At 45.1% G+C, this 72089-nt stretch overlaps 1 protein-coding gene and 1 pseudogene across 1 annotated transcript; one reads left to right on the top strand and one right to left on the bottom strand.

Moving 5' to 3' along the window:
• Positions 1-37119: 37119 nt before the first annotated feature.
• LOC141022761 (protein FAR1-RELATED SEQUENCE 5-like) lies at positions 37120-41186 on the bottom strand (annotated as a pseudogene).
• Positions 41187-51723: 10537 nt separating this feature from the next.
• LOC109770287 (preprotein translocase subunit SECY, chloroplastic) lies at positions 51724-69570 on the top strand. Its single transcript, XM_020328994.4, has 8 exons — positions 51724-52028; positions 52123-52298; positions 55264-55649; positions 56469-56768; positions 56855-56944; positions 59694-59817; positions 59927-60090; positions 69054-69570. The coding sequence occupies exons 1-8, from the start codon at positions 51853-51855 to the stop codon at positions 69282-69284; spliced, it is 1647 nt and encodes a 548-aa protein (XP_020184583.1). The 5' UTR covers positions 51724-51852; the 3' UTR covers positions 69285-69570.
• Positions 69571-72089: the final 2519 nt, after the last annotated feature.

Here is a 72089-nt window from a genome sequence, read left to right as displayed (position 1 = left end):
ACCCTTTTGAAGGATTTTTTTTTCTAGGGTATTGTGCGTTGTTTTTAAACATGTAGCCATAAAATTTTAAGCCTCCTCCGAGGTAATCTTCACCATCACGCTGGTGTCAAACCAGCCCGGGAATATTGCTCCACGGCTGCCGACCTACGCTAGACACGTCGCCGCTTTGTTGAGCCGAGCTCAACTTCTTCAATCATCATCTCGGCAAGCCTAACAAGAGTTCAGCATCACAAAGGGTAAATCATCACCAACATTGCTGCCCCACGGATTACACGAAGCGGGCACACCGGCATCGCCGCACGGTCACTTCATCAGGGCGGCATTGACCGCGTCACAAGTCACGACCTGCATCAACATGGCCGCACTGTTGCTTCTTCAAGCCGATGTCCATCACGCCGACCTGCTTCAACACCTCAGCTGACATGGCAGCTGCAACGTCTCCTCACCGACCTACTCCGTCACCTCGGCTGGACCGGGGACTTGGCTACTTCTTCATCAACATACTCCGGTGACTTCGGCGTCACCAGCCGACCAGCTTCGTCACGTTAGCTGGACCGAGGGCTTTGTCTCGGCAAGCCAACCTTTGCCAGCATCGCCATGCCGTTGCTTTATCGCCCATCAGGCAATGGGTGTGCAGATCGAGTCCCAATTTTGGGAGTCACCTTTCTTCGGATTGCTACAACAAATAAACCAGGTGCTATTTATCCTAGTAATTTTTGCTTGTTTGGGTTTATTTTTCCCAAGGAATTATTACTCTGGTTTGTTCCATCATCTGTACGCAGGTCTATCAAATGGTGGCCGCATTAACGACGGTCACATGGTGGTTCGGTAATGGACCTCGACTACGTCATGTGGTCTCTTCGGCAAGCCGACGCCGTCGTCCCAATCGGCATAAATTGGCTCGCGTGATCACCTTGTTAGTCGTGTTGCCATACCAACGTCTTCGGTTGCCTCGGGGACTTCGACATCGTTGAGAGAGCTCTACCTCATCGAGTGTTCGGCACACAGGCCATATCTCTTTTATTACTCACTTTGCATAAATTATTAATTATGCAACATTTTTTTAATCTTATTATTATTCCTATTATCTCTGGCTTGCACTATTTTCTGTCCACAGATAAAGGATCCCGATCGGGCAACGCTGTCACCTCTGCGTACCGACGTACCACATCACCTCGGCTGGACCGAGGGCTTCGTCATCACTTCATTAACCCACGCCGGGGACTTCGGCGTCATACTGCGGGCCTGCATTGGCCGTGCTATGTCGCCACTTCGGAGTGCCGAGCTCTTCGCCCCGCCACCTCGGGACCGGCTTGGGGGCTGGGACCTTGTCCCACCGTATGCTCGGGCCACGCATCGACACCGATCACATTAACCAGCTAAGTCGCTTTTATGCTCAGAATTTTCAATTTTAAATTTTGTTCGGTTCGACCAAGCATTATACTTTTTTTGGCAAAAAGTTGTTTGTGAAAACTTTCTTGTCAAAACTTTGTTTGTGACCCACAAATTCAAATACCCCGTTTGCTTGGGGGCTTCCTTTATGAAGCCTTTCCTCTTGCATATGATTATACTTGTATGGCTTCGTTCCTTGTTCGTGTATTACGCCATAATATGCACCATGTTGACTTAAGTGTTCCGCAAGCTGGGTTGCCTTGCTCCTGTGTTTACCCCTACGTTCCCGATTGTTCGGCTAGGGAGTAAAGGGAGTACCTCTGCGATTGTCACGATCGGGTCATCCGAGCTCGGACCTCAGACTGGGTGAAGCCGAAAGCTAGCGCTCTTATTGTTTTCAATTATGGTCGGCACACAACGGAACTCATGAGTACAAAAAATCTATTGCACAAGTCACATAGTAACAATGAGCAACCGAAGTAAGGTATCGGTGGAGGTACTGTTTTCTTCGAAGATGCTTCTTACACTTCGTCAGTAATATAGCATAAGTTCCCTGAGCGCGCTTTGTCTGTTATAGCCTTATGGCCTGATTGCCTGGTTATCGGAAACACCATCGATATTCTCGACAGGTGGAGTACATAACACTTTTCGGTCCTTGACCGAAGAGGGAGAAGCCGACGGTCGGTTAAGACACGTTTAAAGTTCCGGTGAACACAGATATGATATAAGTACTTCTGTACATACAATCATTATACATAAAATTCTTTTGCCCAAGTCACTCGGGGGCTCTTAAATTAGTATGAGCCGTTTTATAATAAATGTTTTCTTCTTGGTCATTGCAAAATCTTTTTCTATCACTCCTTTTTTCGACGCGAGTGTGTGGTCAATAGCCGGGGAGCCTAGTCTCTCTCTCAAAGCCGTTCGAGTTTAGTTCGCTAAACTGGCCTAATGAGCAGTACTCCGCCTTCGGGATAGGAGGTTATAGCCGTGGGCTGACCCGCTTGAGGTCTTGAGATTGGATGTGTCATATTAATGCACGACAGAAGCACCCCTTTTTTTGACCAATTTTCGGATTGGCACCGAACACTTGATCTAATTCGGACGTCAAGTTTTTACTAAATTGTTGGGTTTTCCAAGCCTATGGCACTTTTAAACTATTTGTGTGTTTCCCGCATAAGTCTCGCAGTGCAACGCCGGACACCTTTAGAGATTCGGCGAAAACATTCTCGGATATTGCTATATATGCATCGGTTTCGAATTGTGTCTTCGGTGAATAGTTGGGTTGCGCGGCTCCTGTGCTTGCCTCCTATGTTCCGGTTTGTTCGGCTAGGTGTGCAAAGGGAGAACCACTGCGATTGTGCTTCCAGCTCGCATGGTTAAGCACCTCAGTGGAGAAAGCCAAAAACTGACTGTCACAATAAGCGTAAACTGGTCAGCGATCCGATGACTATGTTAAGACGGTCCATTCATAACATTGGCCGAAGTGTTTACGGCTTGACCTTGGCTGTCGCCGAACACTAACCGGGGGCTCGTAGCTAGCTTCCCCAGTTTAAAGCTCCTATGACTAAGTGAAAGTTATAAAGCCTGCATATCTGATTGCCTCGTTTCCGCTAACACAACCGCCTTCGGACACTGAGACGTTGGCTAAGGGTTGTTTTGTTATTGCGAAAACACCCTACGTAGCATCTACAATGGGGCGGAAGCCGGTGATGGGCCAGTTTCAACTGATAAACGGTCGCAACGGAATCAAAATAAACATATCATCGGTGTTTGTATTTAATATACAAAGGCTGCCTTCCGTAATCATCGTTTTAAAGCCATACATATGCATCAATTTGACTTAAGATTTTGGCCAAGCTGGGTTGCCTGGCTCCTGTGCTTACCCCTACGTCCCCGATTGTTCAGCTAGGCGGTAAAGGGAGCACCTCTGTGATTGTTACTACCGGGTGATTCAAGTTAGTACCTCAGACTGGGTGAAGTCGAAAGCTAGCAATCTTAAAGGATCACATTGGTCGGCAATGACGGAAGTAAAAAAATTGGGTTAATTAATACCATAGTGTTTGGGAACTTTCGCCGAACTAAATCCTCAATATTTTCTTCCCACATTGATCGGAGGTGAGTTTTCATGATCATGATAAGCATGACGACCCAAAGAAAGGAACCGATAGCGGGACTATTTTCTTTGGAAGATGTTTCTTACGTTAAAACGTAATATAACATATCTCTCCGTGTACCTTTGTTTATAAAACCATATGACCGGATTGCCTTGTTTGGCGTAAAACTTTCCCCTTATAGCGGCTTTATAAAGTAGGACAAACACTCCCTAGCTACTAGCCGAGGAGGTTGAAGCCGATGGTCGGTCAACAAAGTTTTGTACAATGCGTATTTGAGCATTAATGATGAAAAGTACTTGGATACATAGAATCATTACACATAAAAATTGCGAGTACAATCCATCTTTTAAACCCCTTGGGGCCTACCTTGGCGAGCTTGCATTTCGACCAGCTCTAAACTCTTTTAAGAGATCTTTATTCTCTTTCCGAGAAGTTTGTGTTAAACACAACAAAATTTTCTGTCAAACGGATATCGATCCTTAATTCGGCCACCCGTGCCCACATTAAGGCTCAGGGGCTACTGGGCTTTGCGCTCATTATTTACAAATATTAAAGGGGCACATCGATCCCCTAATCTAGTGTTGCCACCTGACCAGTGTCTCGGGGGCTACTGCATTGCCTATTCAATGCAGAAAATTTAAAGTGCTCAGTGTTCGGCATAACTGAACTATGGACAAGCGCGTCTTTGCACGACAATAAGTACCATATGGGACTTATCCGGCATCAAGCTGATATATCACGACGACTTCTCACGACCCTCTCTCAGGGGCCCGTCCGCCGATCACTATTACTTCTAATATATTACACTACATTTCTATTCCTATGTATGCTGCCGAGCTAGGAGTTGATCCTCAGGCCGATTTCACCACCTGGGTCTCACGGGCTACCAGGGTCAGCAGTTTTATGTTTTCCTTCAAGTGCATCTCGGATTTTAGGCCGATAGACACCTTGAGGGCTACTGGCAATACATCTTGTCAACAAATAAATTTATACGCATCGGAAATAAAATCCGCAAACAATCAGCCCATGACCGAGGTGCTGAGCCACCTCGGAAGCAGTTCGGCATATAGCTTGGATGCAAGTGGCTGGCTCCTTAGAGGGCATTTCCAGCATTAAGCTCGGCTAACACTTTTTTGAACCAAGGTGATCTATGACACCTCGGACATAGTCCGGCGTTGGAGCTTGGGCATAGTCCGGCGTTGGAGCTCGGATACAGTCCGGCGATGGAGCTCGGAAGCAGTTCGGCGTTGGAGCTCGACTATAACAATACTCTTCGGATACAGTCCGGCGTTGGAGCTCGGATACATTCCGGCATTGGAGCTCGGAAGCGGTCCGGCGTTGGTGCTCGGCTGCAAAAGATACCTCGAATGCAGTCCGGCGTTGGAGCTCGGATGCAAGAGGACCTTGCCGCCCGGGAACAACTTCAATCCCATGGTGTGGCGTAAAAATAACAGGGCATTGATAAAGGCCAGAAACTTAAAGGGACTCCTCGGATACCTGACGTGTAAACTCTTCGGATGCACTTCGGCGATCCTCAAGATCGAAGATGAGAAGATTTGTTGAACCAGTTTTCAAGACCGACGACCGAAGATGAAGAACAATTCGGAAGAATCGAGGAGCGTCCCCAACTTGAAGACCGGTTCAGGGGGCTACTGACGGTGTCCTGGACTAGGGGGTACTCACCACGTCGTCTCCCGACCAGCTGGATCGGGCCAAGGACCCCCATGGCGGTTCACTATTGGGCCAGTTCGGACAGCCCATGCTGCAACAAGGAGGATTCTACAAGACTTGGTGCCCAAGACAAGGACTCCTCTAAACCCTAGGCCTACGGTGCATATATAAACCGAGGCCAGGCTAGTCAATAGACAATCTCATATTCATTACTACAATCTCGTGGTAGATACATATACTCTGTACTACACCCATATGAATACAATCAAAAGCAGCATGTAGGGTATTATCTCATCAAGAGAGCCCGAAGCTGGGTAAAACCCCGTGTCCATGTTACCATCGCTCCCAGATGCCTAGCTTAGGACCCCTACTACGAGATACGCCGGATATTGAACCAACAGGGACCGCACGGATTGAGGCCCAGGCCGCCCTCCAGGAGATCCAGGAGGCCAAGAAGATCACAGCGGGTAAGGCTTTTAAGATGCAAAGCAAGTATGCGGCGAAGCAGTACCTTTTACTAACCCGGGTTCGGAGTTCCCCAGGGGCTTTTGCGGATTTACCACGCAGTGTATCGGATGCCGTGGAGTTCTATCGAGCCGAAGGAGGGGGTTCGACGGAAAAGCTATTCTGGTCGCAATATGCGACGCCAGAACCTCCCGTGTCCTTCACCGATCAGCTGAAACAGCTGGTGGAGCTGCATAGGGTGGCTGAACTAGCCATGAAGGATTTGATAATCCGGCTATGGCCAGCCGAAGCTATGCCTGGCAGCTACTTCGGACTCGTGAGGCGGATGGTGAACGCATGTCCTCGGCTCGACGTCATCAAGCGCTCTGCCTGTATTGAAGGTGCCCATATGGCCTTCGCTCGTTACAAGATGTGGTGGGCGAAGATGAACGTCGTTGAAGTTGCCAGCGGGCCGCCAGAGGGCAAGGAGCACCGCACACCCGAGAGATATTTTGCGGATGTCATAGAAGGGTCTCGAATTGTGGCAGCTCAATGTTCGCAGGACATTGTATTTGAATAAATGTATTCGTGTTGCCCTTGCATTGTATTATGGAAACAAAGCCTGTAATGTAATTTTATTATGCTTTAATTGTTTCCTCCTGTGCGGCCGTATTGTTTGTAATCTGAGGGTTGGCCAGTCGTCGGCTTCTGCCCTCGCGTAGGTAGTACGGAAGTGTTCGGGATGGGATCTAAACAATCTTGATCCAATTATATGGTCCTTTGGAGGAGTTGTTTAGTGCAACGAACAAGGCAATCAGACTATATGGCTTAAACACCCTCACTTAGCCATAGGAGTTTTATAATTAAGCAAGTGCGCAGCCCCTGGTCCAAGCCAGGGTGCTGCAAGCATCTGATCGGGAAGTGTCGATCCTTCGCATGATGCGGAAAAAATCTCCAACGATTTTGTAACCCTCGAACAGCTGACCGGCTCTCGCCGTATCATGACAGTCAGTTTTCGGCTTTCTCTACTGAGGTGCTCATCCGGTCAAGGCCAGGGCACAATTGCAGTAGTTCTCCCTTTACTACCCTAGCCGATAGAGCGGAACGTAGGGTAGCAAGCATAGGAGCCGGGCAACCCAACTATTGACCAAAGACATGATTCGGAGCCAATGCATATAGTGCTAAATTCAGGGTGCCGAACTTATATATAAGAAGTGTTCGGACTTTGCTGCCGTATTGTGGGGCGATAAGTAGCCCCTGGCGAATATGAGACGTACAAAAGAGTACCGATGCAGCCGATAAGCAGATTGAAATAAAATGAAGTAAGAAGCGAAAACCACAGGAACTGGGCCGCAAACCATTTTCATTATAACTGGATGGATACGTCAAGGCGTATCTTGTACAAATAGTGCGATAAGCATCCGGGCTATTTGACATGCCGGGATCAAGAGGGCGCAGCGTGCGGGTCCCGAGAAATAAGTGGAAATACCGTCAAGAAGAACGTCTAGAGGTTACTCTACACACCTATGTTGCTTGCCTCCTTTGTATGCCGAACCTTCAAAGGGACTGGTGATCAGGCCCGTGAGAAAAGGAACCTGAAACAAAAAGGGGAAAAGGTGAAAGTATGTGTGTCCGAGATCGGTCTAGCCGAACTGTAGATCCCGGGTTAGCTTGTGCCTCCGTCGATGTCCATGGGATTTTGAGTGCGTAATTATGTACGCATGGTGCGAATGCCACTACTTCATCGGGACTGGGACGGAGGCCGAATTGCTAATCAAGCTCTTGACGAGCCGTGTTGTCCTGCTGCAATGTAGTCCGGAACCTCTTAATGACGTCCAGGGGCTCGACAGCCGTACCATGATGCTGCTTGAGAAGGACGCTTTGTACCTCTGCTGCTAGGGCGGCGGTGTGCTCCTCTGTTCGGAGGGAGCGTTCCGTATTGCCATTGACTGTTATGACGCCGCGTGGACCGGGCATCTTGAGCTTGAGCTAAGCATAGTGTGGCACTGCATTGAATCTAGCAAACGCGGTTCGTCCAAGCAGTGCGTGGTAGCCGCTGCGGAATGGGACGATATCGAAGATTAAATCTTCGCTTCGGAAGTTGTCCGGAGAACCGAAGACCACCTCCAGCGTGATTGAGCCCGTGCAGCGGGCTTCTACGCCTGGTATGACTCCTTTAAAGGTAGTCTTTGTTGGTTTGATTCGTGAGGGGTTAATGCCCATCTTCCGCACTGTGTCCTGATAGAGCAGGTTGAGGCTGCTACCACCGTCCATCAGGACTCGTGTTAGGTGAAACCCGTCAATAATTGGGTCAAGGACTAGTGTGGCTGAACCGCCATGGCGGATACTAGTTGGGTGATCTCGACGATCGAAGGTGATTGGGAACGACGACCACGGGTTGAATTTTGGGGCGACTGGCTCTACCGCGTAGACGTCCCTAAGTGCTTCGCTTACGCTCCCTTTTGGGGATGTGTGTAGCGTATATCATGTTCACCGTTTTGACTTGAGGGGGAAATTTCTTCTACCCCCCAGTGTTCGGCTGCCGGGGCTCTTCGTCCTTGTCCTCACTTTGTGATCCCTTTTCTTTGTTTTCGGCATTTAACTTGCCAGCCTGCTTGAAAACCCAACAATCCTTGTTGGTATGATTGGCTTGCTTATCTGGGGTGCCGTGAATCTGGCACGGACGGTCGAGTATGCGGTCCAGGCTAGAAGGTCCTTCGTTGTTTCTTTTGTAGGGCTTCTTCCATTGGCCGGTCTTGGAGCCACTGAATCCGGCGTTGACTGTGGTGTCATCGGTGTTGTCGCCATTGCTTCGGCGTTTGTGTCTATTGCACCGGAGCTTGCCGGTGCTGTTCTTGGCCTCAGTTGGGCCTGCCTCGCTGGCCGTGTTTTTGCTACGAGCCAGCCAGTTGTCCTCACCCGCGCAAAAGCGGGTCATGAGTGCCGTAAGGGCTGCCATAGACTTCGGCTTTTCTTGGCCAAGGTGGCGTGCTAGCCATTCATCACGGATGTTGTGTTTGAAGGCTGCTAGGGCCTCGGCATCCGGACAATCAACGATCTGGTTCTTTTTGGTTAGGAACCTAGTCCAGAATTTTCTGGCTGATTCTCCAGGTTGTTGAACTATGTGGCTTAAGTCATCGGCATCTGGTGGCCGAACATAAGTTCCTTGGAAGTTATCAAGGAAAGCCTCTTCCAAGTCCTCCCAGTTGCCAATGGAATTCTCAGGCAGGCTATTTAACCAGTGTCGAGCTGGTCCTTTGAGCTTTAATGGGAGGTATTTGATGGCGTGAAGGTCATCTCCTCGAGCCATATGGATATGGAGAATAAAATCCTCGATCCATACTGCAGGATCGGTTGTGCCGTCGTATGATTCAATGTTGATAGGCTTGAACCCCTCGGGGAATTCGTGATCCAGCACCTCGTCTATGAAGCGGAGAGGGTGTGCGGCGCCTCTATAGCGGGCCGCATCACGGCGTAGCTCTGATGGAGTCCGTCTGCGGCATTCGGCCCGGGCGTGGTTGGGTTTGTCACGTCTGAATAGGTAGCCGTCGTCGTGCCTCGAGGCACGTCCTCGTGATCCTTAGATCGATCTTGTATGTCCTACTCTACTGTCCAGGGTCTGCCGGAGGTCGTGCGTATGACCCCGAACTCTTCCGTCTCTATTTTCACGGGGCGGTGGGCCAGGCTGCTGTTCGGCCTGAGTTGCCGCTTTATCCCGACCGCGGGGTGGCCGGTCGGCCGCCCTGTCCCGACCACGTGGTGGTTGTTCCACATTATGCAAGGGAGATGTGTGCTCCGGTGCCTCCTCATCGAATTGAGGTAGCAGTCTACGTTTCGGGTAGCTCTTGGCTGGGCGCTTGAGGCCATATTCTTCGGCTGTCAGGACGTCAGTCCATCTGTCGACGAGCAGATCTTGTTCAGCTTGAAGCTGCTGCTGTTTCTTTTTCAGGCTCCTTGCAGTGGCTCTGAGCTGAAGCTTAAAGCGCTCCTGCTCCAGAGGATCCTCAGGCATGATGGTCTTCGTTGCCGAGGCTTGTCTCCTCCTCGGAGGGTGGACGGTAACTATCATCCTCCAAGTCATCTTCTATGGCCTGTTCATCAGGGTTATCTTGCCCGTTGTCGTGTTCCTCCTGTTCGGATGCAGCTCCGACAGGGTCTTCATTGTTTTCAGCGTCGCCCGGAGTTCTATTTTCCCCGGTGCCAGTGTTGCCATCCTTTGAGCGACGGGGCTTAGAGCGGCGTTTGGGCGGCCGGCGCTTGGGCTACGTCTCGGAGGTTTTATTCGCATCTGGCTCTTCTTTGTCGTCGCCAGATCCTTTAGGTGTATCAACCATGTACACGTCGTATGAAGAGGTGGCCGTCCAACGTCCAGTAAATGGCGGGTCTTGGCCTTGCTCCTTGTCGGCATCGTCGTCCATACCATCGATGTCTTCGGAGCCATAGTCAAGCACGTCGGTTAAGTCATCGACAGTGGCTATGAAGTGGGTGGCGGGTGGGAAGCAAAGTTCCTCGTCATCCGCCTCTAGCTCGAACCGAACATAGTTCGGCTGTGAGTCTTCCTCCAAGGACAAGTTCTTTAAAGAGTTTAGCACATCACCAAAAGGTGAGTGCTGGAAGATTTCTGCGGCGCTGAATTTGAAAATCGATAACCGATCCAGCTCGGTGTCCGCAGGCGTACTTGGTCCGGAACGTATAGCCGGAGACGAGTCCGGAGTTCCATTGACGCAAACATTGCAGGATGTAGAGTCCGTGTGCGGCTCCACCGCCGCGGACTTTGTGGCCTCGGAGGGCACAATCTGCTTCGGTTCTGAGGCCGTCGCAGCGACAGGAACCATCTCCTGGATGTGATCCGATGACAGCTTTAAGTCATGTTCATCGGAGCGAGGGGGAGCGATTGCCACAGTCTCGAATCCATTGAAGATCAAGTCTCCACGGACGTCCGCGACGTAGTTCGAGCTTCCAAATCTGATCTGATGGCCAGGGGCGTAGCTATCGACCTGCCCCAGATGGCCAAGCGAGTTGGCCCGCAGTACGAAGTCGCCGAACACAAAGATTTGTCCGGGGAGGAAGGTTTCTCCCTGGACGACGCCATTACTGACGATCGAAGGGGCCATCGAATCCTTTGCCGACGGCACAGTGAAACTTTCAATGAAAGCACCAATGTCGGTGTCAAAACCAGCGGATCTTGGGTAGGGGGTCCCGAACTGTGCGTCTAGGATCGATGGTAACAGGAGACGGGGGACACGATGTTTACCCAGGTTCGGGCCCTCTCTATGGAGGTAATACCCTACTTCCTGCTTGATTGATCTTGATGAATATGAGTGTTACAAGATTTGATCTACCACGAGATCGTAATGGCTAAACCCTAGAAGTCTAGCCTATGTGAATATGGTAATGAGTCTCTCCCTATCCGGACTATGCTCTCCGGTTTATATAGACACCGGAGAGATCTAGGGTTACATGGAGTCGGTTACATAAGAAGGAATATTCATAGTTGGTCGCCTAGTTTGCCTTCCACGCCAAGGAAAGTCCAATCCGGACACGGGTATAGTCTTCGGCCTTCATATCTTCACAGCCCATCAGTCCGGCCCAATGAATAACAGGCCGGACGCCCGAGGAACCCTTAGTCCAGGACTCCCTCACCCCTCACCGCCTCGCGAGCGGTACGAGCACACCAAAGAGAAATTTATTTTGAAATTAGAGATGGCACATACAAATTTGCTTAGAACGGCAAAAGAATACCACATATGGGTAGGTATAGTGGACTCATGTGGCCAAACTGGTTTAAAGGATTTTGGATGCACAAGTAGTGATCATACTTAGTGCAAAATGAAGGCTAGCAAAAGATTGAGAAGCGACCAACCAAGAAACGATTAATCTCATAAGCGAGCATTGAGCATAACTAACACCGAATAATGCACCACAAGTAGGATGTAATTTCATTGCACAACTATTGACTTTCGTGCTTGCATAGGGAATCAAAAACCTTAACACCAATATTCTTACTAAAGCATAATTACTCATCAACATGACTCACATATCACATCAACATATCTCAAAACTATTACGAGGAATCAAGTTTATTTTGCCCAATGATCTTCATGAAAGTTTTCATTATATCCTTCTTGGATATCTATCACTTTGGAACTAATTTTCATGTGTTGCTTTTGACAAGCTCAAACAAATATAAGCGAAGATCATGAGCGTAATATTTCTTTCTCTCAAATTAATTTAAGTGAAGCAAGAGAGAATTTCTTAAAAATACTAAAGCACACTGTGCTAAAAAAGATATAAGTGAAGCACTAGAGCAATTCCACAGCTCATAAAGATTTAAGTGAAGCATAGAGAGCAATTCTAACAAGTCATGGCATAATTTTGGCTCTCTCAAACAAGTGTGTCCAGAAAGGATTCATGACTTAAAACAAAAAGCAAAACAAGCAAAGACTCATATCATACAAGATGCTCCAAGCAAAACTCATAGTATGTGACGAATAAAAATATAGCTTCGAGTAAAATACCGATGCTCGTTAGAAGAAAGAGTGGATGCCACTCGGGGCATCCCCAAGCTTAGTTGCTTGCTTCTCTTTGGATAATAGCTTGGGATGTCATGGTCATCCCCAAGCTTAGGCTCTTCTTACTCCTTATTCCTTCATCCACCGTAACATCACCCAAAACTTGAAAACTTCAATCACACAAAACTCAACAAAACCTTCGTGAGATCTGTTAGTATAAGAAAGCAAATCTCTAATATAAGTACCATTGCAACTCATTCATATTTTATTCTTGCATTATATCTACTGTATTCCAAATTTTCTATGGCAAAAACTCTTCAAATAAAACCATAGAATCATCAAAACAAGCACACAATGCAAAGAAAACAGAATCTGTCAAAAACAGAACAGTGTGTAGCAATCTGGATATTTTGAATACTTCTGTAACTCCAAAAATTCTGAAGATCCTAAAGGCTTTACTTGGCACAAACACTAATCAAAACACAAAAAACACAATCATAACAGTAGCATTATTGTGCAAACACTCAGGAACAGAAAGCAAAAGACAAAAATAAATTTCATTCATTGGGTTGCCTCCCAACAAGCGGTATTGTTTCACGCCCCTAGCTAGGCATAAAGCAAGGATCTAAGTGTTGTCATTTTTGTTTCGAGATCCATAAGATGCCCTCATGATTTTTTTGACTATTTACTATAGAGCAACAACCCCACAGTCCTTTTATTCGAGAAATTTTTGCCCAGGCCTGTTTAAATCCGCTCCCAGCGGGAGTCGAACCCAGGACCTAGGGTGCTACTAAGGTCGCTGCAACCACTAGGCTACAGGCCCATTCACAGATGCCCTCATGATTGATTCATATGGTGGCCTAGTTCTTGTTCTAGGGAAGTGTTCCATACCCTTCCTTAGTGGAAATTGGAACTTAATATTGTCTTCTTTCATATCAATCACGCCACCAATAGTGCGTAAAAACGGTCTACCAAGAATAATTGGACAAGACAGATTGCAATCCAATATCAAGAACAATAAAATCTATGGGCACATAATTCCTATTTGCAAGATAAGAACATCATTACTTCTTCCCATAGGCTTTTTAATAGTATAATCCGCCAAGTGTACATTTAAAGAACATTCTTCAATATCGGTAAGACCAAGCACATCACATAAAGATTTCGGAATTGTAGAAACACTAGCACCCAAGTCACACAAAGCAAAACACTCATAATTTTTAATCTTGACTTTGATAGTAGGTTCCCACTCATCATGTAACTTTCTAGGAATTGAAACTTCTAATTCGAACTTTTATTCTAAAGCTTTCATCATAGCATCAAAAATATGTTTAGTAAAAGCTTTATTTTGTTCATAGGCATGGGGTGAATTTATCATGGATTGCAACAAAGAAATACAATCAATCAAAGATCACCTATCATAATTAAATTCTTTGTAATCCAAAAGAGTGGGCACATCACTAGTTAAAGTTTTGACCTCTTCAAATCCACTTTTATCAATTTTCTCAACAAGATTTTCACCCTCCGAATTATCGGCACGCCTTCTAGCTAAAGTTGACTCTTCTCCAGTCCCTTTTCATCAATCTTAATTTTACTAAACAAGGAATCAATAGAAGAAACACCAATCACTTTTATGAAAGTAATCACTAGAAAACGCCTTTTCTTAAAATTCTCTTCTAGCTCTAAGCATGGCGGTTATTTTCTTACTTTCAACCATAGAAACATAAAAGAGCTTTAATTGATTTCTCAACCTTAGGCCCAAAAATTTTCATCTTGAGATTTTCTACATCATGAGAAAATCTATCGACACTTCTAGACAAATCATCAATCTTATTCAACTTTTCTTCCATTGGAGTGTTGAAAACTTTTTGAGTGTTGATAAATACTTTAATATTATTATCAAGATCAGAGGTGTTCCTATCATTATTATAAGAAGGATTTCCATAGGAATTACCATACTTATTAGAGGAATTACTAGGAAAAGGCCTAGAATTAAAATTACCTCTATAAGCATTGTTATTGAAATTGTTTCGCGAGATAAAATTCACATCTATGGCATCACTATTTTGCTCAATCAAAGTAGACAAAGGCATATCATTGAAATAAATAGGAGCACTTTTACTAGCAACCAATTTCATAAGAGCATCAACTTTTTCACTCAAAGAAGAAATTTCCTCAATCAAATTAACTTTTTTACTAGTAGGAGCTCTTTCGGTATGCCATTGTGAATAATTTTCCATGATATTATCAAGCAATTTGGTGGCTTCACCCAAAGTAATTTCCATAAAAGTACCCCCCATGGCGGAATCTAAAAGATTACGAGAAACAAAATTTAACCCCGCATAAAATTTTTGTACGATCATCCAAAGATTTAACCCATGAGTTGGGCAATTCCTTAGCATCATTTTCATCCTTTCCCAAGATTGTGCAACATGCTCATGTTCAAGTTGCTTGAAATTCATGATCTGGGTTCTAAAGGAAATAGTTTTTGCGAGCGAAAAATACTTAGTGATAAAAGCATCTTTGCACTTATTCCAGGAATCGATACTATTGCGAGGCAACAAAGAAAACCAATTTTTTGCATGATCTGGCAAAGAAAACGGAAATAATTTCATCTTCACAACATCATTGTCCATAGTTTTTTTCTTTTGCATATTGCATAATTCAAGGGATGTGTTAATATGGGACGCGGCATCCTCATTAGGGGTACCGGAAAATTGATCTTTCATAACAAGATTCAGCAAAGCAGTATTAATATCACAAGATTCCGCACTAGTGGCGGGAGCAATGGGAGTGCCAATAAAATCATTGTTGTTGGTATTTGAGAAATCACACAACTTGGTGTTCTCTTGAGTCATTGTGACTACGCAACAAGATTGCACTCAAAAACAGATCCGGCAAGAAAATGGCGGACGAAAAAGAGGGCGAATAAAACGTCAATTTTTTGTGAAGTGGGGCAGAGGAAAACGAGAGGCAAATGGCAAATAATGCAAATTGCGAGGAGATGAGATTTGTGATTAGGAACTTGGTAGATGTTGATGATGTCTCCCCGGCAACGGCGCCAGAAATTCCTTTTGATGTCTGCTAGACTACGTCGGTATTTCCCCAAAGAGGAAGGGATGATGCAGCACATCGACGTTAGGTATTTCCCTTAGTGATGAGACCAAAGTTATCGAACCAGTAGGAGAACCAAGCAACACTATGTAAACATCACCTGCACACAAATAGCAAATACTCGCAACCCGATGTGTTAAAGGGGTTGTCAATCCCTTTCGGGTAACGGCGCCGGAAATTGGCAACCTGGCGTGAGAAAGTTGTAATAATTTGATAGATAGATCTCGCGGGAATGCAAGATAAAATAAATTGCAGCAAGGTATTGTTGTATTTTTGGTTTAATATATCTAAAAATAAAAACAAATAAAGATAGATCACAAAGGCAAATATAATGAGAAAGAGACCCGGGGCCGTAGATTTCACTAGTGGCTTCTCTCGAGAAAAATAGCAAATGGTGGGTAAAAAAATTACTATTGGGAAATTGATAGAACTTCAAATAATCATGACGATATCCAGGCAATGATCATTATATAGGCATCACGTCCAAGATTAGTAGACCGACTCCTGCCTGCATCTACTACTATTACTCCACACATCGACCGCTATCCAGCATGCATCTACTGTATTAAGTTCATGGTGAAACAGAGTAATGCAATAAGAACGATGACATGATGTAGACAAGATCTATTTATGTAGAAATAGACTCCATCTTGTTATCCTTAATAGCAATGATACATACGTGTCGGTTCCCCTTCTGTCACCGGGATCAGGCGTCGTAAGATCGAACCCATCACAAAGCACCTCTTCCTGTTGCAAGATAAATAGATCAAGTTGGCCAAACAAAACCCAAATATTGGAGAAGAAATATGAGGCTATAAGCAATCATGCATATAAGAGATCAAACAAGACCAAATAACTTTCATGGATAAAAATATAGATCTGATCATAAACTCAAAGTTCATCCAATCCCAACAAACACACCGCAAAAAGAGTTACATCATATGGATCTCCAAGAGACCATTGTATTGAGAATCAAAAGAGAGAGAGAAAGCCATCTAGCTACTAACTACGGACCCATAGGTCTACAAACAACTACTCATGCATCATCGGAGAGGCACCACTGGACATGATGAACCCCTCCGTGATGATGTCTAGATTGGATCTGGTGGTTCTGGAACTTGCGGCGGCTGGAATTGATTTTCGTCGACTCCCCTAGGGTTTCTGGAATATTGGGGTATTTATAGAGTAAAGAGGTGGTCTGGGGGCACCCGAGGTGGGCACAACCCACCCGGGCGCCCAGGCGCGCCCTGGTGGGTTGTGCTCCCCTCATAGCAGCCCCCAGGCACGTCTCCGGCCCACTGGATGTCTTTCCATAAAAAATCCACAAAAAGTTTCGCTGCGTTTGGACTCCATTTGGTATTGATTTCCTGCGATCTAAAAAACATGCAGAAAACAGCAACTGGCACTTGGCACAATGTCAATAGGTTAGTACCTAAAAATGATATAAAATGACTATAAAATGATTATAAAACATCCAAGAATGATAATATAACATCATGGAACAATCAAAAATTATAGATACGTTGGAGACGTATCAAGGGGCGTCGGATGGCCATAAGGCCTTGGCCATACTTCTCATGGCTTTCCGGGCTCGCTCATGCACTACGGACAACTCTTTTAGGACGTCGCCTCGAAATCCGGATACTTCTTCTTCATGCTGCCCGGTTAGCAGACCTGCAAGAATAGCATTATGACACTCCGAATTACGGGATAGTAAGAGTCCCTTGGATGGTTCAAAGGTCATACCGAATATGCCGTCTTTCAACTTTTTATTCTCTTTTTTGCGTCCGATAATTGAGCCTTTAAGCTCTTTATCTCTTTGGCTTGCTTATCCTTTTCCTCCTCCAGTTTGTTCTTTTGATCAATGGTCATCGTGACCTTCTTCATTTCCTCTAGCTCTGTGGTGGCGGCATTTAGCTTTGTCCGGCTCATTTCAAGCTCCCGGAACAGCGTGTTGTTCTTCTCTCGGAGAACATGCGGTCATAACGTTCCTTAAATCGGTTGGTCTAAACCGCTTCAAGTCTCGGGGGCTACTGGCATATATCTATTAAATTTACACAAACCATTACCTGCATATCTTTTGAAAACAGGTGAGCAACTCCAGCAAGTCCGTCTCGGGCAGCTCGGATATATGCATCCACGCTGCTGAGGGCAGTAAATTCCTGCTTAGTAAAAACTGGAGCACGCATGGTCTCTTTCAGTCATCGATGATTCATCACGCTCTCCACTTCGGAATTTGTGACGGATACATCATCCGAATCTTCATGAGGTGGATGAGTTGGCGTGGCGTCCGTATTGGCTCTCGTCCTGGTTGACGAGCCCGATGCTGGATTAGCTGATGATCGGCTAGCTGGGACTTTGGACACGGTTCGCCGTGTGCTCCTCCTGGAATAAGATGGGAGGAGAAATATGACAATCTGGTCTTATGCCTAGGCACATATTAAAAGTTTGATGAAGGTGGGGGCTCGACGGAGCTCCCGATTTCCTTTCGTTTTGAAGGCTTGCCCTGCGTAGATGTCCTAGGGGCTGCCCTCGATGGAGTGCGGTTCGCTGAGCGCTGATCCTATAAAGCACGATTCAGTGTGATGGGTGAGACGCAAGTGGGGGCTCCTCCTTTTGAGGATGATTTCCGAATACTTACCTTGGAGAAAGGAAGAAGCCCGGGGTAGTCGGCCATAATAGCCACTTTTGAGCAGTCAAGGGTCGCTTGATAAAAGACTCCATCATCAAACTCTATAAATATATCCAAATCTTCGCGGAAGTCGAGGTCTTTGTTGCGAGCATAGTCTTGTGGGGAGGGGCAGTGCACATTTTCGACTACCTTCCTCCATGTCTGTTTTCAGAATACCAGAACAATTTGATTAGCATGCCTCGATAATGAGGTAGGACAATGCTGATAATCAAAAAACTAACCCATTCAATGGGGTTATACATGGAAAACTCTTCTCGACAATTTAAATGGAGGAATTCCTCCTTCTCCCCCTTATAAAGATCTGCCAGAATGGCGGCCAGAGCGGCTAGGGTGTCCGGGCCCTCGCGCTTATAACGAGATGCGTCGTCCTCTCCATTGTAACACCATAAAGGGGTCACTCTAGACTGAAGGGGCTGGACGCATCGCTTTATCGCGATGGCCATGACTTCGATTATCGAGAGTTCGGAATGGGCATGTAACACGACGAAGCACACCTCTCTTCCTTGTTGGGGTTGGGGAAATTCTCTGCTAGCACATCGTTGCCAATCGAGGCCAAACCCACCCGTACGGAGACTAGATCTGCGGGAGTGAGATATCCCTGCGTCTGAAGTCCATTCAGCTGGAGGTGAGACACTGAGCAACTTCACCAATCACCCGCTTGAGGGCCATGAGGGCGTGAGGAAGAGCCAGGAGCACTCGCCATGTTTTGAAGTTTTTCGTGGTTTGCTCTGATGCTCTCTGCGCGATATGGGATGGCATTGTAACATCCCAATTTTCAATTTGGATGGTATACATAGGTCATCATATGCATATCATATTTTCTTTGCATTTTGGTTGTGATCCTTGAAATCTTAAGCAACTCAAGGACCCAAGGAGAGAGTTGGAGGTTTCGTTTATTTTCATATTTGAATTTTCTCAAATTTGAAAAGAGGATCAATTTGATTTTAATATTTTTCTCTCCAATTATTTCCCATAATAAAAATAAAAGAGAGAATAAAATGACTTCTTCAAAAGAGAGGAATATTGGAGGAGAAGTTCTAAAATCAAATTAATATTTTATTTGCATTTTATTTGCTATTTTATTTGAATTAGAGAAAATATGCATTTTTAAAAATTGCATTTTAGGCCAGAAAAATGTTCATCTTGTCCTAAATATTAGGTTTGGATGGTGAAAATTATTTCTGGTATTTTTAGAATTTTTTATTTTATTAGGATCTTTCTTTCGGGCGAAATTTATTTTTATTAAAGAAAGTTTCGGACCGACAGGGCCGAAGGCCCAGCCGGCCCAGTCCGCGCCGCCGCCTTGTCCCCGTGCTCGCGCCGGACTCCCGACGGAGTCCGAGTCGGAGCCGCGCCGCCGCCGCCTCGCTTGCCCCTCCCGCAAGTCGGCCTCGCCCCCCTCCTTCTTTAAATGCCATCGCCACCGCCCCTCGCCTCCTCACCCTGCGCCACAGCCGCCGCCTCCCACCGCAGCCGCCACTGCCGCATCCTCCGCGCGCCGCCGCCTCCCACCTCAGCCGCCGCCGATGCATCCTCCGCGCGCCGCCGCCGCCGCCCGCCTCGCCCGACGCTGCCGTTTAACCAATATAAAATCGTCCCGGTTCACAGGTTCTTTTTTTGGGTTTTTTTGGTTCTTTGGTTTTTGATCGGTTTTAATTTTAGGGTTCGTTGTTTAGCGAACGTTCTCTGTTTAGTTCGTTTTAACGAACGGATTCGTTCGTTTAGTTCTGTTAGCGAACGTTCATTCGTTAGATTTTTCTATATCCGTTTATTTTCGGCTAGGGACCTATCCGCGAATGCTTTTATCATAGATTAGTCCCTGATCTTCAGACCCTCGCAACTTTTTGCTCGTTTGTCCAAATCCAGTGAAACCAACGCCAAAATCTTCGTCTTGTTCCCCTCTTTCCACTTAATCAACTTGAATATGATTTTAACAAATTAAAATTTGGTTTCAAGAAGATTTGAATTCGAACTTCTTTTGATCGTAGTTTGAGTTTCGTAGCTCCGTTTCGATTGATTCTTTTTGCAAATCGAAGCTCTTCAGTTGAACTTTCAGTTTGGATCTTTTCTCTTGAGTTTTACCCTTGCATCTTATGTTTGAGTGCTTATGTATGCTATTTTTTGTTTACGATAGAGTTTCCAGAGTGCGAAGCGTGCTACTACGAGTCACTAGGGTTTTCAGATCGTCAGCAAGGCAAGTAACACTTTGATCATACCTCTTTATTACCCAGTTTTTATGCATTAGATTCAATCCTCGAACATTGCATGAGTAGGATCTGATTAACATGTGGGTATTGGGTAGTAGTTGATGAGGTAGAACCTATTGTCTTTTACTTCAAACCCTGGGAGTTACTTCTACATTATGCTTATACTGCTATGCTATGCTCGTAGACGTGGTTTGGTTTGAGTGATTCATGACAGATGTGAGAGATTATTGTTAACTAAGGTTTAACTTAAGGTGGCTACTTAAATACACATCTGGGTGGATTGGTTTGTGGGCACCTGGGGTAATCCAGTGTTGTCCAAAGGAGATCCCGGGGTATCCGTGTGATTTTTCCTATGGTTTGCCACCCAGGCTCAAAGGGATCATTATGTCATTCATGCTGGAAACTTCCGTGTGCAGCCACAAGCCATTATGGGCTCTGGCATAGTTGAGTATGTTTGTGACCTCTTTCAGTGGTAAACTGGCAGATGTAGGTGGTTCGGTTTACCCGTCGAAAGAGTTAATGCTTCTGAAAGACTGTGTCTCGGTCATCCGATTCTCAAACATCATGTAGTGCGAGAAATTCCACAGAGGAGATCGAGTCTTGTGGGGAAAAGTGCGCAAACCTCTGCAGAGTGTACAACCTAATCATGGTTAGCCTTGTCCCCGGTTATGGACATCTTGAGTATCTGGTGCTTGAATTATTATGTTGATCTCATCACTTTACTTAATTAATTTGTTGGGTTATTAACTATTAATTTGGGATTGAGATGGGGTTTCCATTCTCAATGTTTTCAACAAACTTTTTAGTTAAATAAATATATTCCTTTGTTGTAGGGGAAAATTGGCTTTACGCAAAAATGATAACCATAGAGCCTCCACCAGCCATATATGCATATAGTTATAGCCGTTCCATGTTCATTGCTCTATAGTGTTATTTTGCCAGCATATTCCATGTGCTGACCTACACAGGCTGAAATGTATTATGTTGCAGAGTTTTCAAACGAAGAGTAAGGTGCGCTAGGTCGTTGTCGTGCACTCAGCTATGCCGTTGGAGTTGATGGACTCATTTACCTTCGAAGCTTCTGCTGTTATCTTATTTAGGTGGCCTTAAGCCATATTATTGTAATAAGTTCTCTTTTGAGACATTCGATGTAATAACTGTGTGATTGAACTCTGTTATAAATCCTCGAGTACTGCGTGTGTCAGCATTACCGATCCAGGGATGACACTTATACACAGAGATTTGACCATCTGAGGTCGGATCGCTACAGGCATTGGGAGATCTAACCTCCTTATATAGATGCTACCCTTGCTTAATAAGGGGTTTATTTGTAAAAAATTATGGACCGTTCACATTTTCCCAACGCGTGGAAATCGAGGCGACGACAGGAAGGGATCGTAAAGGCAGAACATGGAGGTCAAAACTGAACTGTCATCAATCCGAAGTATGATGAAGAACCCGCCTTGCAAAGCTGAAGACATAAGCCAGATACTACATCGTCACTGAAGGCAAGTTCGGGGGCTACTGAGGGAGTCCTGGATTAGGGGGTCCTCGAGTGTCCGGGCTATTCGATATGGGCCGGACTGATGGGCCGTGGAGATAAAGCTGAAGACTATCCCCCATGTCCGGGTAAGACTCCTATATGCATGGACGGCAAGTTTGGTGTCCGTATGTACTATTTCCTTCCTCTGCAAACTGACTCTGTACAACCCTAGGCCCCTCCGGTGTGTATATAAACCGGAGGGTTTAGTCCGTAGAGGCTATCAGAACAATCATAGGCTAGACGGCTAGGGTTTAGCCATTACAATCTCAAGGTAGATCAACTCTTGTAACCCCTATACTCATCGAATACAATCAAGCAGGACGTAGGGTTTTACCTCCTTTAAGAGGGCCCGAACCTGGGTAAGCACCGTGTTCCCATTGTCCCTTGTTACCACTGATCCTCAGACTCACAGCTTGGACCCCCTACCCGAGATCTGCCGGTTTTGACACCGACAGCGTTTCTGCTGCCTCTTGAGCTTTGCTGCTCTCACATCTGCCACCGCCCTCTTTGTCGCCTCGCATGCTGACAGCTCTAGACACGCCGTAAGTGAGCGATGGTAGACAGCCGTGAGTCCTCATCAGACACTGCCGACAATCTACGACGATGTCAAGAGGAGTATGCAGCCGCCTTCGATGTCGCCGTCCACTCCCTAGCTCGATGGCTCTTGCGGCGGGTGATGCACGCCTCAAATTCGGGCATGCATGTCCGTGTCGGCGGCGGAGCGGGCACTAACACGCATCAGTTCTCTTGAGCAGCAGCAACCGGAGGGTTAGTAGGGCGGCAAGCTAGTGGCGCGGAGCGGGTTGACCGCACGGAGTTGTGCGCAGTGCGGATGGGCTCGGCCCAGCGTCCCGCGGAAACAGTGGACGGAGCAGAGTCAGAGCTGCTACCTGTGTCCACCCCGTGAGCGCTGCAGCATGATGCGGAGGGCCAACTCCTCCTCGTCGCCCTACGCCTCATTGGGGAAGGCGTCCCACTAATCACCGGATCCATCATCTCCACCGTTGTCGGTGTTGGACATGCTAGATGCAGAGGGGGAGGGGAACTGTTGAGGAGTGGGAGGATAAGATACGAAGAGTGGAGTCAGAGTGAGAGTGAAATGGAGCTAGGGTTTACTCCATGTGGGGTTTTTAGTGGGGGCGAATTGGGTCGGGATGGGCCAACATGGTCGGGTTAACATGGCGGACGCACCAGGGCCTCCCACATCCGCTCTAGATATGGGTTGGATATGAGGGGTGCCGGACAGTCTAGATGTTTGGGACCGGTTTGAGAAGTCCCGCTGGGTTAGGTGTTTTGACCGATTAGCTATTGGGCTATCCACTCGGACATATAGAAAGGGTTGGGGGCGCCCAGCTGTAGATGCTCTAAATAGCATTATTATGGATGTTAGACCAAACAATAGCAGGCTAGGCCAACTTACATAGCGATCTTACCCGTGGAAGAAAGATATACTTCATCCGTCCCAAACTAAGGCCCGCAGATTTAGTACAAAGTGTGTAGGGAGTATAAAAATGTAAGAGTATCTCCAACATTAATTGGTTAGCTTGTTGGTAAAAATGTCCATGTCATCAGCAAATAATGTATCATATAAGTACTCAAGTGGTTATGATAAGATTGACCAATAGGAGCTGCGGAAATATGAAACTTGTCCTCTATTTTATCTTAAAGATTATGCATAAGGTGTTGGTTCTATTGAGAAACGTAGTATAAAACAAAACAAAATGCCCTACGAACACCCAGGAACAATATAAAGATGCATATAGGGTTTGGATCAACGATCGTTACCGAGTTCGGAGTGCAGCAGAAGTCGACGATTTGGTGTAAATCATACTTGGAGTTCCAGGAACCGTTGATGACGGTCCTGCGAACCGCCCTCAACGATCCCTCGAATGGAAGACCGAAAGCACGGCCTCGCTAATTGGTTGCAAGTGTACGGTCTTCATGATCCGACAACGCTTTGCCGTCCAGAGCTAATCGTCGTCGAAGAATTGGAGAGGAGAGATTAAAACTACACTGGACTTCTAATTATGAGGATTAGAGGAATTAGGTCTAGCTCTTATTAGTCAACTAGGACCAAATAGAACTAGAACTAGATGAACTAGAGGAGGCTCCAAAACTTGTGTTTAGAAAAGGGTCAATACCTCAAGTATATATAGGTTAGAGGGGAGGAGGGGCTGCCAAGAGGAGGGGAAGGACTCCCCTCCCCTTGCGCCGGCCAGGGGGCAAGGCGGAGTCCTTCCCCCTCCCCAATTCGGCATGCCCTAAAGGGAAAGGGGGGCGCCTCCCCTCTTGGGCCTTAGTGGCCGAAGTTGCCTTCCACCTCTAGGCCTTCTAAGGCCCGTTGATATTTAATTATTTATAAAAACCTTCTAACAGTTTCTAGAGCCTCTTATATATAATTTAACATCACCAGAAACATTTTCCACCTATATATTATTTATTGGGAATACCTGATATTGCCCGATAAACTCTAAAACCCTTCCGAGACCCCGAAATGCTTCCGGTTCCTCTCGAAACTATTTCGAATGTTAATGAAACAATTCCACAGATAAATCATCGATACTCTCGTCCTACTAACACTCAGCAGATCATGATTACCTTAATCTTGTGACCCCGTAGGCTCGGTAAATCATAGACATGAACGTAATCCCTTCGTTCAATGATCGATAACAGAACCGTGGACGTCCATATCGATCCCTATGATTATACAAATGACATTTGAGTGAACCTTTGGTTATCATGCGATGTTCCCTTTGCTCGATACTTTACAAAACCCGGATGCATTGTATCCTCCTGAGTCATGCACATGCTCACTATACCGTTGATCTCGTTGCCGGTTTTGTTCTTCTTTCTCGTTGAAATGTTCCGGCATCCCCATGACGTAGTCACCTGTGTCTGGCCAGACGATGATGGATGCCGTCACACCAAGAGGGCCCTAAGAATATCTCTCCATCATCGGAGGAGCAAATCTCACTCTTGAGCTATCCAATCCCTTGTCAAACTTTTCGATGAACCCGTAAGTTGTCGTTATAATTAGTTACATATGATGTTTGAGCAACCCCAAAGTCCACTGTATGGTAGAAAGTGACTACGATATTCTCATGGTCTGAGGAACTAGAACACATGCTAACACTCCGTATTATAACGATTGATTTTAGACGATATTATCTAAAATATAACAAACAAGATTGCGTCGATTCAATATAATCGCTCTTCTAACGTCATACTCTGTATGTTGTTTTAGGACTATTGTTACACTGAACAATATCCTGAGATCCGGAAAACATGATCACCAACAACACTTGAGTCAGTCTTAGAGGCAACTATAATTTACCATTTATCATTGGGACAATTGCATTTTTACCCCTAGTTGGTTCCTACCCACGGGTTTTGCCCTTACTTTTTCCGTCGTGGTCCCTCGAATGCCCTTTGACCGTTTGACCAAAACTTTGAAAATTCATAACTAATTCATATGAACTTAGAAAAATGAAAATAAGATATCAAAATGTTCAGATAAACATTACCTTTATGTGCATATCATTTACATTTAGGACAAAAGCAGCCTTTAAACTACCTGAGGTAATTATTGTTATTAACATTATTAAAAATAAAAAGGTATAAACAATATTTTTTTCATGAATAAAAATTACATGCAAATGTAGGTGATGTTTTCTAAACATCCAGATATCTTATTTGCATTTTTCTGAGTTCGTATCATCTTGTTAAGAATGTTCTAACGACTTTGACAATTATTTGGAAACTTCATGACAAGTTGATACGAACTCAGAAAAATGCAAATAAGATATTAGGATGTTCAGAAAACATCACCTACATTTGCATGTAATTTTTATTCATGAAAAAAATTTGTTTATACCTTTTTATTTTTAATAATGTTAATAACATTAATTACCTCAGGTAGTTTAAAGGGTGCTTTTGTCCTGAATGCAAATGATATGCACATAAAGGTAATGTTTATCTGAACATTTTGATATCTTATTTGCATTTTTCTGAGTTCATATGAATTAGTTATGAATTTTCAAAGTTTTGGTCAAACGGTCAAAGGGCATTCGAGGGACCTCGACGGAAAAATTAAGGGCAAAACTGAGCAAGCTCGAAAAGTAAGGGCAAAACCCGTGGGTAGGAACCAACTAGGGGTAAAAATGCAATTGTCCCTTTATCATTCCACACATGCATATGGGTTTTCCACTGAATCACATATTCCAGGATCATAGTAGTTATAGCATGAAATATAAACTCTTAATTATAAAAATGAAAATATAATAATATAATATTATTGCCTTTAGGTCATATTTCCAACAGGTTCACTTTCATACAACCTTACCATCTCTTCATGTATTACATGACGTATCGTTAAAGAAGCTTAAATGGTAAATTACCGACAACTATCTTACACTTATTGAAGATGCCCTAAGGGGAGAGTGTAATCTCATGCAATATTCTGCCTCTATACGTGCTCCTACAAATACAATAAAGATAAAGAAAGTCAATGAGAGATGATGGATAAAGTAGTAACCTTATGACCAATCTTATTATATGAGTGATTATAAATGATAGTTATAAATGACATGGTAACATCATATATTCAGTTGTTGGCTATACAATTAGCCTTGCTCTTAAACCATCTCCAATGGCACCTGATAAATTATTCGTTATTATAGGGTAGTCCCGTAATGTTTTTTCTTTTTCTTTCGTGTGTTATGGGGGTTACCTTCACATCATCCGAAAAAGGTTTATCTTAATATTCCATTTCTCTATTTCTCTGTCACCATAATACAAAAAATTATTTCTACACATCATTTGAATCCAAATCTCGCATGTTTAAAATTTAAAGATAAATACAAAATTAAACACGCAACATACGTTTTAGATGAAACATAAAGATCAAACATCATTGGGATCGAACACTCCCACTTGCACCCCTTCCCATCCTTGGCGATAAAATTTGTGCATTCTTTAGCTCGACGTACCTGTCTTGTCTTGCATCGAGCCCAACGGTATCCATGAACACGAACTTGACTTGCTCTATCAAGGACAGTAAAACGGAGCCTAAAGCGAGCCTTATCAGCGATTCATGTTTTTAGCCGTCCGTTTTCATGATCTGAGTGTTTCTAGTCATTGGATCTTTGTCTAATGCGATACTGGGCCTATTGTCCTGTGGGCAGCTACTCCACAGGCTGAAACAACGCACTGTGGTAAACTGGGCTGCCAGCCCATATAACCAAGCAAGGACAACCCATTTGGTCCGATGTGTGTCGCTAGATAACCAAAGCCAACCCCACCCCTCTTGACCTGCCTCCTCTTGAGCCTCTACGCCTTCCACGCAGAAGACAATGGGGATGGTACACGATGGTGCGTCAGCTTCCCACGCTCACCGCAACCTTCCAACCCTGGGATGCCATTGGGCATGCTGCTACCCTCTAGTGGAGTGCCAGATTGCCACAACCTCCTTCCACGGGAGGGCGTCGATTGGGATGGTGCTTCGTCGGGAGAATGGTACGTTGATCTTCGCGGCCTACAGATACATCTTCAATTGTAATGACGCATTAGAAGCGGAGATCCATGCGTTGATGCAAGGTATGTCATTCGCCGTTCAGCATTCAGATAAGCCGGTCATTGTCCGATTAGATTCTTCAAATGCTTTGGCCGCCCTCGGGGGTGACTGCTTGACTAGACCAACCCATGGTCACTTGGATGCTGAGATCAAGGCTCTTATGGTTGATAGAGAGTTTATTCCACTTAGCACTAGTAAAGATCAGAATAGGGTAGCACATCAACTGGCTCATTATAGCCGTATCGAGGCTTGTAGTGCGGTATGGTTGAACTCGAGCCCTCTGTGTTGTGAGGACTTGATGTCTTGAACTTGTAACTCTATTATTTTGGAATAAAACTCTCTTTAACCTCGCAAAAAGAAGTGATGCCCTTTGTTCCTAATATAAGTCTTTTTTAGAGATTCCAATATTGATTATATACGAAGCAAAATGAATGAATCTACACTCTAAAATACATCTATATGCATCTGTATGTAGTCCATTTAAAATCACTAGAAGGACTTATATTTAGGAATGGAGGAAGCATATAGGATGTGCCACTTATCGCCGTTAGAGAAGATGGAAGTAATATTTGCAGCCGCTTATTAGTGGTTTCACCATTTTTTTTCTATAACCAAGACGCCGAAATCACCAATTAAGGAATACTCCTTTCAAAGATCACTCTCATCTCCTCATTTTGCGACAAGTGGCGCACTGCATGTGTGACATTTGTCGTAACCTGGGAGTTTTCCATTTTTTTCGTACATCCGTTTATTCAAAATGTTTTATCTCTTAAACGGTGCGTCCAAATCTCGAAACGTTTCATCGTTAGATCCCTCGCGTTGAGATCTTTAAAACTAGATCCCATGTTGATAGGTTTTGACGAACTTTTTTCACAAAAAACCGGGCAAAAAGCACATTTTTTCCCTTTCCGAAAGAGGCACGGCCGTGCCTCTTGCAGAAGGGAAAAAGAAACAGAAACACATTTTTTCCGTTTCCGAGAGGTCGTGGCTCTCGCAGAAGCAAAATCCGGCCCCTCGCGAAAGTACAACAGTGGCTCTTGTGAAAGGAAAACCATGCCTCTCGCGGGGAAAAATATAAAAAAAAACATGTTTTTTTTTAATTTTCGAGAGGCACGATCGTACCTCTCGTGGAAGCAAAATCGTACCTCTGGCGAAAGGAAAAAAACAAAAAAACACGTTTTTTTCTGTTTCCGAGATGCATGGCCGTGCCTCTCACGAAAGAAAAAAAACATATTTTTCCATGCATTTTTTTTTCAAAAGCTAAGGAAGACCAACGAAAAACCCAAGGTCAAAAAAACCCGGAAACAAAACCGTTTTAAAAGCTGAACGCGCGTGCAAAAAAATAAACAGTAACACTAACGCCCACACATGTGGGCATTACCCAACTCGCCCACACGCCTGGATCATCGTCAACTGTCTTTTGCATGAATCTTGACACGAAAAGGGGGATTTGGTGTGCCACGTAGGACAAGTCCCGTGTGCGGTGTGTAGGTAGTTCGTCTGCACGTCGGTTTTTCCTCCGATGTCAGCGGTTGCGAGTCGGGGCGTGTGGTGGAACTGCCGTCGCGCCCGCACGCCACGCCCGACTGCGGTTGCCTTCTCCCACGACTTGCCACTCGCGCTCCCCTCGTGGTTCATTACTCCCCTCCCATTCATTACTCCCCAACCTACCATCCACACCAGTTGCATTCGATTGAGGAGAAGACGACGGCGGCGGCGGAAGAGTCGACCGCATTCGCGGCCGTTGGTGGGGTTCGCCGGACCGGAGAGTCGTCGCCGGAGCAGCACAGATTGAAGGTAAGGCTCCCTCCGTGCTCACATTCCTGCCTGCGATTTCTGCCCCCTCCCTCTGTGGTCAATTTCCCCTCGAGTTTCCTCGATATTCTGGCCAATTCACGATGCTCTGGTGTCCCCGTCGGCGGTGGAGTCGCATGCTTGACATTTAGGGTGGCATTGCGCAGTTTCGTCGCCGCCGCAGTAGCAGTCATGCCGGTGTGGCTCGCCTGGTTTGCAGCCGCATCTATTTTTTGCATGTGATTGTGCAGGGGATTTTCTAGATGTTAGTTCTGATTTTGCCTCGAAATGCTATGGCCATCAGTGTAGGGCTTTTTTTGTTGTTGAATTTAGGGATGGTGGTTGCGATTGATCCCTAGATCTTGTTAGGTGCATTTCAAAGTGCAGGATAATGACAGTCATGGCAATTTCAACAACTATCATCACTGATGGCAACTAATTTCTGAATCAACTATGTCAGTTGCCACAGTTGTAGGATAATGTCAGTTTGTGAGATCCAAGTCAAGGAGCAATTTTTGTGTGTGATTTTCTATATACTAGGTACTTGCATACTTAAGTGTGTGATAATTTCAGTCACGACAATTTTCATTGCATTTGTTTACCCACGACTATGCTTCTAAGTGGCAACTAATTTTGTGAATCAACTATGCCTGTTGCCATGTCATATGCAGGATAATGGCAAACTGACTGTACAATAGACTAAACTGCGTTTGCCATGCTGACTTGTGATAGCTAAACATATTTGAATATACTACATGGAAACTCATTTTCATATGAGGCCAGGGTGTGAGTTGCCACATTATATGTTGTACAGCGGAAGTTGTCTACCCTTTTCTGAAGTGCCTTGTGTTAACATGGCAACTTGAACCTATTAGATGTGATCTGTATTTTTTATGAAGCCAATGTGTTAGTTGCCACATTTCATGTTGGACAATCCTAGGGGGGTGGGTGTTCCACTGCTCTGCCTCATTTGCCACTTTCATTGGCGCCAACATGGCAAGTAGATTCTGCTAGGTGGCAACTTCTTCCTTCAGAAGCACATACACGTCCAGTTGCCATGTTTCTGCAATTGCTTTTCCATTTGATTATTTTTCTGCCTTTTTGTGCATGTTCAGCAGATGGCAATTACTGTCCTCTTCAGATGCTTAAACTTTGGGGTAACCATGGAGTTTTCATTTTTGTTCATCGATGATATCCAGTGAAAATTACTTCATGCATTTCTTTTCCTTATCCGTCGGCTGTGTTTTCATTTTCCCCTAACGTGTGTTTTATGCTTACCGTAGCACAATGGCTCGCGGCGACCATCAAGATGATGGCGATGACTTCATGGAGTTACCGCAATAGAATCGCGCGACCGGTCGGACAAAAGATGGCGATGAGGTCACTTTCCACCCCCATATGTTTAATGTCACATTGAGTTTTCAATCTTCCGTTAGAACTAAATTTTCACGACATTGAACATGGCAACAAATAATCCTTTTTGTGTTATGCAGAAGAAGAAACAGCATCGCAATAGGGCTTCGCAAGAACGCCTGACTATATTGACCGAGGGATTTACTGATGAGCAGAAGGGAGCTGCCAGTGAAATGGGGATGCAGGCTCTGATGGATGTTTGGTGCAAGAACCTAGTGAACCCTGTATGCGACTGGCTCGGTGAGATATATGAGCCTGCCTCTAGGGAATTTGTGATTCCGGGACGTGGAAGACTGCCTCTAGACGAGAAATCTGTGTTCTGCACTTTGGGCGTGCCCCGTGGAGAAAGCAAAGTCTCGTATGAGGTGAATAATAAGATTGAGGAAGCCTTGTTTGCCCGCTTGTTTCCTGGAATGGCATCCATGCCTAATACGACCGTGCTGGCAACTTCGTTGGAGGGCATGAAAACCCATGGTGAGGTTTTTAAGATGAAGCTGCTCATGTACTTGATCTCAGCTGTCTTTGCGCCTACCACATCTCTTCGCCCAAGCAACAAGTGCTTCCCTATCCTGGTGAATGCTCTGTCTCTACTTCTTTTTTCCCTTTAATCTTTTGATTTTGCTGTCACCTGGAAGCCAGTCACTGCCAGTTTTTTGATGTGTTTTTATTTTGAATGCTGATGCGGCAACCTTTCGTTGTGAAATTGTGTTGTGCAGGCGAAGCTGAAAGACATTAAGAACATGAATTGGTGTAAATTCATCGCAGACTTCCTGCAAGATGCATTCTCAAACAAGATGTACCAGAAGGGCTGTCGCTTGCACCTAATGGTATTTTTTCCCTACTCTTTTGCAAATACTCTTATCACGGTTCATTATTTTCCTAAATCAACATTGCAGCTGTTCGTAAGTGTGAACCAAATTGGTTTGCATTTTTGGTATCTCTGTTTGGCCATAGTCTGCCAACCCAAAGTTTACGACTGATCTTTTTAACTGGATTTTTTTTTCTAATGGCAACCGTATAAGATCGTGCATGGCAACCCTTTGTTTCATTTTTTATGTGAATCTTTTACATGTGAAAGTGACTTTTGTTTCATCCATGGCATCTGTAGTTGCTGCCTACAAGGCAATAGCATTGTTCAACAACACAAAAAAAGTGTTCATTTCATACATTCATTCTCTTTTATACAATCTGCATGACAACCATGATGTTGAGCTGGTCGCAGCTACCAGCATAACAAGATGGCAACTGCCAACATACCATGATGGCAACTAACATAGATAGATGGCAAATCTTTCTTCCTTCTCTTCAACTTGATGACTCAAGGAAACTACATAAGCTTCTTTTCAACATAGCATGATGGCACCTGGCATAGCTTTATTTTTTATTGTGTATACCAGCTCATGTACGTCGATTGTCTTGATCTGTCCACCGTCGACTTTACTGGGATAGGAGGCCCGCCGCCTCCACATAAGTTTGTTGTCTCTGCGTGGACGTACGATGCTGTCAAGGTTGTGCTTGCCGCAGACAGGATAACTGATACGAAATATGGGAAACTGCAGGTTAGTTCTGCCTTCTTTCTTGCACGACATTCTTCAATTTTGATGTTGCATAACATATGAAAAAAATCCCCATACGGCAACCATTCATGGCTAACAAGCGATAAATACCTTGGCAGCCATGGCTGTCTGCACATGGCACCCATGTTTGACCCCATACGGCAACTCCGCCATCCGTGTCGAAACTCCTTCTTTTTTCCTCTTTTTGCAATACATGAATTGTAGCCAGTGCTCCTTATTTCTTTCTTACATCTTAGTTGTTTTTGCTGTTTTCCAGCTGATGGCCAAGCATGCTATAGACTACAGTGTGTTTGGTGGGCCACAAAACTTTGGCAAGTGGATGGATGTGCATTCAGCTCCATCTTGTCCTGCTGAGGTAATGAAGGATGTTTATTTTGTTTTTTGAATTTTTTTTTCTCTTTGCATTTTGATATATCTCTACGGTTGTTTTGGTTTATTTGTTCTCACGAACGTGACTCTAATATGTTTGGTTATTGCTACTTTTTGTTTTGTGCTCAGGCGAGGGCACCTGTTGAGCATCTAGTTGGGCAGTTTGCTTCTGGCATGACCAGCTTGCTCGGGAACTTGGTTGAGGGTTGGACGACACTTAGTGGCTCTGACAACGACGCGGTTGTGAGGCAGTTCACATCATTCATTGGAGAACGTACGCATCGACCAACTGGTTGCTGTGGCCGGTATGACTACAACAGCTCTCAGGAGGTCCCTAACATGCAAGATGAGCTAGATGGAGATGCTGGTCTCGACAAGGACGATGACGATGACATGGAGAATGTGCAACATGAAACCGACGACGATGAACATGTTGAAGTTTGTGTAGGTGGTAAGAAGGATAAGGCTGCACCAAATGTTCCTCCACCGGAGGAAGTCATTGAACAAATAGTTGCGAGAGACACGGGGGTGTCGCTCTCAAAGAGGGGCAGGGCTCCAGAGGATGTTGGGCAGGGCTCTGTTGGCAAGAGGTCTAGGACCGATCCCGTAGCTGCTAGGAGGAGGTTCGACATCTATTTAGTGTTTTGTTTGTCCTTCCTGTTAAACAGACCGACCTTTTGTTCATTGTTTGCTAAGTGTGGCATGATTTTTGTGTCTCACACTTGGTATCTTTTTTGCCATTTTTTTCTACGTGTAGTGAGGCGACAGCTGGTGGACGAGCAGTTAAGAAGAAACAAGCACCAACGCCAACCCGTGTTTCTGCCCAATTGAACAAGGGTGCTCCCATTGCTGGTGACACCACTTCCACTAGGTCGTCTCCTCGTACGTCGACGTCCAACACCAGGGATCCTGTCGTGTTGGAAGACTTGAGGAAGAGAATCAAGAAGTACGTTCTCCTTGTTTTTCACTGTCGTAGTGCTATTTTTTGCTTGATGCCTTCTAGATCATACACAACTTTTTTACTTGATTCATTTATGTGGCAACTACTGTCTGCTTCTCATGGCAACTGTCTAGGTTGCCACATGGGCTACTGCCATATGTCCCACATGGCAACTGCTGTTTTCATGATCTATTTTTTGCTGCATGGCAACTCCTGCTTGTTCTGCATGGCAACTGCTAACTAGACCACATGGCAATTCTTTTTCCACTGATATGGCAACTGGCAGCTTTCCACTAACTCCCACCACCAACATTTCCATGTGTGCTCATCCATACCTTGTTCTCAAATGGCAGCTCTGGCACATCACACATTTTTCATTTTTATGATGACTACCATGGCAATTATTTTGCTCACTTTTTTATACTCTTCATGTGCTTTCTTCCAGGGTGAAGAAGACTACTACACGCATGACCAAACACAATCCTAGAGACCCACTTGAACGCATTCATTCCAAGTTGTCGACAAGTGGCAACTCAGATGTTCATGAGCTGCCAGTCGACCAAACCACTATTGCACCGTCCACTGTTCCCACTAGCTCTGATGCAAGGGGCCGACCATCTCCGCCGGTTGCAGATGTGCAGACTCCAACAACAGGCATCCGCACATCAGGGAGTGATGAGTCAGTATCTGCCAGGACTGCTGAGATATTGCCCACGCTGGTGGCAATAAGGGGTGCTACACCCGATCAGCAAGCGTTAAAGTGGAGCTTCTGAGATCAACCTAAACAAGGAAGATTCCTGCTCATCTGATACAGATTCCAAGCGTGTGGCTGGTGGCACTTCCGCGTCCACAAAAGAAGGGGCTACGGGCAAATTTTAGAATGAGATGCCATCCACAGGTGAGACTCATGACACAACAGATCCAGCTTCTGGTGGTCCAGAGGTTGCTACGGCGACCGTTGCGCGAGCTGGTCTGCCACCTAGGCGGCGTAGCCCCCGCAAGCATCCTGCACACATATCCAATGCACCAGATGTAGCTAGGAGCAGCAGATATGACTCTGGTTATGTGCCTGCTTCCACACTGTTCCCACCTCCTGCCAAAAGCAATGTTATGGAGAAAACGGAAGTCCGGAGTACAACTGACACAGGTGGCAAGTCGTGCACGACTGAAGGAGGTGAACGTCCAGAGCAGACTGCGCCTTTCACCGCCGTGGAGAACCCCAGCTTAAATCTGCGCACTTCTAAGCTCCCAGTCAACATTGGTGTCCCCTACAGCCCAAACAAGAAGATTGGCAAGAAAGTTGCGATTGAGGTCGCTGACAGCACTCCCCGCCCTACTAATAAGCCCGATGATCCTGCAGCAGATGAGGCAGAAATGTTTGTTGATCTGTCACCCCTGGATTCTGCCAAGCAACTTGTTCGCGATTCGGCTGGTAGGCAGGAGGGGCACCCAATGGCTTTCACCCCACCGAGCTGTAGCCTTGGCATCGATTGCAGTCAAGACAAACTAGTGGTGCAAGATCCTGTGCCTGTTGCCTTTGCTTTCCCAGCAAGCACGGTCCCAATGATGGCGCAACCAATGGCTGATGGCAGGAAGACTGTGAAGTTTGCAGAGCCGCGTACATTTTTGTGTGTTTATCATTTGTTTCTACATTTTTTTAGTCCGACGTTTGTCACAAGCTTTTTTGGTTTCTTACTGGTGATGGAAAATCTCAAGAGATGCACATGGCAGCTTGAGTTGCTGCAACATGGCACCTATAGTTGTTGCCATGTGGCAATTCCATTCGCAAAGCACATGGCAACTGGAGTTGTTGCAACATGGCAACTCTAGTTCAATGTACTTGGCAACTGCAGTTGTTGCCACATGGCAACTACAGTGCAATGCACATGGCAACTGGAGTTGTTTCCACGTGGACACTTTCTAATTTGCACCTACAGTTCACATTTCTGCACTCTTTTTCACAATATCTTGTTGTTACCAAGTTTCCTAACCCACTGTTTTATCTTTTCCAGCCACCCCTGAGGAGATTTCGCCGTCACTTGATGAAGCATACCGTAGGATTGAGGAGGAAGCATTGAAGAGGAGGTCCTCACGGGGTCAGGGGCAATCAAGTTCTAACGTGCCCGCTGAGTCTGTATCTGAGGATACCGTTAGAAGTGCCACCCCTGGATCCGTGAGGCAGAACAGGGCAGTTCACGCACCACCCGTGGATGACTATGAGCCCGAAGTTAAGGCCACAAAGGAGCAGAACCATCTGTACGATATTGTCAAGCGTTTTGGAAATGCGAGGTCAAACAGCAAGCACATGAAGGAGCTGAAAGCGTAATGTCCACACCACATAACCCCTCATTCACTTATCTCTGATATTTTTCCTTTGCTATTCCAACCATGCATTGTTTATGTTTTATTTTTATTTTATTCAGTAGACATGATTCTTTCATGTTATATCATTTTCATACAGCTCATGTTTGGACAGAACCAAAATCATACAATGTGATGCGACGTACGTCGACCTGGGTGATCTTGCCAAGTCTGTGAGGCCACTTGGTAAAATGTCGAAGAATGTAGTTGCGTGTGGGATTGACTTCATCAACAGGCATATGGATATTTGTCCCGACAAGACGATCATGCAGTACAGCGTGACCTGCAAAATATGGGATGGTGACTTCCACCATAAAATCCTGAGGAAGCATTTTGCCGCGCATGGTGAATTCAAGCTCACACTGAAGAAATATGTGAGTGTTCCTTCTTGTTTGTACATATTTCTTCCATTTTATGTTTTGTCAGTAGCCATGCTTCATATGTGGCAGCTGCCATGTAAAATATGTTTGACTGTTTAATGCAACTTATGTGGCAACTTCATTCAAAATATTGGGCAACTTTGTTTATACATGGATGGCAACTTCTTTTAATTACACATGAACAAAATAAACATTCCCCGTGGGTGAATTGTTTGGACCCTTGCTGCTTTGTCGTTCATGTACCTCTTGCTGCATCCGGCAATATCTTTACATATCATTTTTCCAATTTACATCATTTTCTGTTTTTGATGTGAACTCTGCTTTTTCTTTCCTTTATTTTTACTTGCAGGTCATGTTCCCCATGTTCCAGGAGCTTGCACCAGACAACCTAGGTGACAAGTGTGGTCACCACTACGCGATTTTCCTTGACATGAAGAACCAACGATTTGAGGTGCTTGATTCAATGCGTTCAAAAGCTGATGAAGACCTTACTACACATGCTAAATTCTTTATCAACAACCTGAAAGAGACATGGATCCATCACTACAAAAACTCAAAGGTCCAGATCAGTCATTTTCCAATCAAGTATGTCGCGACTACGAAGCAAGGAAACCGACAATTACTATCTTTTTCATGTGTACTCCACATCAATCCTAAACCTTTGTCACCTCTGCATTGAAGTTTACGATTTTTCTGTTCTCTTGAGTTCACCTGATTCTTTTCTTTATAGGCATGACTGTGGCTTTCACACGTTGGAATACCTTACAAAGTGAGAAGGTCGACGGGTCCCTGTCGTCACAACTGCAATGGTCGTCAAGCTCCGTAAAATGTACACATGGAACTGGTTGATGAATGAAGATTTCAACACGCGGGCAAACGAACGAGAGTTCATAGAGGAAGCTGTGAAAAAGGCCAACAAAAAGTACAAGTGATCACGTGATGCTCCATACCGCGTGCCTACCTTACATTATGTGGCTGAGGAATGTAAGGTATCAACTTGTTCTTTTAAAACTATGTCCGTGTGCTATGTTATGACTGCATCCCCCGTAGTCTAGTATATAGTGGTGGCGTGTGAGTGCCAATGAATATTTGTAATATATGTGTGGATCTGAACCTACTTAGGTGTGACAACAACTATGTTTATGTTCAGTACTATTATGTGTTTGTGGTTGGTAGTACCAGTTCGGTGTTTGAATGCGTCTATGATGCCTGAAACACGGCAAATATAGTTGATCAGGGACGGTTAGTGAAAGTAATCGTTTTGTTTTTTGTTTTTTGGGTTTTTTGCATTGCTAACTGTATCGGTTAGCATGGTAGGTAGTTCATAAGAAAACCGTTCTCTTGTGTTTTTGCACGTGATCGTTTCAACTAGTTTGTTCACGGTATGTGTACAATACAATATGTGTGGAAAAATGCGTGGTCTGAAAACGGAAATCTACGCGATGGCAGATTCAGTAGAAATTACATGGCAGATTCGATGGAAGCTGTATGGCAGATTTAGTAGCACATACGTGGCAATTATAGTCATTCATACATGGCATTTTCTTCAAATTCTGATGTCCACCAACAATCATTCTCCCATTTTTTAAAATCTTGACCATCTACCTTACAAAAATGTCACCAACACCCAAGTTACAATCCTCCACAGTTGCTTACGGGTTGCCCGTCCCCTTCTTTGTTTTCTTGTGCTTTGCTTGAATTTCCAACCCCGATTTGTATCTCACCTCTTTTGGACGCCCTTTTGTGATGGACCGGGGCGGGTTCCTGACCTGGGTTTGCGTGCTTGCTGTTCTAGACCCTACCTCCGAGTTTTCAGATGATGGACCCATGGACGAAGGCACACTTGAGGTGCGGGGGAACCTGTGTAAGGCTTCTTCAGCCTTCCTCTTTTTGATCTCATCAAGCTCTCTTTTCAGGGCCTTCCTGTGTTTTTCTGCCACCCTCGCTGTCTCATCACTCTTGCATGCTTCCTCTATTAGTTCAGCATAGTTCTTGGTCAACACAATGTGCCTCACGACATCCATGGTTGCCTCTGGTCTCTCATCATGCACAACCAAAACTGCATTTGATGTTTGTGGCCCCAACGCATCGCCAGCGTCCCAAGTCCATTGCCGCCGTATGAAATGGCGGGGCGATCGCGTTACCGCGTGCATGTCCATTATTTTCAGTATGTGACAACACACAATCCCGTCCCGTTCGAATTTGCAGCATTGGCGGTAGTATTCGCCTTCATTTATCGAGGCCTTCACAAAGTAGTTCCTTCCCTTGTCCGGGTCTTCAGGTTCTGAATCAGACATGCCCGAGAGAGAACACACCTTGAACATATGTTCGTCCACCTGGTAAGCTGTGTACATGCTGGCACGCTTTATTTCTTCCTGGAATCTGCATGTTTTTGGGCTTTTGTTAAACTCTTATATGATGTTTGTAGCACCTTATGTTGAGGTAAGTCGTAACATAGCAAACGTATCTAAAATCAATGATGGCATGGAAATCCTTATTTTTTCCCCACATTTGTTCTTGGGTTGTTTGTTTCCACAGGGCAACTGCATGATATTTCACATGGCCACTGCATAAAATTTAACATGGCAAATGCAGTTCATTTAACATGGCAAATGCAGTTCATAAAACATGGCAAATGCAGTTTTGTTTCACATGTCAACTACATATCATTTCACATGGCAACTACAGTTCATTACACGTGGCAACTACAGTTCAACACACATGGCAACTATAGTTGATTTCACATGGCAACTACAGATCATGCTTATAATGTACTCAGTGGCTATTTTCAATAGGTCAGCAAGTCAAAAAAGTTGGCAACTGCATTGCATTCTACATGGCACCTACTATCTTCATGCTTGTGCAAATAAGACGGTAAGATAATCCACTTGTTAAAAATCTTGTTGGTATATATCTTGCTCATCTGCCTCTCCATCGGTAAATATGTTAGCAATTTAGGCTACTTGAGCGCGGTGTTTGCTTCTTGCTGTAGCTCAGATCCCAGTTTTTTCTGTTGCAAAGCTGTGTACTGCTTGGCAAACTGCAGCAATGAGTTGCCAGGGCTCACGTACCGCTTCAAAACAGCATTGAACCCCTCGCCGTGCTGAGTAGTCTGCAGAAATGGGAAGAAGCACTGCATGAAGTAGGCCGGCACCCAGTACATTCGCTTCTCCCACAGGCCAGTAAGTGTCTCGTTGTCTTGGACTTGGTATGTTTCAATCATAGCCGTCCATCTCCGTTCAAACTCCTCCACCGTCAAGCCGTGGTCCACGCACAACTCGAATGCCTTGCGTAACTCTGGACGGTCAGCAAAGAATGGTCCTAGCGTCTCCTCAGCCTTCTTAATAATATGCCACATGCAGTGCCTGTGCACTGCCAATGGAAAGACCTCCTCTATGCCTGCACGCAAGCTAAAATCATGGTCTGTTATTATGTTCATTGGAGCAAGTCCACCCATGCACTCCAAGAAGGTTTTGAACAGCCAAGTGTAACCATCCGTATCTTCGTTCCGAACGAGTCCGCAACCGGACTACAATGACTGGTTGGGGTTATTTATTCCTACGAATGGAGCGCAGGGCATCTTGTACATATTAGTGAGATATGTCGCGTCGAATGAAATGCAATCACGGAAATGTTTGTAGGCTCTTCTTGCAGCACCATCCACCCAATACATGTTTCTGGCACGGTCCTCATCGTCCAATCTTATCCTGTAGAAGAAATCAGCATCTGCTTTTGCTTTCTCTTCGAAGTAGGCTATTGTGTCTTCTATGTCAGCCAACCTGCTCTCTCTCTACAGTACTTTGCCTTTAGGTTTGTTACGTCTGCTGATATGTAGGGCATGCTACTCAGTCTACCATCTCCGCTGTGGATCAGGGATAGTATTTGGACCATTCTTGATGTTCCGATATTACAATCATGTAGCAATTTTACGAATTTCTTCTCGAGGGGGCTGAATCCTCTGTGGGCGCTCAGAAAATTTACCAGGTCAAACTTCTTTATGAGTTTGTGGTTGTGTTCGTCGAAATATTCGGCGACCACCCACCGTGCTCCATCTGCGTTTAGCTTACACCGGACAGGGCATTCCATCTTGACAATGATACCTCTCTTTCATTCCGGCACGACAGGCGCAACACCTTTACCCTTCTTGTTCCTTCGTGCCTTGTAGCATCTTATCTCACCTCTGCTGTACTCGTTAGTTTTTTTTATTTTCATATGGTATTCGGTGTTCACTGTAAACCCATGGAACATTTCTCTGGTAGAATTCCTTAGCATCTTCAAACGAACCAAATATCTACCCAACATATGGTGGTTGAGGTATCATGATTTCCGATTGCCCATCTTCTTCATCCCCTTGTGCTTCGTCATCTGTTTCATCATTCACTTCAGTATCGGTGGCTGTTTCATCTGCTTGAGTGTTGCTTGTGCTGGTGTGCAAAGGTGTGCTTGTTGTCATTGCTGGAACGATTGCCAGTTCCGACACTGATTCTGCATTGTTTGTGGCAGCATTGTTGACTTGCTGGTGGAACGCTCCTTCCGTGTGCTCAGAGGTTCCCGCAGTAGATGTCCCCGCGCCGCTGTTGATTGTAGTTGAAGGTCCTGTAAAAAAAATAGGTACGTGTGTAAGCATTGCTTGAATGGCAGGTTTATCATAACGGAATATAGCAACTGCATCTGATTTGGCACGATATCATTCATACAACAAGCCATGGCATCTGCATCTAGCCATGCATGGCAATTGCAGTTTTTCAGCCATGGCATCTACAGTTCAACAAACATGGTAGCTACTGTTGCCAAGACATGGCAACCAGCATCTTTAGCATCAAAACTTGCATTCTAGGTACGAGCCCACTAGGCAAATGGAGTTAATCACGAATGTTGTACACACACAGACAGTAATTGACAAATCCTAAAGACAATAGATGACTATCACGTGTCCACTTGGTAGCATTTTTTGTTGTTTTCCGCCACCATCGTGACAAATCCACTTTCCCCCCATGCTTTTTCACAAAAGCAAATGCACTATTGTTTTGTTTGGTTCACATATTTTTTACCTTGTTGTGCCGCATGTGCTAATCGAAGTTGGTTTGTCATTCCAATTTGTTGTGCTCTATCTGCAATAGCATTGGCCTGCAACGCTGAAGCTTGCCACGATACGTTTGCCGATGTGGTTCCACCATAACAACATGCGATCATTAGCAGTTGTGATGCGGAGCATCCTATGGACATCACCATGTCAAGAGTCCGTTTGGCAAGTGACACGTGCGACCGCTACTTCTCATACATAAAGGTGAATCTTCTCCTTTACACGTGTTCACTTGACCCCTTCGAGGATGGTATACTACTTGACACTCCACCCGTGTGCATGCATAGGTATCGCCGGAGCTTCACGGACGACGACGAGGAGTGCAAGCGCCAAGGAATAACTACACCATCCGTGAGGGAAGCGTGGAAGCGAAGACGGAAGAAGACGGAGATGTAGAGTCCCCAGCGGCCGGACGATCGACGAGCCACCGGACGTCCGACGATCTACAGCCACCGGACGACGCCGGACGTCCGACGCCTGGAGCTCCAGCCAGCCCAGAAGTCCAACCGACAAAAGCTACAGCGGCCGGACGTCCGACAAGTCCCAGTGCACGGACGACCGACACCGACCGGACGACCGGTGCCACGGCGACAGAACGATATTCGCGGAAGTCCGACGCCCTCTGGACGGCCAGACCCCACGAGCGACCGGACGTCCGACGCTGACCGGACGTCCGACCTTGCCTGTGCGCAGCTGGGCCTTTGGCCTTGTATCTCTCTCCCACTTACCCCTTCGTGGCTTAGACTATAAATAGACCTTTTCCCCCTCCTTTCTAGGGTTAGCAAAGTGATAGCTCATTTGATAGAGAGCTTTGCTCCTTGTACCACTCTCTCTTGAGAGAGAGAGACTACTACTCCTTATGGAGGCCAAGACCTCCATCTAGGAGAAGATCTTGCGGGATATATCATCAAGACCCCCTCTTGGGCGGCCCCCTTCAAGACCTCCTCATGGAGATGAACCTTACCTTGTATCCTTCCCTTTGTTGTTCGTGTACCTTGTGGATCTTGTGTGTTTGATTGTCTAGTGGATGTGTGATTGGACTTGTTCTTGAGTGTTTCCCCTCGTGTTTTCTCTCCGTTCTTCCCCGAGTTCATCGTGTTCTTAGTTGGGATCCGCTCCTTTCGTGAAAGATCGGCCGTATGGAGTTCCACTCCACATCATCTTGGATCAGAGCAAGGTTGATCACGAATTTGGAGCCCCTACCCCTTGTTTTCTAGCCTTCTTTTGCTTGATTTCGTCCTATATTTCGAAAATCCCCACCAAAAATAGCCCCAATTTTTTTGTGATTTGTTGGTATGATGAAGTTTTGTTGGATTTGATCCATGGATTTGCTTGGTTTCGAGTGGATCTAGCATTTCCCCAAGTTTCCCCATCTTTCATCCACGAAATCTCCTCAATTTTGACCCCCAAATCCCCAAATTCCGCCCAAAATCGCGTCCCGGAGCTCAAATCCCGCGTTGACCCCGACCCACCGGACGACTGCCACTTTACCGGACGTCCGGAGCCCCAGGAACCACCGGACATCCGCTACTTACCGGACGTCCGGTATCCCATTCCAGAACGAAATTAGCGGATTTCCGAGCTCACCGGACATCCGTCCATTTCCGGACGTCGCTACCTGTAGATATCACTTTCGGCTGATTTTTGTTTTGCCCATAACTAATTCATCCGGAGTCCGTTTTTTACGTTCTTTAGCTCGTTTTGAAGCTCTTGACATCCCCCTTCCCACAAAATTACCACCAACATCATTTGAATCCATCACATTTTTGGAACTTTGGCATCTTTGCCTAGGGCTTCCACCACATCATCCGCTACACCACCATCGACTTCCGAAACCTAAAACTTCTTGATCCATATTGCATATGTGGTTGCTTGAGTAGTGATTCGAGTCTCCTAAGGTGTTTCAGCTACTTAGGGACGGTTGCTTCCTCATCAACCACCACCACCACTTCCGCATAGGCTTACCCACCATACACTTCCGCCACCCCAACTTAACCCAATTTTGTTTGAGTTATGACTTGTGTCTCCTAAGGTGTTTCGGCTACTTAGGGACGGTCACTTCAACATTGACTCGCATAACCCATCATTCCAATTCCGCATTGCAAAGTGCAAAACTACCACTGCTTTCCGCTACCACCATTTGACTTTTGTCCTTGAGATTTTGAGTTGTGGTTTTTCCGTTTTCTAAGGTGTTTCGGCTACTTAGGGACGAGTCTCCATCATCTTGGTATCTACATCAAGAACACCGCCACTCATCATCGTCAAGGACGGTAACCTCGACGACATCATTGTACATTCCCCTTGCAATTGCATTGATAACCCCTAGCCCATTTTGCGTCACTTGCCTATCGAGACTAGCCATTTGAGTATTGCCGGCAACGTTACTTGTGCACATTAGTGATCATTGATACACCTTCCATAGCATACTTACCATATCATCTTGGTATCATATCATCTCTTGTGTCACAAAGTTTGTTCCCGCATATACACAATAGCTATCTTGGTTTGTGCATTTCGCATTGTGGCCATAAAAAAAGAATAAGCTTTTAAGAAAAAAGAGAGAGCAAAGAAGCTTGTAAGCAATAGCCATAGCATGATAACCACATTGCATATAAGATTGTCATATCCGATCATCTTGGATCATCTTGAGAGAAACACCGGGAACCATACATATATAGCATACTTGGGATAGCAAGTTTATCCATTTTGCATCTTATAGGTTGTGCACAAGTGTCGTATCCGCCTATTGAGCGATCGTGCTAGCGTCTCTCTTGAGTTGTGCAACACGAGCGTTTTCGGTGGATTCCTCATTTTGAGCTCATTCCTTGGTTGCACGACCCCATTTATCTATCCGTGTGTGAGTTTCCGTGTGCCATTCATTGCTATTTGTCTACTTGTTTCACTTGCGAATTTGTGAATCTCTTTTAACTTTATTGACTCTTGCTAACATTTTGCATTAAATTTTTGTGCCACTATCCTCACCGAGCTACTCCATAAGCTTTACTTGATAGGTGTGAGTGAACAAGTCCGGTACCAATTCCACTATTCTTTCATCTCACATTGAGTGAAACGGGATACATCCTCAACTTTGGGAAAAGGTAACTTGGTATTGTTTATCTCATTTCCTACTCACCTCTACTCGAGTCTTGTGATGGATAGGCAAGGCATCTCACCTTCGGTCTACAACAACAACGACGAGTTCGATGCCACGAACAACTCCAACGACGCCAAGATGCAAGCTCAAATGGAGGAGATCAAAGCCCTCATCAAGTCCTACAAGCGATCTTCCTCATCTTCGAGAAGACGCTCAAGTACACATGCTTCCGAGCTACCATCTCCGGCAAGGTCACATCGGCATCGACACCATCACCAACAAGAACGTGAAGGTCAAGAGCTCAACACCAACAACCGCTCAACGACTTCACCATATCCCTTGGCATCTTCGCCAAGCGACTTCAAGGCATCTTCACCTACGGACATACGGCATCTTCGCCAACAAGCACCTCAAGACTACGCTCAAGAGAAGCTCCCCAAGCTCAAGTCCGCGACCTCCACGAGCTACTACGACCTCGACACCGACCATAAGATTCCTTTCTATGGGACTCAAGAACCCGAGGAGTATCTCGAGTGGGAGCGCCTAATGGACGACTACCTCAAGCTACATCAAGTTCCTCCCAGAGATCAAGCGAAGTGCGCCACAAGAAACTTCCACGACTACGCGTCCACATGGTGGCTTCACACACCTTCGGAGGGCTACGACATGAGTTGGCCCAAGACAAAGAGAGCCTTGCGGCGAGAGTTTGTGCCTCCAACCTACACGGAACAACTTCTACGCCAATTGGAGAACACCACCCAAGGATCCAGGTCCATCGACGCGTACTTCAAGGAGATGAAGAATGCCTTGCGATGAGCCGGCATGGACGATCCCATGTCAATGAAGTTCCACTTCATGATGTGATTGAATAACGACATCTCCAAGACTATCTTCCTCGAGAACTACAAGTCCCTCGACGACAACTACATTGGTGCTCTCAAGGCGGAACAAGAACTCATGAAGGCCAAGGCTTCTCCACCCCAAGCACACTTCTCGAAGACCAAGCTCCAACACGACGAGCATGAGGCTAGTACCACAAAGATGTCCAAGCCCGATGAGCTCCAAGACGATGCTCCCAAGTTCGACTTCACCGCCATCCCTCTTTGTGGCATTGATGATGCCGAGTCTCCTTCGACTCTTTTTCAAGATGGTGCGGCGACGAGTATGACTACGGAGAACTTCAAGGACCAAGCTTTGGAAGCGAGCGACATGATGATCGAGCATGGGATTTTCCCTTCGGTCATGGAGGAGAGTGATGATGTGCCATGTTCGGCCTTCATCCATGGTGACGGCGATAAGATGGTTGAGTATTTCACTTCGACCACGACGACGTATGATGACTTGAGTGACTTGTGCCACCATATTGAGAGTGAGAGTGAGTTTACAACTAGCCCCATACATGACGAGTTAACCCAATTCCCATGTGAGGAGAGACACAACCCCCACCACTTGAGTGAGATGAATGACTCCACCATATGTGAGTTTGAGTGCACCTATTTTGAGGGAGTGAGTGAACCACCACATAGAGAGAGTGAGATAGTTGATAGGGCATGTGAGGCCACTTCGATTTATAACGACTTACCCTCTACCTCTATTGTGTCTTCTCATTTGGTGCTAGGTCCCATTTATGATGACGCGCCGATTCGCGACGACTACGTCCTCCCTTTGGCCAAGACGATGGCCATGGTGGAATATGATGCACCCCCCACATGGTTCCATCAAGATGAAGATGACCACCATTTGGTCTTTCCCACCTCACCTACACTACATGAGTGGAATGACATAGGTAACAAAGGTGAAGGTGATGCTCTAGTCCCACTAGTGGACATTCTTGACATTGATTGCTTGCATGATGTTGATCAACCTATCTCCATGCTTCATGCTAGTGTGACTTCCCCATGTGATGATTTGCCCATTTATGATGAGTTTGATGATTACCATGTGGAGTCCATTAATTGTGATGCCATGTTACATAGGATTTCTTGTGACAATTCTTTCGGTCACATCATGTTTGACAATCCGATTGACTTGTCATATGCTATGAATGAGATCAATCATATGTCATATTTGCAATCTCTTCGTAGTGACTATGCATATGCCATTCAAATAAACCCAATTTGCACATATGGCATAGATGACAAGCCCATGGTTATTGGCATTTGTTTCTCTTGTGATGATATTGATATGCTCCCTTTGCATCATTTATCTCATATGCCATGCCATGACCACCTAGCTTCGGATATGCATTGTTTTGGATGTTGTCCATTTTCTTCATATGATGTTTCCAATATTTCACATGAGGAGACCCCCATAGTTTCCTCATACATTTTAGGAGATTTTGATCCATCCCATCCATTGCATGATCCCAATAATTATGTGCACAATATGCTTCCCATGAATGAAAATGATATTGATGTGCCATATAATTGTATGCTCAATTTGCATCCCCATCGTGTCATACATAATAACTATTCTTTCATGATGAATGACATGTTCTTATACCATGCATCAAATTTCTTTGAGCGATGCTTATCTTGTGCTAACTCACACGTGCACATACACATCATGATGGATGATGTGTACATTTACCACACACATAATTTCTTTCGTTTGTGTCTCTTTTGTGTAGGTACCCATGAATACTTGTCAACCTCGCAATCCCACGAGTTGACAAAACGAGCTCTAGAGAGCAATGATGACTTGGGATCCCATGGATTGTCTTTCCCACTGCTCTCTTCACGCGAAGACTTCGCGCATTTCTTCTACATGGCCCTCACTTGGCTATGGGTTATTGTCCATTACATATTATATGCCCATCTTGCCATGTTCACTTTGCATGATATGCTCATTCCTATGCCTTTGCCATGCATTTGTGACCCATGCTTTGCATTACACATGATGATTGATTCTCATACTTGTATGTGTATTTGCAAGCTTGGTGGAGATATTGCTTGTTATTGCCATGTTTCATTTGTGACCCATGCCTATGATGATACTATGATCTTGCTTTGTGTTCGTGTTTGCGATATGTCATGTGCATTGCCCATACCTATTATTTGCTCACATGACATGATTGCCTTGATTTCCTCTAGTATGTTGCATCTTCGCGCTACTAGCTTGGACGACTTGATTACTGTGCTTGCTTGCCTTGTTGCATCACCGATGATTCATACTTGCTCATTTCATGCGGTTGATGTCAACCATCTACATGCTTTGCACATGATTGTTATTGCTTCTTGTCATATATCTCCATATGTTGCCTCCCTCATGCTAGATGATTTGCCATGTATTGAGTGCAACTATGCCTTTAGTCTTGATAATGAGTTTGCCCCTATAGCATTCTCACATATAATTGGAGATTTTGACATATTTCTTGTGAAGCATGTTTGTCTTACCTCTTTGCACCATATACCTGGTGCCATGGATATTGCCATTGTTGCATCATATTATTCATGCACTTGTGCTTCTAACGATTATGTGCAAAAGAAGAGAACCATCATGATGGATGATGTGTTTATCTACCATGCACATACGTTCTTTGTTTTGTTGTGTGCATGTGTAGGATACTTGGACTTTGTGTCGACTTCCACCTCACGTGAGTTGACAATTCGAGCTCTTGAGAGCGAACCATCTTCTACCACGACGATTCTACATCGCACTTGCTTGTACTTCGGCATTGTGAAGGACGCACAAGGACACGCTTTCGAGGTGATATCCTTCTCTTTTGAGAACCCCCAAACCATGATCATGGATATTATGGATCATACTACTTGTGTTGCTTTCCCCATGAGACTTATTGTTCATCTTGGACCCCTTGATTGCACACATGTTAGAGATCTTGCTTCGACTTGTCATTTTCACCATTCCATGCATCATGATATATATGCCTTGTGTGTTGCATCCAATTCTTGGATTATTTGCTCCTCTCATATGTTTGGTTGCAACAATGTCATCACTTCACATATGCCATGTCCCATTGATTGCTACATGCTTAGCTTGATTGCCTCACACATGATGAACAACTGCTCTTTCTATTGTGTTGAGTGCCACACCATGTTCACTACACCCTATGCACATTATGCTTGGATTGTCTTGCACTTAACCCATGTGTTTAGACATCTCATCTTCTTAGGTGTTGTGAATGATTCTTATGCCTACCATCGACCATTTGTCGAGCACTTTATGCATGATTTCTATGAACTTGAGGTAAATGCTTGTTCTCTTGTCACACATATTTGCACTACTACCTCACAATTGCATGCTTGTCCCCATGATATCTTTGCTTGTGCCTAATTTATGTGCTTACATGCCATGTCACAATCCTTTGTCACACCATATGCTATGCTTGATGATGACGCTTGTTGGGTGAATCACCTCTTGAATGCTTGGTTTTGCATTAACGCTAACCACATTTGTTTTTCCAAGTGTTTGTTGTCTTTGCTCCTTTTGAAGGAATCACTAGACGGTGCGACATTGAAGAGTGCCAATTGCGAGCTTGAAGATGATGAGCACTTGGTGAACGTACACTTCTACACGGCGAAGCCATCTCTTTCCCATGGTGATTTGGTTTTTGATCCGAGGTCGGATCTTTTCCAAGGGGGAGGAGATGATGCGGAGCATCCTATGGACATCACCATGTCAAGAGTCCGTTTAGCAAGTGACACGTGCGACCGCTACTTCTCATACATAAAGGTGAATCTTCTCCTTTACACGTGTTCACTTGACCCCTTCGAGGATGGTATACTACTTGACACTCCACCCGTGTGCATGCATAGGTATCGCCGGAGCTTCACGGACGACGAGGAGGAGTGCAAGCGCCAAGGAACAACTACACCATCCGTGAAGGAAGCGTGGAAGCAAAGACGGAAGAAGACGGAGCTGCGGAGTCCCCAGCGGCCGGACGTGCGACGCCTGGAGCTCCAGCCAGCCCAGAAGTCCAACCGATGAAAGCTACAGCGGCCGGACGACCGACGAACGCCGGATGTCCGACAAGTCCCAGCGCATGGACGACCGACACCGACCGGACGACCGGTGCCACGGCGACAAAACGATATTAGCGGAAGTCCGACGCCCTCCGGACGACCGGACCCCCGCGAGCGACCGGACGTCCGACGCTGACCGGATGTCCGACCCTGCTTGTGCGCAGCCGGGCCTTTGGCCTTGTATCTCTCTCCCACTTACCCCTTCGTGGCTTAGACTATAAATAGACCTTTTCCCCCTCCTTTCTAGGGTTAGCAAAGTGATAGCTCATTTGATAGAGAGCTTTGCTCCTTGTACCACTCTACTCTTGAGAGAGAGAGACTACTACTCCTTATGGAGGCCAAGACCTCCATCTAGGAGAAGATCCTGCGGGATATATCATCAAGACCCCCTCTTGGGCGGCCCCCTTCAAGATCTCCTCATGGAGATGAACCTTACCTTGTATCTTTCCCTTTGTTGTTCATGTACCTTGTGGATCTTGTGTGTTTGATTGTATAGTGGATGTGTGATTGGACTTGTTCTTGAGTGTTTCCCCTCGTGTTTTCTCTCCATTCTTCCCCGAGTTCATCGTGTTCTTAGTTGGGATCCGCTCCTTTCGTGAAAGATTGGCCGTATGGAGTTCCACTCCACATCAAGTTGGTCAATGCATGGGAACTGTATTTTGTACAACATGGCACATGTAGTGGTTCAACCATGGCAAACAGATTTGTTCACACTTGGCATCCACAGTTGTTTAGACATTGCAATCACAGTTGATTAGACACGACAACTGCAGTTTTCCAGACATGGCAACTGCAGTTGTCCAGATACGACAACTGCGTTTTGTCAAGTCATCACGTAAACACCAATGTCACCTATGTTCCTTCTCCTGATTCACTGTCCACAAAATCACTTCATACGACCCACCTGTGTACAACGTTGTTGGCAGGTACATGGTTGCCGCGTGTTGCCATGTGCTGCATGATGGTCCTGCGTTTTTCCATAAAACTCGTAAGTCTTTGCCATCCTTGCAAGTTTAATTTCATGGCCACATCAGTATGCTTCTTTCGTATGCGTTACCTTGATTTGCCATATTGGCTACTTGAAGTTGGTCTCCCATACATCTGTCAGCGTTAGCGCCCTGTGTTTGAACTTGCCATGGTATCCCTGTGTGTGTGGTTGTGGCATAAGAACCTGCAAAAAATAACATTGTAGGACATAAGTAGAATGCCATTTTCCTCGTCACAAACATGGCAACTGTCCCTTTTTTGATCATGCATCGTACGGATGATCGCGTACTGCTCTAGTAGTGGCAGCAACGGCCCAGCGGAAATTAGTTGTTTGTACTCTGCTGCATCCCAAGGGGCCGCTTTCGGCCTTTGAGAAAACCAATGATCAGTGTCGTCTTCATGATTCATTTTTTCGCCTTTTCTCCCACTGTGTTTTCAGTCACTGCATGAACAAGAACGCATGAATATTCGAAAATGCATTCTTGCTGTTTGCACATACAAGAAAACACGGCAATCTTATCACATTTCTTGCATAGACAACTAATACATCATGGCAATTAGGACATGCACATTCATTGTCTTTTCTAAAATATGGATGCCAATCATTTTGAACCGATGGCAACAACCAACATAATATGATGGCAAGTAACAACATAACATGGTGGCAGCTAACGGCAAAGATAGGTGGCAACTAACGTCACATATAGGTGGCAATTAATTTTCTCCCTCCCTATGCACCACCCAAATTCCTCCTTTTCTTTCCCTGATTTTAGTGAATCCTACACATCCTTCTGGAGCAACTACTCGCAACAACCCAACCCAGAAGCTTAGTTCAAATCTAGGGTAGAATATGGCAGATCTAGCGTATGTTGGTGGGCAGAGGGGAATACACACAAATCCGTGGTGTGTTTGCCATGACAGTGTGGATCTAGTCGCCATCTTTGTGGGCAATCTGGAATTGCAATTTTCTGGGACAGAAGAAGGATGAGAAACAGGAGGAGATCGGAGATCGACCTGTTAGCTCGTCGTCGCGGGGGTGGCGGTGGGGGTGGGGGGGTGTTTAGGCGCTAGAGATCTGGTCTGGTTGCCATGGCAACTAGAGAAGGAAGACAATGGAGGTAGGGGATCGAGAGGTAGGAGACGACGGCGGCAGGTCGCACTGGGGTTCGAAGGCAGGCCGGGAAGACGGGCGCGTTAGGTTGTGCGGGCAGCGCGGTCGATCGCATGGATGTGTGGTCGATTGTGCCACACACCGGACGTGCGGGCTGTGGCTGTGTGCGCCCGGACGCCGTCGTGCGGGCGGGGTTGTCTTCATACTACACAAGGCGTGCGACACAACCCCTAAATAACATACGTGTGGCAGTTATCGTCGTCCAAAATAAAATTCAAAGAAAGTGTCTAAAGCGCGCGCTCTCAGTCCCACCCGAAGCGATTGTTGGGAGGCTCTGAAGTCCCGTGCTGTCGCCCCTAGACTATAACTGGGCCGAAGTCAACAATGAACGGGCCGACGAAGCCTGTTCTACAGCGTCATCATCATTTCGTCTAGCTTTATCACCTAAAAAAACCCACCGTCCACTCGTCTCCTTCCTCCGCCATCGTCCCCGCGGCACCATGGCCACGGCGACACCACAGCAATGCTGCCTTCCGGCCCGCGCGCGCCCTCCTCCCACCTCCACTCCCCTGCGCCTACGCTACCTCAGCAGAGCAGCCTCCTCCTTCCACTTCCCGGGCCGCCGCACGGTAACGGCAAGAAGGAGAGGAAGAGCCGCCTTAGCCTTCTCCCCCAGGTAGCAAATTAGCGCCTCTCTTGGGCGAAGAATACAATCAGGGAGCATGTGCTGTTTAAATTTCACTGGGTTCTCTGCTGTTGTATTCGTGTAGATGCACGTTGGAGACGGGTGGCCCGGCCTTTGATCCTCTAGGGCTCTACAGGGAGGACCCGTCCAGTTCTGATTATCAGCCTCCCTTCTCGACACTTTTCGGTGTCCTGTCTCCAGTGTTCGGGAGCTCCAGTGGATCCAGGAAAGAGAAGTCATCCTATGGCCGAGGAGCAGCAGGTTGCAATTCAAAGCTAATCCCTTCTCCCTCTATTATTTTTGACAAAGTATAGTCCATGATTATTTTGTCAGCGCTTTAGAAGGACGCCACCTTGCACAAATGCTTCATTACTTTAGGTGAAGTGATGTTTTTTTAGATGAAAGGCGCAAGGAACGCCCGACTTGATTAATAAAGCCAACATAGGCCACTTAGTCTTAAAATGTCTTACAACTGAAAGGAGAATAAAAGTGCCAAAATCAGAGCTTAAGAGTAAGCATTACAGAACCGCTCAAAAGACATAGCCCTACACAGATATAAAGGTGCTAGGCAGGGCTTGATGGCTTCACAGGATGTTGTTTCTGTTGATGGCGTGCAAGTGTATGATCGTGTGAAGCACCGGGCTGGCCGCGTCACTGGCCCTTCCTCTTCCCTGGAGGGCACCACTGCTGAAAGAAAAGATACCATTTGAAAATAAAATTAGCTGGATGACTTGGAAATTTCCTTTGATAGCAATTTTGTTGCAAGTGGCCCACAACGCCCAAGCTAAGGCCGCAAACGAGTGCTAGGCTAATCTACGTTGCTGGCTTCTCGTGGTGCACAGCGGAGCAAGCTGTTCAACCATGAAGTTCGGTGCCCAGTTAGCGCCAAAGCTGTCCCCGACACAGCTCCATAAGAATATATTAGGGGCACAGCGGAAAAGAATGTCGTCGACGTCTTCCGGGCTGTTGCAAAGGGCGCAGCATCCGTTGCCTGGACCTCTCTGTTTCTGAAGGTTAATTGCAGATGGCAGACGATTTAACACAGCCCGCAAAGGGAAATATGGACTTTGAGCGGAGATCTCGCTGCCCAGAGGGCCTTGGCATATCTCACCTTAGGACCTTGGTTAAGTTTGGCATATAAAGATTTTACTGAAAAGTCGCAAGACGCCTCATGATCCCAACTTATTGAATCCTTTTCGGTGGTTAAATTAGTATTAGAGCTGAATTTGTAAAGCTTCCCATGAGCCAAGCTCAGAATCATTGAGGTTACGCATAAAAGCCAGATTAATTTGGCCGGCGACAAACACATTTGCTAACTAGGATCTCAGGGTCCGACGCAATGACAAATATAGCATAGTGACGTTTGTCATCAGTCCATTTTGAAAGACAGAATTTAGTGTCCTTCTTGTTCCCGACCTCGAAGCGAGCACCCAAATTGAATATCTCTTTGTATTTTTGGATCCCATTCTAAAATTGGGAGCCCTTGGTCTTAGTAGCGAAGAGCAAAGAATCTGAAAGTACTTAGCTTTGAGGACACGAGCCCACAGGCTGTCATCGTTCTGAGCAATTTTCCAAATCCACTTACTAATCAGCGCAAGGTTCATTTTCTTGAAATTAGTAATACCTAGGCCTCCCTGGTCTTTAGGTTGTAAATGTCCGCCCATCGGACCATACGGAATTTGCGCTTGGCCGCGTCCGCTTCCCAGAAGAATCTGGCTCTAACCTTTGTCGAACTGCGCATGGACGCCACCCCCAGCAAGAAGAGGACCATCGCGAAGGTCAGGTTAGCCGATAGACATGCATTGGTAAGAGTGAGTCTCGTGCCTGAAGACATGAGTTTCCCTTGCCAAGGGTCAACTCGTGTAATAACTTTACTAATCGCCGGATCCCAATCCGACACCAACACCTGTTTATCCGAGCATGGGAGGCCAAGGTAAGAGATGGAAATCCGATTTGTGGCAGTTAAGAAGAGGGCAATTCACACACACTCTCAGCCTCATTCACACCTACCGTGCATACTTCACTTTTGGCAAAGTTTAATTTTCATCCTTGACATAGCTTCGAAGCAAATTAAAAGGATCTTGATAGTGGCCAAACTTCGTACATCGGGCTCAAAGAGAAGCATCGTGTCGTCATCGTATTGGAGATGATTCACTCCTCCTGGAATGAGGTGGGACGCCACCCCTTTGTGGTGACCAGCCTCTTTGGCTTTGGTTAGCATCGAAGAGAGCGAATCTGCAACTATATCAAATAGAAGGGGAGAGATGGGATTCCCTTGATGCAGGCCTCTCTTATTGCTTAAAAACGGGCCAACCTCTCCCCATTGATGCAAATTGCAGTATGTCCTCCCGAGACAAGCTGCATAATCCTGTGAATAAAGCCTGCTTGGAACCCTTTCCGTTGCAGAACTTCTTGAAGAAAAGACCAACTAACTCGGTCATGCACCTTTTCAAAGTCAAGTTTTAGAAGAACATCAGGGAGTTCCTTGCGCTTAAGCTCGTGAACAATTTTGTTAAGACATAGCACCCCCTCAAGGATAAAACGACCTTTAATAAAAGCCATTTGCGCACGGTCGACAATTTTAGCCGCTAATAGACCCAATCGCATCGCATGCTTTGACAACCAGTTTGAAGAGCACATTGATAAGTGCGATAGGTCGGAATTGGGATATATGGGTCTTAGGATTAAAGCTAGAATAGCAAACTTAATACGTCTGATATTGATCGTTCAAGCCCGTCACCTGTCTCAGTGACCAACGATTTGAGCATCCCCCGTTGTTTGGGGTTTTTGGCGCTTGTCCCCTTCTCAAAACATGTCCGAACATGTAAATATTCTTCTCCTTAATTAAAAGGCAGCGCTCCTGCAGGTTTGTCGGGGAAAGAAAGTAATATGCTTGTAACTGATAAACCTAATGGGCTACCCATAAAAAAAAAATCTGCCTCTTGATTACTCATCCACATTTTGTTAAAATTTTGGTTGTAGGATCTTCTTGATGAGAAATTTCTTCAACCAGTCTAAATTTTCAACTCCAATTTAGCCCAAACATATACATGATATTTAGTTACTATGAAAATTCAGTTGACATAGGGAGTGCCGAGTCGACTGCTACTATTTATGTATTAAGCAGGTATGACTGGTGGCATTGTCGTTCATATATTTGCAGCTCGGGTCCACTTCAGTTTATCCAGTTATACCTATATAATGTATTTTAATTTGATTGGAGCAGCTGCAATGGAGGACAGTACTATTGACTTTGGTGACTTCTTCAAGGGTCCTCTACCCGGGAAGTTTCTGAAGCTCCTTGGGTTTTTGGCATTGTCTCGACTTGGTGTGTATATACCTTTGGGTGGAGTGAACCAGGCAGCTTTTGCTGGTAATCTTGACCAGAACAGTCTGCTGGGCACTTTGGATTCTTTTTCTGGTGGAGGTATTGGCCGGCTTGGAATATGCTCCCTCGGCATTGTTCCGTTCATCAATGCACAGATTGTGTTTCAGCTCCTTACTCAGCTTTACCCAAAATTGCAAGAGCTTCAGAAAAAAGAAGGGGAGGCAGGTAGAAAAAAGATTCTTCAGTACACAAGATATGCATCTGTTGGTTTTGCAATTGCCCAGGTAGGTTAGAGTCTTGGATATATTTGAGCAGCTCTTGGATATCTTTTTTTGTCAAGATAATTCTTTGACTAATTAAAATTACAAGAGCAGCTGTTGGATTTTTTTATGTCAATAATTGGTTCTGAAGCATCGGTACCTCAAGGTTTCCATGGTACCAAAGGGGATACCTTGTGTGTATGACTTACTTTTGTCGGGACGGAAGAAAAGCTTTGTAATGTTGTGCGATCAGTGATCACATGCTATATTAACTGACTATCTACTTAACAGCATACCATGTTAAACAGTTAGAATTATGTCAAACATGCCACACAATTTGACCACATAACTTGCAATATCAAGGTAATATGACACTTCCGTTTTTGTAAACTTATACTCCCTCCATTCCACAGTACATGACTTCCATTTGTCAAAATATAGATGTATCTAGACATGTTTTAGTATATAGGTACATCCATTTTTGGATGAATAAAAGTCAAGTATTTTGGAACGGAGGGAGTACCTTCTATGTACACCGATGATTTATCTTTGACATGGCAAAGAAACTCAAAATACAACAAACTTATTCCTGATGCCAAATCATGTGCTTTGCGGTCATAAACAATGAAAAAAAGTCCTAGTATTACTCAGTTGAGTCCGTCTGATGCTTCTGTTGTCAGACATTTTTTGGAGAATGATATACTGCTGTGGGTACATTTCATTCTAGTACGAGCTTTACACATTATTAGTTATGAAGGTATTATTTTTATTTTTAATGTAAGTTCTGATTGCTCTATTTATCTTCCCATCCGCTTCAAATTTAATTTCTGTACCTTTTGCTAGGCTATCGGGCAAGTTCTTTTTCTTCGTCCTTATGTTAATGACTTCAGCACAGAATGGGTACTAACATCTGTGACTCTATTGACGCTTGGATCGGTGTTCACAACTTTCCTTGGTGAAACAATATCTGAGTTGAAACTCGGGAATGGAACATCTCTTCTTATCTTTACAAGTATAATATCGTATTTGCCTGCATCATTTGGAAGGACAGTTGCAGAGGGATTTCAAGCAGGCAATTATGTTGGACTTCTCACAATCATATTGTCATTCTTTTTCTTGGTTCTTGGGATTGTCTATGTCCAGGTGAGAAAATATACTTTGCTTTTCAAGATAAATATAAATTTGTCAGCATATGATTTGCTTAATTCACATCATTTCTATGGTTTCAGGAAGCTGAGAGAAAAATACCACTGAACTATGCTTCTCGATACGGCAGTCGAACTGGAGGACCCCAACGTTCTGCATATCTACCTTTTAAGGTTCGTAATGTTTCCATATGGTTTCACTTAATTTCTGCCTCTCCACATGTTGGCCGTTGATCGATTTTAGGTTTTGAGATCCGTTAACACATACAGAACACAAATAAGCTGGGGCAGTAATTATAGTTAGAGAGTAGCCAATTGTTTCAAGACTTATTTTGATTATACTGAAAATAACTCAATCTCTTCATACTATCTCGAGATGTGCATGGTTTTTTGGAGTGCAAACAAGCGTTTGCACATCTTTTCATGAAGTGGAGAAGCAACACCATAATTACAGAGTTCAGAAATCCAGTATGTTCACCCATATGCAGAACAACATTTTTCAGCACAAGGACACTTAAGTCGAGGACAGCAGTGGACAAAGAACTCCCTGGGCGGGAGCACGCGCGGCACTGTAGATACTAATCGAGTCCCCGGCGAGGCCGGCAAGCATGTTCCCCGACTCAGCAGCAGCGCCGACCACCACCGGCGCCACCAACGTGAAGATGATGGCAGCGAGAGTGGTGGTGTCTGCTCCATGCGGGACCGGGCGAGGAGTGAGTGCAAGCGGCATCTTTTACCGAGGGGGAAGGGGAGATGGCCAGGGCCGATTTCTCTGTAAATCCACCGGCGGATAGGGACAATGACATATACTCTTTCGATTTTTGGCTCAGAATCTCAGGAAGCTGGGGTTGCCTCACTTCTGGCCATACACATGAATTGGGAGCAGTTGGCTGGGGAATCGATGGGCCAAAGCCCAGTTTTTTTTCGAATATGCATTAAGAAAGGAGAAGGGGAGCCTTGGCGCAGGGGTAAAGCTGTTGCCTTGTGACCATGAGGTCATGGGTTCGAGTCCTGGAAACGCCTCTTGCAGAAATGCAGGGAAAGGCTGCGTACAAAAGACCCAAAGTGGTCGGACCCTTCCCCCGACCTTGCGCAAGCTGGAGCTACGTGCACCGGGCTGCCTTTTTAATAAAAAAGCAGAACATACAAACGCCAAAGAGGGCATGACCCATACAACACCACAGAGGCACAACCCGACATAATCAGCTGGGGAATCTGAAAAGAACTGGCCCTTAGCCTCCTGGCTCCTCACCACTTCAGCTGCCTACTGCTCTCATCACCCTCATAAAACATTGATGTCTTGCCACCTCTCACTCAGAAGACTGCTTAGGGTTTTCATTCCACTTGTCTCAGCATTTCAGTCTGGGCAACTGGCCTTGCTCCTGAGCCAGACCAGTTCAAAGTGGTGGCTTAATCTGAATGTGCCAGTGGGTTGCAGTCAGCCCAACTGCCCTCCAAACATGAGCGCGTGACCCTGATGCTGTTTTCTTCCTCCACTGCCTTGTGCAAATCACGCAATTTCTTCCTTTGAATGAAAAGCTCACAGATGTCCTGTGTATTCTTCAAAAAGAGTAAATAACATAATTCACTGTACTCTGGCAAAGCAATGCCCTGAGGTCCTTGGAGTCATACAGACTCCTGACCTTCCTAGGCACTGGATCTGCCCCTGGGTACGGAAGATTCAGCATGTATTATTCTCAATCATGCTGTAGTGTGTAGCATTACCTCCAATTTTTTTTGTTTGCCAGTAGTGGTTTTGCCTCTATTTACATCCCATTTTGTATTGCATAATGTGTTTATGTCACCAAAACATTGGGCTTCTCTCCTTTGTGCCATTTGACTGGTTGAATGCTGGAAACGTACCACTTAGCCCCTCCTTTTGATCCCTCCTCTTTGTTTTCTCCGTATTTTCCTTTTGTTCCCTGTCACAAACCTGATCCTTTACTCTTCAGACACATCACCAGTGACCATGTGAGACGTCACCCTTGTAACCTTTCCGAGAAGAACATATTAGGTGCTCCCAGACTTGGGGATACTTCCCTCAGTCCCTGACCACACCATCTCTTCCTTGCCCTCATGTAGGCATGGCGTGGAGTTCAGCGATGGTGGTGTGTGCGGTTGCTAGTTTCTTGGTTCTTTTCACCACGAATCAAACAAACCAACCCCGTAATGGAACCTATTGAGGGAACTAATGAATGAATCTTCTTTTCCATCAGAACATTGTGATTGTTTCAATCCCCTTCCATTTTCCCCACTCGGGGGGAGGGGGGCAGATAGTAAGGCAGTGGTAAGACCATTTTGGTCTTCTAGTGAAAAACTTATAAGAGCAACACTTTTTGGGTAAGAAGTCAAAATTATACAGTAAGAGGGGCAGATCCATAAAGAGGAAGTTCCAGTTTCATACACAATCTTTCTCTTAAAGTGTTTGTTAGAATTTCAATATTTTTAGTTGCTTAGTGTTAGTTTTTTCTACAAGATTTTATGTTATCTGAGAGTACAAATTAAAAATCTCAAACCATTTTCTAGATGTCACACGCATAAGAGTAAAAAAGAACACCAGAGGGGGAGGCACCCCCTGGGTTTTAATCAAAGAAGAAGCAAGGAACTTGGTTGCAATATTCACTCCTGTGGGTAGTCGTACTTGGCTGGCTTGGAGCAGCAGACAATCACTAGTGCTTAGTTCACTAGATCTCACAAGCATGAAGCATGGTGTGAGGAATTCACTCATTTATTCATTTATATGAACCGATAAAGATTTGGAGCATCTTGGACTGCCAAAAATGTATTCTGTTCTTCATTCGCAAATGAATAAGATCAAACTGCTAATACTCACAATTGTGCTAACATTGTTCTGTCTTTCAGCCTCACAGTGTTCCTGTTTTTAAATTATTTTGTAACCTACCTTTCAATCCATTACGAGCAGGTCAATAGTTCCGGTGTCATGCCTATCATATTTTCTACGTCTTCGTTGGCTTTACCTGCTACTTTGGCACGTTTCACTGGCTTAGATTTTCTTAAAAAGGCTGCCATAGCCCTAACTCCAGGAGGTAAACTGAATATTTCTAGTTTATTTAATTTTTTTTATTCTCAGGAGAACCAAGATGCCATAAAGCACCTATTGTTTACAATAATCTCATTCTGTTAACTGTGCTGCAGGTTCTTTTTATCTTCCAACTAATGTATTGCTTATAGCCTTTTTCAATTACTATTACACTTTTCTTCAATTGGATCCTGATGAACTTAGTGAGCAATTGAAGCGAACAGGTGCGTCAATACCGCTTGTGCGGCCAGGAAAAAATACAGCTGCCTTTATTAAAACAGTGAGTTGTTTCTCTTCCATCAGAAAGGATGCATTTTTTGTCTAAATTTTGGAGTATTGCATGACTATGTACTTCATTTGCTCATTATTGCAACATGGTAGCTTTTCATTAGGCTAACTGCATAACCGATTATTAAACATTTGGCAAGGTAGTATCCCATATAGCTCAGCTGTAAACCTTTTAAAAGGCACTAGTATCTACTCAATTTTTTCCTCCCAAGTGTTCTCAACCTCGGAATCAGATCACTGCTTTCTCTTCCTCCAGGTGGTTGTCTCATGGGAAGTTAAGTGAGATTCCACTTTGAGTTTTTATTCCAAAGAAACATGGTTTCCTTAGCGGTGGTTGAGGTCAGGGGGACTTCTCTGAATGAATGTTTAAATCTGAATTTTTAAATTGGGAGCATGGAAGGGTTGGTATCACCTGATACTTTACCTGATACCATCTCCAGAAAACCATTTCCCTATATATATACCCTTTGCATTTTCCCCGTTCTATAAGGGGCTTCCTGCATATTGTACTGCACCTGCACCTGCACCTGTACGTGTATATGTACTGGCCTATGGCCACCTGGGAATACAAGTTGCTTTTTCCCTAACAGGACGGGCGGTGGCGAGGTAGTGCTGTCAGATCCATTGATTGCAACAAGAAAAAGCTTCCACTAGGTTCTTCAATTAAATAGCTAATCACCGCCTCCAGAAAATCTGATACCACCCCTCAATGATGGTTATCGCAGGGTCATTGAGCACGTGGAGAAGGCACCGCTACTCATTGAGTACCACTGTACCAGGGTGGGTTGCTTGGTGTTGATCTGGACTGTGAGCAGTCAACCTGAACTTTATTGTGCTGCAGTGCAGCAACCTACAACACCTTGTGGTACCTTTGTCTGAGGAGGTCATGCCCCATGTGGCAATTATGTATATGCCGGATGGCCGAGCTCCTGGACAGATGGCTTCTCGGGATGATTTTTCAAAGTGGTTTGGTCCATCATCAATGCAGACATTCTCAAGGTCCTTGCACCTCATCAACAAGGCGCTCATCACTCTCGTGCCAAAGAAGGTGGATGCTCAAGAAGTTAAGGGCTTCTAGTCTATTATCCTTTTCAGGTCGCCAAGTTCTCTAAACTTGTCTTCGTGGTTCATGTGAAACAAAGCACATTCATCAAGGTGCATTGTGTCCAGGACAAATTCTTCTATATACAATCCGCTGCTAAGGCATTACACGTGATGAAGCTGCCAACGTTGCTACTTAAGGTGGCAAGCTTTGATACAGTGTTGTGGCCCTTTCTCTTCACCTTGCTCCTATTTGGGGTTTCGGCAACATTGGAGGAAACTGGATCGCTAGTCTCTGGGCTCTTGCGCATCATCCTCAACGGTGTCTCGGGGCAAAAAATACGGCATGGTCGAGGCTTGAGGCAAGGAGATCTGCTCTCTCTAATTCTTTTATCCTCATGGTGAAGGCTCAACAACCTCTTCTGCAAGATGGATGACCTCGAGCTGTTAATTGGTCATGTCAACATTCAATATTGATGATGTGGTGATGTTTTCGTCCCCCCATAAGAAGGATTTGGACAAGGTCAATGCTCTCCTGAACTTTGGGTGGGATTTCGGGGCTGCACACGGATGTCAGGTGTAAAGCTTCATACACTAGCCAACGCAACCAAAAGTCCGAACTGATGGAAAGGGCTGAGGGGTAACAACAATTTTTGGATAAATTACGAAAGCCAAGACGTGAACTCAAGACCATAGGCTCTGATATCATGTCAAGCTTCATGCACTAGTCAACTCAACCAAAAGTTTGAACTGATGGAAAGGGCTAGGCAATCCACATATACACTTCAACACCCCCTCTCACGTGTGACGCGGGAAGTCAACACGTGAATACTCAGAGGTATGGCTAAAGAGGCCTATACGTGGACACAGAGGGGGTAACAACAATTTTTTGATAAATTGCAAAAGTCAGTACTTCAACTCAAGACCTTAGGCTCTGATACCATGTCAAGCTTCATCACTAGCCAACGCAGACAAAAGTTCGAACTGATGGAAAGGGCTTGGCAATCGGCAATCCATATATACACTTCAACATGAGGAAGTGTGCCGTCACTCCCATCTTTTGCCGTGAGGATGAGATCCAACTTTCCTTGTCAGGGGTCCCTTGTGCCGTCAAGCATTTCCAGCTAGGGTGGTCCTTGATTTGCTTTTCTCAATCATGAGGCCGCGCAAGCAAAACTTGCAGTCCCTACTTGACAAGGTGGTAGCTATACCGCCATAAGCTTGAAAGCTAGAATGTTCACAGGAGGGCGGTCGGCTGGTGCTCGCCAAGACGGTACTGTCTTCCATATCCATTTACATATGCTGTCACTTGTGATACCGTCATGGCTGATCAAATCGAACGATAAGTGCCATAGAGCCTTCATTTGGCGGGGTATGGAGGAGATCAAGTGCCATAGCGTCCTCAAGGCTCGTGATATATTCCCAACCCATCCAGAATCTGGGTCGGCCTCCCAATGCAGCGTGAGAAGACAGTCAGGAGATATTTCATGTTGCCTCCATGTTTGTAGTTGACAATGGGTCGCTGACCTTTTTTGGATGGAACACTGGATTGATGCATTCCGATAAAATCCATTGTCCCGTCCCTTTGGGTAGCAACCAAGACTCGTGCCACCAAAACTGTTGCCAGGCCTGCAGGATAAATCTTGGGGCAGTGACATCTCATGCATGCTTACCATGCCAATCTTGGCGGAATACCCGATGCTCTGGAGCCAGGTCAGCCACACCACCCTTATTGCCAGCAAGGAGGATGTGATTCTATGGCGTTTCACTCCCGGCCTATGTCGGCATATTGTGCTGCTTTCTTGGGACCAACGTGTTTCTATACCACAAAATCCTTTGGTAAGCCAAGGCACCATTGAAGTGTCGGCTTTTCTGTGGTTTGACCTACCACACTGTTGCTAGACGATAGATAAATTGGAAAGCACCATCTCCCTAGTCACACAACCTGCCCTTTTTGTTCCCTTGAGCAGGAGACAGTAAAGCACCTCTTCATGAGGTACATGTGGTCCAAAAAGCTTTGGGGCCTCTCCATTTGACCGGGCATGCTTCTAGGACGCCTATGGCGAATGCCTCCTGAGGGACTGTTGGACAACGAAGCACAAGTGTATCGCAAGAGAAGAGAAAGGACTTAAACTCGATGGTTGCTTTCGCAGTATGGTCTTTTTGGTGTGAGAGCAACAAACTAATCTTCCAGGTGATGAGCAATGATCTGATTGTTGTGTGGACAGTATCAAGGCAGAGGCTCAACATTGGCGCCGCACCTTCCACCATTAGTTGTGTGAGCAGCTTTGAGGCCTGGGTTTATTTCAGCTTGTTCTGTGGTTGCTAGGTCTGTTGTATGAACAGTTAGGACATTTGGGCTTATGTTGTTTCCCAGAACTCTTGTGCTTGTGTTGCTTGAAAATATATGCAAATGCTTGCTTGCAAATTTTGTAGAAAATCAGTATTAGACACTAATTGGCTTGTCTGCTCTTTAGTTTTTTGTGAAGCTCACCTGCTCCTCTCTGTTAGGAAATATGCAACTTGTATTTCCTGGGGGCCAAAGGCCGGTATATATATACATGTACAGGTGGTAACTAGTCAGGTAACCCCTCATACAACAGAGAAAATACATAGGCTATACATGAAACATAATATAACTCTAACACCCCCTCAAACTCGGGGTAGATCCACAACACTGAGTTTGGAGAGATAAAACCCTTGTTGTGGTCTAGTTTGGGCCTTTGGAAAGAAATCCGCCAAATGTAACTCGGAAGGCACATGCTGAAGAGCAATAACCTGGTCCTACACACCAACGTGCACAATGGAAGCATCAACACCAATATGCTTGGTGAGCTCATGCTTGACAGGGTCACGCATGCAATACTGATATCACCCGTACTATCAAACAATAGTGTAGTAGGTGTAGTAACAAACACACCAAACTCTTGAAGTAACCATCATAACCAAGTCACCTCTGCCGTCGAAAGAGCTATAGCTCACAACTCAGCCTTTGGACCTGAACGGGAAACTGCAGCCATAACCAAGTCACCTCTGCCGTCCAAAGAGCCATAGCTCACAACCAGCCTCTGCACTACAATGGGAAACTATAATCTGTTCTTCGTCTTCCAAGCAATGAGCCACTAAGAAAAACACAGTAAGCAGAAAGTGAACGGTGATCCGAGAGATCACTAGCACGAGTAGCATCCGAATTGGTCTGAAGTTGTAACGAACTAGAGTGGGGAAAGAAAAGACAGTGAGAAATCGTGCCACGAAGATATCGTAGAACACAAAGGTGCTAGTCGAACAGAAACAAACTAACTCAAAATATGGACAAGATAGATATCCAGATGAGTGACAAATAATAGACAAGTCTCCCAACAAGATGACAATAACGCGTTGGATCAGACAAGGGATCACCATTAGAAGCACAGAGGTGAACATTGAGCTCCATGGGAGTCTCAACAATGCGCTCATCAGTAAGAGCAGCACGAGCAAGAAGATCTTGGATATACTTTTCTTAGGAAATAAAGAAGCCACTAGAGCTAGAGAAAACCTCAATCCCAAGAAAGTAGCGAAGAGGACCAAGATTAGACATAAGAAACTGCTTACTAAGACGTGCCTTAACAAAGGCAATGTACTCAGGGTCGTCGCAAGTGTTGATCATGTCATCAACATATAGAAGAAGAGTCCGACCATGAGGAGAAAGGACGCAGGATCATGAGCACTTGCCGAAAAACTAGTGACATTCACCATAGAGGCGAAACGCTCAAACCAGGCACGAGGGGCTTGCTTAAGGCCATAGAGAGAGCAATGAAGATGGCATACTATGCCATCAGGAACAGAATACCTGTTAAGTTTCATGCACTAGCCAACGCAACCAAAAGTCCGAACTGATGGAAAGGGCTAGTGCAATCCACATATACTGTAACACCCCCTCTCACGTGTGACGGGGAAGACAAGTCAACAGGTGCAACCGGAAGAGAGCGATGACGCGCGAAACTCACGTATGACTCAAGAGGCCTCTACGTGGACACGAAGGGGGCTACCAGCAATTTTTAATAAACTGTGAAAGCCAGGACTTGAACTCAAGATTGTAGCTCCGATACCATGTTAAGCTTCATGCACTAGCAAACGCAACCAAAAGTCCGAACTTATTGAAAGGGCTAGGTAATCCACATATACATGTCAACACCCCCTCTCACGTGTGACGTGGAAAGTCAACACATGGATAGACTCAGAGGTATGGCTCAAGAGGCCTATACGTGGACACAAAGGGGGGAACAACATGTTTTAGATAAATTGCGAAAGCCAGGACTTGAACTCAACTACTCAAGACCTGAGCTCTGATACCATGTTAACCTTCATGCACTACCCAACGCAACCAAAAGTCTGAACTGATAGAAAGGGCTAGTGCAATCCACATATACACTTCAACACCCCCTCTCACGTGTGACGCGGAGAGTCAACACGTGGATAGACTTAGAGGTATGGCTCAAGAGGACTATACGTGGCCAAAGGGGGGCAGCAACAATTTTTGGATGAACTGCGAAAGCCAGGACTTGAACTCAAGACCTTAGGCTCTGATACCATGTTAAGCTTCATGCACTAGCCAACGCAACCAAAAGTCTGAACTGATGGAAAGGCTAGGCAATCCACATATATACTTCAACACCCCCTCTCGCGTGTGACGCGGAAGTCAACATGTGGATAGACTCAAGAGGTATGGCTCAAGAGGCCTATACGTGGACACAAAGGGGGGGCAACAACAATTTTTAGATAAATTGCGAAAGCCATGACTTGAACTCAAGACCTTAGCTCCGATACCATGTTAAGCTTCATGCACTAGCCAACGCAACCAAAAGTCCGAACTGATGGAAAGGCTAGGCAATCCGCATATAGACTTCAACAATACCGAGGTGGTGGCTTCATGTAAACCTCCTCATGTAACTCACCATTAAGAAAGGCATTCTTGATATAAAGCTGAGGTTCAAAACCAATGGCGAACAGAGGCCACAACCAGAAGTGTGCGAACAATGGTCATATGGGTCACAGGAGCAAAAGTCTCATCGTAATTACGACTATGCTCCTGCTGAAAACCATGAGCCACAAAACGAGCTTGGTAGCGCTCAAGAGAACCATCAGAGTGAGTCTTTACCTTGTATACCCACTTACAAGTGATGGGACAAACATGGGGAGGAAAAGAAACAAGATCCCACACGTCGGTGCGCTCAAGAGCAGCAATTTCTCTGCCATCGCAATCTCCATTCGGGGTGAACAACACCATCACGATAAGAACTCGGCTCAAGAACAATAGCGCCAGTGCGTGGAAAACCAAGGTGGTCAACAGAAGGAAGTGGACTAGCACGTAAGCCATAAGTAGGCTAAGACAAGGAAGATGGCACATTAAATGTACCTGAATCCAGAACCCACAAGGATGTGCCTGAATGTGTAGATGGTGGTCGCTCAATGCTAGAAGCATCAATCATAGAATCTGAACCTGCAGCACCCATGGAAGGAAAACCTGAAGTGGCAAGCATACGCTTAGTCGCACAATATCCTGCTCAGTCAAGGAGACAGCCGCGGGTGTCGGAGTAGAAGCATGAGTCCCAGAAGAAGATGTGCGCCCCTTGCTGCGCATGTGCCGCTTCTTCATGAAGCAATCAGACTCCGGATGACTATCCTTGTTGTAGTAGCCACAATGACTACAAGAGCGACCCTCACTACCAGGAGTAGTGGGAAGGAGCAACGGAGCACTAGAGCGGGAAAGAGCCAGTGCAGCAGACGTTGTAGCAGCGGGCACAGAGCGAACCTCAAAAGTAAACCAGCACCACGTAGGTGAGTCTCCTCAGCATGAATCTCAAAAAACGCCTCCATATGAGAAATACGGTCACGAGCAAACAATTGAGCGCGCTGCGGCTCAAACTCCTAACGGAGCCGAGACAGGAACTCATAGAGGCGATGAAACTCCAAGTCTGACCGCACAGTGTGGCAACACTAGCAAAAACCACAACCAGCAGTGTGAAGAGAGTCAAGCTGGCACCACATTGCAGAACCCTATGTGTAGAACTCATCAACAGTGGAGTCGCCCTGCTGGAGAGCATGCTCCTGGTGAAACACAAACATGTATAAGGCATCACCAGAGGCTGATATCGCTGGCCAAGACGGGTCCACATCTCAAAGACGGTAGTGAGGCCCATAAACTTAGTGGTAAGCTGAGGCAGACTGGAAGTGAGAACAGCCGCAGCACGAGCATCATCATCAAACCACTGAGTTTAAGCAAACATAGCCTCATGGTAAATAGGAAGAGCCTCCTCATAGGCCAAGACCTGCTGGGCATAAGCACGAATTGCAGCATCATCAACAACTTTAGCCGCATCCTTAGCAGCCAGAGAAGCATCTGCGGCAAGAGTCGGTGGCATCTACGGGGTAGGAGCCATAGGAGGAACCGGGTGTGGCGGACAAGGGATCTCACCGGAAAGAATGCCCTAGAGACGAATGCCACACATGAAGGCAATGAACTCGGTGTAGTTGGTACCATACAAAATCACTGCGCAACGAGGACTGGACATAGCCCGACGACGAAGACAACCAACCGAACCAGCCCCGAGGCCGTCAGTTTGATTCAATCGACGACGCAGCCGACGGGGCCGTTGAGCTGCAGGGTGGACCGGAGCAGATTAGGAGCCTCCGATTGCTGGGCGCGGGAGGCCATGGAGCATCACGGCTCAGATTGGTCACTGTTGTGGCCTGATCCAGTGGGAGCTTTGACCTGCAGGGCTGGGCGATGCGGCTGCAGGCTGCAGGGCCGGGGCGGCATATCGGGAGCCGCTCCTGGAGCCGGCGCGGAAGATAGTGGTGGCAGAAGGGAGTTTGACGCGGTGGAGACCTGTAGACAGGCGGGATCCAGTGGGCGGCGAGGTGAGTTGACTTGCAGGCAGGCGGTTGCTCCTGTGCGGGCCGGGAGAATGCAGATCAGGCAGATTGGGAGGCAAGCAGCGGATCGGAGAGCAGCAGCAACCGGAAGGAGACGGTGGCGCGGGGAGGAGGGAGCAGCGATGGCCAAAAAAACAACGGCGGCGACGCGGGATTAGACCTTAGCATGAGTTGCGCGTGCGAAGAAATAACCTAGGGCTCCAATACCATGTTAGGAAATATGCAACTTGTACTCCTGGGGTTGTACTCCCGGGGGCCCAAAGGCCAGGAAACCCCTCATACAACGAGGAAATTACACAGACTATACATGGAACATAATATAACTCTTAACACTCTCTTTCTGGTGATTTACTTTATTTATTTTCCTTTTACAGAAGAAATTTGTGATTTATTTGTTCACTTGCATAATCAATTGGAGATACAGTTTGATAGTTGAAACTCGGACTAACCAACAAAAGTTCCATGTCCTATTCATATTGGCCGGTCAAATGCTAGTCTTGCTAGTGGTATGGGTCACTGTATAATCGTCTGATGCAGAACATAACATAGGATGATAAATGCTACACCTTTTACAATTGGCACTTTTTTCCTTTTATTAGATTCTTCATAAATTTACTATTCCACTGCATATGTTATACTAATTTGTATGACGCAGTTGTGCGTTTTCAGACAACTGGGCAATATTTCTCACTTTCAGTAGGAAATCATACCACTTTTAGTTTGGAGATCAGTGGTGACCTTACTCCTGAAATGTTCCCTGTCAGTATGCCACAAGTACTTCCATTTGATGTTGAAATGTCTAGGTCCCTTGTTTCAGATAACTAGTCATGTATGCATGTGAGAAAGCATGTTGCACTTCAGCCATGCATGAATTTTGGACAAATAGACTTAGAAGTACCACATCCAATAAGAAACAATCAACAGAACTGAAGCACATCTAATTTTGTCCATGGTATCTCAGCAATATCTCACACTAAAAATAATTTTATCTAATTGCAGGTTCTTAGTCGTATCTCTGTCCTAGGATCTGCCTTTCTCGCTGTACTAGCTGCTGGACCATCTGTGGTTGAACAAATCTCTCACTTGACAGCATTTCGGGGATTTGCTGGTACATCAGTGCTTATCCTTGTTGGATGTGCAACCGACACGGCTCGGAAAGTTCAGACAGAAATAATTTCTCAGAAATATAAGGACATCGAGTTCTATGATGTCAAAAGTTCTGACAAATGATTATCTTCTGAACGTGTACTTAAATATAATCTCGTATAAATGATTGTTGTGTCATTTGGTAGTATTTCATTATTCTTTTCCTTTTTCTCTTCTGTGTATATCAGTTATATATCTTCTAGAGGACCAGAGTTCGGAAAGCATCAGTATGTAAAAGATACCCTATAGCTGTGGAAGCTTTACAGCTGATGGATATTTCTGTTGTGGAGTGATCTGATGTGATCTCTGTACCCTGGAGAAAGGGATTTTAAACTTTATCTATATTGCTTCTTAAAATTTTAGAACTAAAGTATTGGCGAGTGTTCAACATGTCCGTAGAGAGACTGAGAAACAGAGATAATATAACGTTCTTCAAGCCAACTCAATTATTTATCTTTTCATGCATATATATGCTACACTATTGCAACTCCATATTAACTGGCATGCCAGTTTCTGCATATGCGACTATTTTGTTGTCACCCTGTTTATGTGGATAGCTCTATTTCTATTATTTGATTTTTTTATCTTGATGCTTTTTTTTCAATTATCTTACCCTTTTTGACACAAGCAAACCTTGTCTAGCTAGATACATTTCACTCATCGTCGTATGTGTGGAGTTACCTCACATTCAGTAAGACTCATCTTGTCTGTAACATACTCCCTCCGTTCCTAAATATGTGAGATTTTGAATGGACTACCACATACGGATGTATATAGACATATTTTAGAGTGTAGATTCACTTATTTTGCTCTGTATATAGTCACTTATTGAAATATCTAGAAAGACTTATATTTAGGAACGGAGGGAGTAGATACTAATGCATGTACCGGTAATATTAGAACCAACTTAAACATGGGAGTACTATTTATGAATCAAATTATTAATATCTGAGATACAATAATCATACAGAAGCTAAAATCACCATCTGATTTTTGAGACATTATAAGATCACCCATTATTTACCTAGCAGGTTTAGTACTTACGTCATTTGATGATATGAATGCATAATATATGGGGAAAACTTGTGTGAGATCTCACGTTAGGTGCGATCAATGGGATCAATTTTTAAAAAAAAATCTACACGTTTAAACATTCTCAAAAAATTTATAAACACACATGAATGGTTGATGTTCAACCTTAAAAATTTGCCATTTTGACGGCTCAGAGCTGGGAAGTAATGCTTATATAAGCAGCTCTTCACCGGAGAAATCGCTCGGTTGTAGGAGATGGAGTTAAAGAAATCAGTCTGCCACCGTTTGTCGAGGAACTCTCCAGCTCCCTAGCATTGACCTCAGGATGAACAGTAGTAAATAAAAAAACTGCATTCTTTTTTGGCAAACTTTGAAAAAAAATTGTGTGCTTGACAAATTTCAGCAAGAAAGCACATTCATGAAAGTCATGGCAAAAAAATATCAGCACTTCATAAATATGCTTAAAAATAGCATTTTTGGAGCATCGATTTTTTCCATGAGTTTCACGAATGTCATTTCATCATGAATTTTTTGCAAGCACACAAAATATTTGTCAAAGTTTACCACAAAAAGATTTTTGACTTTTTTACAACATTCTCTGATTTTACTGTTCATCAGAGAGCATTTGAGCTCGGGAGCAGATACTCCGCGTCCGGAGAGCATGAGTTTTATGGGTCTCCCTTGTGGATAATGTAGGTTCCCTAGGCATCCCAAATTTCATATGAAGGAAGCTTATTGTTTACATTATGCTAAAATATCTCTTTTATGTTCATCTGCAATGTCTCACTTCATCTTAAATATTGAGAATATGTAGAAAACATGGTGATTCTTGTTGCAGAAGAATTAGCGGTAATCAAGAAGCCACTTGCCCGTTGAGCAAAATCAAGTCATGGGACTGTTTATGTCTCGACGAAGATCTGCTCATGGTTGTCTCATGATCATGTTGTTAGAGTTATATAAATATTTGTCGTATATATCCCCATTGTATAAGGGGTGTCTTGCATATTTATCACACATGGGAAAATTCATCCTACCACCTAGGGGTAGTTACCCCACATTTCTCATATACTACCATATAATATTATATATACTATTTTATCATTATAAATATGTTCATATATTATATATAACATATTTCAAAGTGAGTTACATGAAAAAATTGCAAGTTAGCCCATGGTTTTTATTATATTTATGAAATACATATATATTTATACGTAAAAAAGAGCATACTCAAAATACGATGCATACTACCTAAAAAGTAGTATGTATACTACCTAAACATCGTTATATACTACATACTACGCGTACATAGTCTCCGATTTGATAGATACTACATACAACATACAAAACTCACGTGGTGGTAACTACCACTGGTGGTAGATAAAATTTGTCATATATATATATATATATATATATATATATATATATATATATATATATATATATATATATATATATAGGCCCATGACCACCTGAAAATATAAGTTGCATATTTTCTAATATGGTATTAGAGCCTTATGTATTTCTTTCACGTGCAACTTGTGCTCTTCCCCGATCCAAATCTTGCGCGCTGTCGTGCTTTATTTGTTGGTCATTGTCATCTTCCTCTCTCCCGGCGATCAGCGGCTTTCTTCCTTCCACCCCAGGTCCCCAGCTTCCGCCTTCTTTCTTCACGATCAGAACCATCATTGTCTTCCCCAGATTAGGCGAGCCCTCATTGATCCGCGAGAGAAGCGGATGCCATGGGGGACGTGACAAAGAAAGGGAGCCCGTTTTCGCCGTTGAGCGCAGGTGTCCTCCACATGGGGGAGAAGGGTGGTCGGAGGTTGCCATCATCGTCGGGGGCCTGGCTCCTAC

The sequence above is a fragment of the Aegilops tauschii genome, chromosome 5, assembly GCF_002575655.3.
Source record: "Aegilops tauschii subsp. strangulata cultivar AL8/78 chromosome 5, Aet v6.0, whole genome shotgun sequence".
Lineage (NCBI taxonomy): Eukaryota > Viridiplantae > Streptophyta > Magnoliopsida > Poales > Poaceae > Aegilops > Aegilops tauschii.
Note: the sequence above shows the minus strand (reverse complement) of the source record. Positions and strands in the feature narration are given on the sequence as shown.

Bases quoted from the DNA above. Each gene is read 5' to 3' on its own strand.
- LOC109770287 (XM_020328994.4), top strand. From the start codon at position 51,853: ATGGCCACGGCGACACCACAGCAATGCTGCCTTCCGGCCCGCGCGCGC. The intron at 52,299-55,263 runs GTTGCAATTCAA...TGATTGGAGCAG, and splicing joins CTATGGCCGAGGAGCAGCAG to CTGCAATGGAGGACAGTACT. The intron at 60,091-69,053 runs GTGAGTTGTTTC...ATCTAATTGCAG, and splicing joins CAGCTGCCTTTATTAAAACA to GTTCTTAGTCGTATCTCTGT.